This window comes from Mustela lutreola, chromosome 18 (genome assembly GCF_030435805.1).
Source record: "Mustela lutreola isolate mMusLut2 chromosome 18, mMusLut2.pri, whole genome shotgun sequence".
NCBI lineage: Eukaryota > Metazoa > Chordata > Mammalia > Carnivora > Mustelidae > Mustela > Mustela lutreola.
This window is the reverse complement of record NC_081307.1, coordinates 12,622,008-12,694,096: the sequence shown is the minus strand read 5'-3', so window position 1 is coordinate 12,694,096 and position 72,089 is coordinate 12,622,008. Positions and strand designations below refer to the sequence as shown.

General features: G+C 40.7%; 1 long non-coding RNA gene across 1 annotated transcript; it reads left to right on the top strand.

Annotated features, from left to right (window-relative positions):
• Positions 1-49,535: 49,535 nt before the first annotated feature.
• On the top strand, positions 49,536-56,115 carry LOC131820578 (uncharacterized). The gene is made up of 3 exons (XR_009349705.1): positions 49,536-49,644; positions 55,139-55,329; positions 55,680-56,115. It is a non-coding gene; the product is annotated as an uncharacterized LOC131820578 (long non-coding RNA).
• Positions 56,116-72,089: the final 15,974 nt, after the last annotated feature.

Sequence of the window (72,089 nt, the reverse complement as noted above, 5' to 3'; positions counted from 1 at the left end):
GCTAAATTGGAAGTGCTTATTGCAAAACTGGGGGTAAGATCCAGAAGGTAAGAGAAGAAAAGGGAACTGGATCTTAGAGAAAATTCTGAGCTTGAGTTATATAATGGGAGAGATCAGTATTTAAAATATGTAATGTCATCATCTGTCCAGATTGTCCCAATAATTCATGCTATGAAATCTTGCCATATGACACAGCTCCAATAGTGTACTGGCAAATGTATCAACCAGATCTCGGGGTGGGGCTGGGTAAGCCTTAATTTGTAGTACTTGTCAAGCTTTTGTGTTGTAAATCCCCCACCATGGAAGATGTCAAGCTAGTAAACACATCACTGAACATGCGATGGAGAAGTGATATGCACAATTGGTTCTCATCAGTCAGTAGAAACTGATTCCAGCATACCGTTGTGCTGTCCCTTAACCCACCTCCACCCAATATCCTTTGGGCCATTCTCCCTAATGAATTGTTACTTTAGTAAAAAAAATTCCATCCTAGCAATAAACACAATACAATCAAAAGTCAAGCTCAGTACATTAAAATAAAATGATTTCTTCTCAAACAGATGGGAATCTGTTCTTCACAATCCTCCCTAGGTTGCCACACTCTGCTCAGTGCCAGCTGGCACTCCCAAGCAACTGGGTAAAATCATTATTCATTGTCCAGATGTATCATAATTCCATCAGATCTGGCTCCTCTCTTAACTTTCTGTTACCTCCAGCCTCCATCAGAAGAATTAACTTAAGTGGCCAGTCTAGATCCACCGATTTAGGGCTCAAGATCAGGATGACCAGATTCTGATAGTTAGCTACTGCAAGGCTTACAACTCTTAGGTTCCCCTCACCTGCCTCACTTTCCTATCATTATTTTGCTGAGAAAGTTCCACATCATTCATTTCCCTCCTAGCCAGCCCTCTGTTAAAGAAGCCTTTGTAATCACTAACTGAAGGTGGAGGGAAGTAGATTGGGATGAGGCAAGAATACAATAATCAAGGGCCCCTGGGTGGCTCAGTCAGTTGAGCGTCCTAGGTGATGGTTCTAGGATCCTGGGATCGAGTCCCACATCAGGCTCCCTGCTAGGTGGGGAGTCTGCTTCTCCCTCTCCCTCTGCCTGCTCTTCTCCATGCTTGTGTGCCCTCGCTCTCTCTCTCTCTCTGTCTGTCTCAAATAAGTAAAATATTTTTTGAAAAAATACAATAATCAGCTGGACTTGTAAGTAGTTCATAATTTATAAGGAGACTGCAACTCTCTGATGTTACTTGGTGGGATAGTCAGAATAAGTCTGATATTTATCAAAATCTCATATCGTACTATCTCCACACTGTTTGTCTTTAAGGCAAAAGAGTATGAGAAAGGTGCTTTGCTTAGGTGCTTGTGGTGTGATAGACTGTAATTTTTTTTTCAGCATTTTAGAGATGGAATTCCCTTTTTTTTTATTTTTATTTATTTGACAGAACACAAGTAGGCAGAGAGGCAGGCAGAGAGAGAGGAGGAAGCAGGCTCCCTGCTGAGCAGAGAGCCCGATGCGGGACTCGATCCCAGGACCCTGAGATCATGACCTGAGCCGAAGGCAGCGGCTTAACCCACTGAGCCACCCAGGCGCCCGGAATTCCCTTTTTTAAAAAAAAAAACAAACTCATATGTATCATTTCTTTTGAGATATCAGCTGACTGACAACTATGGATTCTTTTAGAGTTATCACTTCTTTCTGTAGCTACTTCTAAGGTTTCCTCTTTGTGATTATTTCAGCAGCCTTATTATAATGTTCCTCTGTGTGGTTTTCTTAGTATTCAAAGTACTTCTTGAATCTATGGCTTGACTTCTTCCATTGGTGGGGGGAAATTCTCACTCATTATCTCTTCAAATATTGCTTCTGTTCCATTCTTTTTCTCCTCCCCACATGTGACTCCAATTATACTTTTATCAAACTATTTTACTATCCAACATATTACTTACACTTTTTTTAAAATTTTCACCGTTTTTTCTCTATGTTTTAGACTGTATATTTTCCTTCTGATCTTTCCTCCAGTTTACTAACTCACTCTTCAGCCCAGCTAATCTGATATTAAACTCACCTATTAAGTTTTTAGCTTCTGTTATTGTATTTTTCAAGTTTATAATATCTGTTTAATATTTGTTATTTATTCCTGTTCTCTGCTAAAATTCTCCATTTTGCCATCTATATTCTTGAAAATTCATATCTGATCACTCTAATAATTTTAGTCTATTTATATTATGTTCTTTGATTTTAGTAATCTCTCAGTTTGTTAAGTGCTTTCTTAGTGAATGTACATCATTGGTCATGTTTCATTAAATGGCCTTCTGTCATGAAAAACTGTGAACACTATGCAGGATGTTATCTTCTTCCAGAGAGGATTTATGTTAACTTTGGGCAAAAAGTACAATAGGAGCAGTTCATCTTGATCTGATCAGGAACTGAACATACTCAAGATTGGATTTCAGTCCTTGTAAAGTCTTATCTAATTTTGGTTTTTCCTCACAACTGAGATGTAGACATGCAGGAATTTTAACTAAAAGCTTGATATGTTTACAAGGGCTCTGAATTCTAAATATTGTCTCCCTAGCACTAAAAGAGTATAAAAAATAACTGCTTGGCTTCGTGGCCCTTCAACCCTTATGTCTTATGAAAAGATAAACGCTTTTGTGTGAAAAAGCAATGTGAAATATGAGATTCACTCTCCTGTGTTTCTCTTCATTCTGGAGTCTTGGGTCATCAAATCTCTGTAATATAGAAACTCCAATATAGGTCTGTCTCACCTATGAAATGGAGGAAAATTCTAATCATCTTCCTTACCTATGGCTACAACTTTCTGAGCTTCATTGCCTTTTTCACCATGCAGTTTATGAATCAACAAATAAGAGGAAAAATGATACAAAATTTTGTCCTTGCCTCAGTATATTCTCTTCTATCTGAGATCTTAGCCACTCAAGTCCTGGATGCATTAATAGCTCTTTTGTGCCTTCAATAGGTCAGTTGGTGAAGCATCTGCTTTTTTTTTTTTTTTTTTAAGATTTTTATTTATTTATTTGACAGACAGAGATCACAAGTAGGCAGAGAGGCAGGCAGAGACAGAGAGGGAAGCAGGCTTCCCGCTGAGCAGAGTCCGATGTGGGGCTTGATCCCAGGACCCTGGGATCATGACCTGAGCCGAAGGCAGAGGCTTAACCCACTGAGCCACCCAGGCGCCCCGAAGCATCTGCTTTTGACTCAGGTAGTGATCTCAGGTCCTGGGATCGAGTCCCACATCATGCTCCCTGCAAACTGAGTTTCTTCTGTGCTTTATCCAGGTTTTCTGTTGTTCTGTGAAGGATTGTTTGGCTATATGCTAGTTCATCCTAAGCAAAAGAACAAGATAGTGAAAAGTAGTTGAGTCTAGATATATATTACAGGCAAAAACAAAGAATTTGCTCTTTCATATGAAGTAAGGTATGAGAGGTGAATTAAGGGTTATACTGAGCTACAGGTAGGAATGAGTTGTAGTTTATAGATATGGAAAGAGCACTTGAGAAGAAAGGTTGGCAGGGGACTATCAGGAATAAATTTTGAAATGGCTGTTAAAAGAATTAAGAGTGGATATCCAAAAGGCATTTTGGTATATGAGTCTGGAGTTCACAGAAGGGTACAGTCTGAAGATATAGATTTGGAAATCTTAAGCATATGGATGGCATTTAAAACCAAGATAGTAGGTGAGGTCACCAAATGTATGAGTGTTGATAGAAAAGAAAAAAGATCTAAAGAGTAAGTCTGGGGAATGCTAACGTTTATGTAGGTGTCAGGGAGATGAGGAGAAACCAGCAAAGGAAAATAAGAACTTAAAACAAGAGGGATTAAAGGAAACCCAGGTGAGTGAGTTGTCCTGGTTTCCAAATGGAGAAGTTATTCCAAGGAAAAGATGATAAACAGTATGTCAAATACAACTGAAAAACCAAATAAAATGACTGAAAAGTAACCTTTGGATTAGCAACATAGAGTCACTGGGGTCATTATGAAAGTCATTCCAGTGGGAAGATGGGAGTAAAAGTCTAATTACAATAGGTTCAAGATAAAATCAGTGACATCAGGGAATTAATTCATGTTATTTTATTAGACTTTCCAAAATAATGTCAGATAAGATTCACCTGATTTCTTGGGGCACCTAGGGGGCTCAGTCAATTAAGCATCTACTTTTGGCTCCTGAAGTCCTGGGAACGAGCTCCACATTGGTCTCCTTGCTCAGCAGGGAGTCTGCTTCTCCCTCTCCCTCTGCTCCTCCTTCTGCTCATGTGCTCTCTTTCTCTCACTCACTCTGTCCCCCTCAAATAAATAAATAAAATCTTTAAAAAATAAAATAAAATTCACCTGATTTCTTAGAATAGATTAACATGGTTCATGTATTCTCAAGGCATTGATTCTTTTTTTTTTTTTTTAAGATTTTATTTATTTGACAGAAAGAAAGAGAGCGTGCACAAGCAGGGGGAACTGCAGGCAGAGAGAGAAGGAGAAGCAGGCTCCCCACTGAGCAGGGAGCATGATGTGGGACTTGATCCCAGGACCTGAGATCATGACCTGAGTCAAAGGCAGATGCTTCACCAACTGAGCTACCTAGGAGCCCCAAGGCACTGATTCTTTAAGCAAGCCTCCTTCAATGTTATCTTCAGTATCTGTTCATAGCTTAAAATCTTTTTTTTTTAATTTATTTTTTTTTTAAGATTTTGTTTATTTATTTGACAGAGAGAGATCACAAGTAGGCAGAGAGGCAGGCAGAGAGAGAGAGAGAGGAGGAAGCAGGCTTCCCGCTGAGCAGAGAGCCTGATGCGGGACTCGATCCCAGGACCCTGAGATCATGACCTGAGCCGAAGGCAGCGGCTTAACCCACTGAGCCACCCAGGGGCCCAGCTTAAAACCTTTTTTGTCCTTAAACAGTTAATAATCATATGTCTGATGTAAAGATTTTCTATGGTTTCCAAACTCCCCAAGTTATTATCTGGGCCCTTAAACAATACTGTATAGAGATGAACAGAAATTAACTTATAGAGCATGTGCTACAACAAAAACTTGTCCCATGAGGCTCTTCAACAGTTGCTTCTGCTTTCTCAGTTCTAGACTTGCAACATCTCCATGGACCATCCCAACCTGTACTCAAAGATATCCCTACCATGAGAATAGCACACCCTGGGGAAACACAAACACACACACACACACACACACACACACACACACACACTTCACCCTAAACAATATTCACCCTAAACAAACTTCAGATTTCAGGCCTGTTTTGAACTTTGGGAAAATATGGGATATCCTTAAGCCTAGCATTTCTGACAGATGTATCATATGTTTCCCTTCTCCTTTAGACAACCTCTATTTTCTAAAACAAGGAAAGTACGGATGGTAAACTTACTGATTTATTTTCATGTCCACCCTTCAGATACCCACCACTAAGATAAGCTCCCAGAACACCACCAGTATTTTCCCTCTAAACATTTACACTTCTAAACATATGACTCAGTATTTTGAACCCATGTAGGGTTCAAGATTATTCTGGAGATTAGAATGAGAAACTACCTTCATTCCATTTCTAATAATAAAGATTCCATTTTAAGTGATTACTCTCTATCATACTTTCTATTATTAGTCTCCACAATATATAATGTGGTGTATTACTCAGGATATGCTAACCACTGGAACAAACACACCCTAAATCACAGAATGTTATCAAGTATTTTCTTGAATTCCAAGATGCACATCCCTGGTCAGGTGGTTCTCCTGGCAACTTTTCTCCAAGCAGCATCTCAGAAACCATCTTGTGGCTTCAAGATACCCCTGAATCAGTCATCAGATAAGGGAAAAGAGAAAGGTTTGCACATAGATTTTGTGGCCAGTCCTGAAATCACATGCATCACTTCCACAATGTACTATTGACCAAATGTTTGTCATGTGATTTTAATCTAAGTTCGGAGGAAATGGAGAAATACATTATTCTTGTGTTCTCAAGAATAGGAAACATGACTGCTGAGCATTTAGTCAATTTCTGCTATAGATTTTTGCCTGGCCACCAAATTCTCAGCTCACTCTCCCTCTCATCTGCAAAATACACTTACCCCCTCACTAATAAGAACAACCAAAAATCACACCCATTCATTACATCTAGTTCAGAGTTCAGATGTTCAGAGTCCAGATGATGCATAGTCCCTCCACAAGGGCTAGTTAAGGCTCCCTGTGTTCTGGTAACCTACAAATTAAAAGAAAAATTTTCTGTCCACCACCAGACACACACACACACAGAGTCAATATGTGATGGTGGAACAGTGGAACAGGCACTGTAACAGTAACAAACACCCCATTTACAAAAGGAAAATGTGGAAAAGCCTAGAAGCCAATGATCTATAGCAACACTCAAGTCCTTTTGGGTAGAAAATGTGAGGAACTCTGAAATGATGGTAGGAGAAGCTGTGTGATAAGGTTTTTCTTATGCTCTCTAAGAATGTCCCTGTCCATCTTTCTCTGTGGCTCTGGTCCCATCCTTTGTGAGCTCCGCTTTGGCCACACGTGAAGTGGGAAAAAGGGAGCATGCCTTTGGGAGCCTTGGAAATTAGCCTAAAGTTTATGGAAATCTGAAGTTCCAATGGTTGTCTGAAGTCTGAAATGTTCAAAACTGGCAGGGTTTATTTGTTTAGTCTGTGGTTTATTTGAAGATAAAAATTCCTCAAAAGCTTAATGGGCTTCTGATCTATTTTCTTCCTAACAATTTTATGTGCCAGAAACCCCCTTTGAAGATTTCTCTTAGACATAATTCTCAAATACGTTTTACCTCTCTGCTTCTTGCCACCATACTAATTTCTCTCAATTTAATAATAGGCTACCTTGCAACTACAACTTTTGAATAGAGAATATCCTATTCTTAAACTGATCTTTTTTGTGAACCACTCAGTTCACCTGGGAAGATTTACTGAGCTGCAAGTGCTTAAAGTTTGTTTTCTCTTTTAAGTTTCATTTCCCAGGGTTCAGATTCTACAAACAGCTGACTTTTCAACTTTGCAGAACTGAATTTTCCAGACTCTCTCTAGTCTCTTTCATTTATGCTTACAAACTAGACATTTCTTTCTCAAGCTTTTTCTTGGCCAAATACAGCCAATAAAAACCACACACCACTAGAGTTATGTTTCTCATTTCTTCTCCTAGAGTTCGATTTCAATAGGTACGTGTTCTACCTTCCAAGTGTTCACACGGAAAAGTTTTACAAAATGTCTTGCCACTGCATAATAAGATTACCATTTTTCCAGCTGCCAATTTCAGTTTCTTTACTGACCATAGCCAATTCTAAGCCAATAACATATATTTCAAAATTTTGTTATGAAAGAACCCTACTTCAACAGATGAATATTTATATTTGAATAGGCTAACTGCTGTATCAAACAACCCAAAATCTTATTGGCTTAATGTAACAGAAATATTTTTAAAATCCATTGTGAATATTCTTGGTGAGTGGTTCTCTTGAGTGACTCCCCTATAAGCTATGATTTAGTAATCCAAGTGCTTCTACATTATGGCTTCACCATTTTACAGGTTCAAGGTAATCCTGGAATAATCTAGTCAGTAGATGGGGGGAAGACAGAGGAGCATAACCAGAGGATTTATGACCATGCCTAAAAATTACATACATAAATTCTATACACATTTCTTTCCCCAGAACACTGTCACATAGCCCCAACATAATACCAAAGAAAGCTAGAAAATAACATCTTAACATGCCCAGGAAGAGGTAATAGGATTGGGGAGCTTGTAGCCAGCTTCGAAGTACATGCAGCTAAAGCCACAGATTATCCTAATATTGGCAAGTGAAGATTATCCAATTCTGAAATATGCAACAGAGACATAGAAAACACAGCTCAAACCCTGAAAATGTACTTTCTTAATATATTAGCTAAAACGCATGGAGAATTTACTATTTTCCAGGCATTCTTCCAAATATTTTATGGCTATTAAATCATTGGTTCTTAAAATAGTTCTATGAGATGGTTAGGTTATCATACCCATTTTACAGATGAAAACACCAAGGCACAAATGGATTAGGAAGCTTCCACAAGGCCTCACAGGTAGTAAGCAGCAAGAGCAGAATTTGATTCAGGTAGCCTGGTTCTAGCGCGTACACTCATCCATTATACTATTCAGCCTTACTGATTTATTCATGCACTTCTCAGTTAATTAGTTTATTTTTTTATTTTTTTAAGATTTTATTTATTTATTTGTCAGAGCAAGAGAGAGCACAAGCAGGGGGAGCAGCAGGCAGAGGGAAAAGCAGCTCCCCATTGAGCAAGGAGCCCAATGCAGGACTTGATCCCAGGACCTGAGCTGAAGGCAGACACTTAACTGACTGAGCCACCCAGGTGCCCCCCAGATAATTAGTTTAATACGCTTTTGCCTAATGGCATATTCTCTCTTCCCCTCCTCAACCCAGAAGGCCATTTTCAGTCTTGTCTGTCTTGTTTCTTTCCACTGATTCTCTAGAACCTAGTCTTAATGCATTTCTGTACTGTCATACAGCTGTGTTAGTGGAAATTTGGGGAATAGGAATTATCATCAAGTCTATAGAATGAAAAAAGAAAAAGATAAAGGGCAAATACAAGGAACTTATTCATTTAAAAGGCAGTAAGGAGAAAAACCCAGCCCACATCTAACTTTTAAGTATTAGACAGGGAATGTGGGCCTTTGTTTGTGCTCTTGCCCTAGGAGTACAAACAAAGGCCCACATTTGATGTCTAACACTTAAAAGTTAGGAGTTAAAGCTGACACAATGTTAAATAAAATACATTTCATCCTTCTACCTTGAAAACTGTATTATCATAACACCCTGGAATGCCAGGTAGGATTTAGAATTTTGGGACTCAGAATTCCATGCCAGAATATGGTGCCTTGGAGAGGAGCTGGCACTCGTGCCCCACCTTCCTTCTTCTCTCACCCCTGGACCCATCCTGTATGACAAGGAGCCATTGAGCACACAGCTGGATACGCTAACATGCACATTTGTGTTTTGTCCATAACACTACACCAAGTATTCACCCTTGTGTCCCTCAGAAGGATGATCCAAGAGAAGAGGTCTGGGCTGAAAGTCAAGTTTGTAATGTTTAAGCAGAAAATTCCTGGGTCCTGAGTATCCAGAATATGGTCTAGGTAGAGAGAAAACATTAGTTCTAAGTCAGTACATCCCCTTGGCCCCAGTGAATGCTCACGCTGTGGGGAAGGGCACAGACATAGATGTGCCAGAGCAGGACTCTGAAGAGTAGGACTGAAATCCCTGATTTTCCCTGTGAGCACAAAAGATTAGTAGGGATTGGATTTATTCTCCTGCCTCAGGCAGGAGACTTGAATTACAAATAATGTTAAAGGAAGTTCTTCAGGCATAGGAAAATGATGCCAGATGACAACTCAGAACTATGCAAAGGAATGGAGAATGCCAGAAATAATAAATATGTGGGAAAATATATATTTTTCTCATTTTTAGCGCTTTGAAATATAATTGACTATTTAAAGATACACCATGTAACAGTAAATAAATAAATAAAGATACACCATGAAAACACTATTCTACAAAAAGGCAGAGTGGCTATATTGATATCAAACAAAGATTTCAAAACAAAACAAAAAAATATTGTCAGGAATAAAGAGAAATATTTCATAATAATAAAGGCACTAATTTACCCAGAGGACATCATAATCTTAAATTTAATGCAGCTACTAATAGAGCTTCAGAATACATAAAACAAAATTGGCAGGACTAAAAAGAAAAACAAACAAATCCATAAAAATAAAACTGAAAAGGGAAATGAATAAAATCAGTATCACAGTAGTAGATGGCAACACTCCTCTATCAGTAGTTGATAAACAAATAGATGAAAAACTTAAAGGGATTAAAATCATACAAAGTATCTTCTCTGACTATAACAGAATTAAACTAAAGATGACTACCAAAAATATATCTGGAAAAGAATTCTCAAAAACATGGAAATTAAATAATATATCTCTAAATAACACACAGGCCAAGAAAAAAAAGAGAAATCAGAAAATATTTTAAACTGAATAAAAATGAAAATATATAAAAATTTATGAAATACAGCTAAAACAGCATTTAGAAAGAATGTCAGCATTAAATGTTTATATTAGAAAAGAACATGTGTCAAATCAACAATCTAAGATTCCATTTTTAAAAACTAGAAAAAGGTAGATCAATGAAATAGAAGAGATGCCAGAAATAAACCCACATATTTTTGGTCAATTATTTTTTGTGTGTTATTTTGTTGTTGTTGTTTCTTAAAGATTTTATTATTTATTTATCTATTTGAGAGAGAGCTAGAGAGAGAGCATGCACAGAAGCAGGGTGAAGGGCAAAGGAGGAGAAGCAGATTCCCCAGTGAGCAGGGACCCCAATGTGGGACTCAATCCCAGGACCCTGAAATCATGAACTGAGCCGAAGGCAGACACTTAATCAACTGAGCAACCCAGGTGTCCCTTGGTCAATTGATTTTTGACAAAAGGGCCAAGAGAGTTCAATTTGGGAAGGATGGGCTTTTTACCAGATGGAGGTAGAACAATTGGATATGCATGTATCCATTATATTTTTTTTGCTTGATTCTCAACTCCCATTGAAATAAACTATAGACCTAAAAGTTAACCTGAAGACTACAAAACTTCTAGAAGAAAATGTAGGAGAAAATCTTATATCCAGAATGTTTAAGAAGTCTTGTAAATCAATAAAGCAAAGAAGACATCCCATTTTTTCAAATGAGCCAAAGAGTTGAACAGATATATCATCAAAGAAGAATGACAAGTATGCATGTCCTAAGAGGGGTGATCAACTTCATTAGTCTTAAGGGAAATGCTAAGTAAAACCACAAGGAGTTACCACGACACTTAAACTAGAACAGCTAAAATCGAAAGACTGACTACTAAGTGCTGGCAAGAAATGTGAGGATACGGGAGCTCCCATAGATTGCTTGCAAATGCAAGACAGTATCAACCACTTTGGAAAACAGTTCATCATTTTCTTATAAACATCCACTCCCCATGAGATTTAAATGTCCTACTGTCCGATAATGCCTCCAGAAACATAAAAAACATGTTCACGCAAGGACTTGTGCTCAAGTGTTTACACCATTTATTCCTAACAGCTCAAACTGAAAATAACGTAAATGTCCCTTGCCTGGTATTTGAATAAAAATAACCTTATGCTACTCAGCTATAAAATGACACAGATGAACCTCAGAACCACTGTGCTGAATGAAAGAAGCCACACACAACCTTCTGCCTCGATAGTGCGTACTTTCCATTTACGCACAACTCAAAAAGACAAACTTGTAACGAAAGAAAGTTTAGTGGTTGCCCAGGATGAAGAGAAGGGTGGGGGAGACAACTGATCCCAATGGGACACAAGAACATTTGGGCGTGATGGAAATGTCCTTTATCACAATCACGGTAGTTACATGGCTCCATAGATCTGTCAAACCTTATCAAATTGTACCCTGATCACTAGTGAATGTTACTGTGCATGTATCATATCTCAACATAACTGATTTTTTTTTAAAGATTGTATTTATTTGACAGATGGAGATTACAAGCAGGCAGAGAGGCGGGCAGAGAGAGAGGGGGAAGCAGACTCCCTGCTGAGCAGAGAGCCTGATGCGGGACTTGATTCCAGGACCCTGGAATCATGACCTGAGCTGAAGGCAGAGGCTTTAACCCACTGAGCCACCCAGGCGCCCCATAACTGATATTTTTAAATGTGCAAGGGGAGCCGAGCAGAGAAACCTCTTGCCTGAGTCTAAGGACAGTAATGAAAACAAAAACTAGTAAAAGAGGCAAAAAATGTATAATTTGTAGGTGGACTAGAGCCCCTGCTCCCGGGGTTCATAGAAGCCTAGGAATAACAATCATCACCCATCAGCAGCATCTAACTTTTAATGAGAGTTTCTGGTTTGTCTTTTAGAGATGGTCAGTCAAGTACAGCCATGAGAGAAGACAGAGGAGAGGCTCAGGAAAAGAGTTTAGTATAATCACGGGTCCTGGAGAAGAGAGACAGCGCCACGTGGAAAAACACAGCAGTCAAGGGACAAGACTGGAAGTGCGGAGCACTTGGGCCATGGCCTCTGTTAGGGTTTCTGCAGGAAAGGCAAAGAAAGCTAAATGTTAAGGACTGGCCAATTTGAATCATTTTAATGGCTCCGGGCAATTGGGATGGTCTCTAGGTACCTGGTACCTGGTACCTGGTGCCTGGCCTGGCTCTGGGATAATTAAGACAGAGGAATATTGCCTCCTGAGTGCAGGAACCAGATAGAGGAGCTGTGGCTCTGGATTGGTTTATACATCAAGGCTAGGCTTTTAACTTGGTCCCGCAGTTACCTCTAAGAATCGGTTAGTCTAGGGAGGTGCAGACTCTCCCCACCCAGAAAGGATTTCATTAAGATGTCAAAACAGGATAACATGCAGAAATAAAATACATACATATCTTTCCAAAATGCCATTCAATAATTCTGAACTTTTTAAAAAAATTTTATTTAATTATTTGACAGAGGGAGAGAGAGATCACAAGTAGGCAGAGAGGCAGGCAGAGAGAGGGGGAAGCAGGCTCCCTGCTGAGCAGAGAGTCTGATGTGTGGCTCGATTCCAGGACTCTGGGATCATGACCCAAGCCGAAGGCAGAGGCTTAACCCACCCAGGTGCCCCACTTCTGAACTTTTTAAATTAAATGTTTTAATGATGACAACCCCGGTAGCGAGTCAAACTCTTTCATGAGGGCGTGGTCAGCAAGAGGACCAGAGTGGCCTTCGGTTTTGTGCTAAAGCATGTGCTAAGCTGTTGGAAGGGTAGAGTTGAAGCCAGACTGCTGTCCATTCAGAGTGAACCCCGGGGTAGTAAGGGAACAAAAACAAAGAAGATTTTGTAGCAGATTGCTCCTGCAAGATGTTGACTGTGAAGAAACCAGGTGATACAGAATCACTGTCAACAGAAGATTTGTTTTCTTAGGTTCTGAGATTTTTAACATATTTATATAATAAGACAAGGAAAATGGAAAGATACAGATAGTGAAAATATAGATGGTTTTCGGGGGTGCCTGGGTGGCACAGTCACTTAAGTGTCTGCCTTCAGCTCAGATCAGGATCCCAGGGTCCTGGGATCCAGCCCCATGTTAGGCACCCTGCTCAGCAGGAAGCCTGCTTCCCCCTCTCCCTCTGCCTGCTACTTCCCCTGCTCTCTCATTCTCTCTCTCTCTGTCAAATAAATAAATAAAATCTTTTTTTAAAAATGGGAAAAAAAATATAAGTAGTGTGGGAGATACTCGATGAAAAACAAGGACTTAAGTAAATTGCTTTACCTCTTGGAACCTCATCTGTTTCTTACTCTGCAATAATAGTGAGCATCATCCCAACTGCAAAAATTTTGGTGAAGGTTAAGTGCAACAAAATACAGCCCATTTAGCGTATACGCCAGCATAAGGTATTGTTCAATAAATGACCATTTTACTTACTCCACCTTATTTTTCACTTAATATCACACCACTACTTGCTTTATGAAGTCCAAACCAGCTGCAAAATATAAACTTGCTAGAATTTTGCCTCTTCAGGTTTTTCTATGAATCCTTTTAAAAACAGCAGGGGCTGGGGGAGCTGGAGAACTTTCAGGTAAGTTATTGAGAACCTGATAGATGTCAAAGGCCACATCCAAATGCTGAATAGGAAATGAAGCATGGGAATAAATGCAGTGCTTTTTGGAAATAAAGAGAAAGGGAGGAAGAAAAACTGAAATAAGAGAACACATTAACTCCAAAAAAAAATTTTTATTGAGTTTGCTATTGGAGCAGGGTAACTGACACTTTTATTTCAGATGATGGTAGCATTAAACTAAACAGGCAAAAAGTTGTAAGCATCCTTGATTGCCTTCCGTATGTGGCATTAGCAACATAAGTCAACAGAGCAGATGAGCTAGGTGGGATTAACTGAACTATGAAAATGGGGGTAAGAGTGAATATTGGATTTTTATTTTTAAATTCAAATTAAAATAATAGCCCCAGGGACATATAAAGGCAGTCAGGAAATGTCAAAGATAAAAATGTTAATTAGAACAGGTGGTTTCTTCTTAAAGTAGGCTGCAATGTTGTCTCTTGCTTGACATTTGGAAACCTGAAATTCTTCTCTACCAATTCACCCTTGACTAATATACTCTTTTGTTTAAAGAACAGAACCAGTGAAGGTAATATTTGTTTGTTTGTTTTTTAAGTTTAAAGATTATGCCCTCTCTGGGGGGTAGTTATCATGAAGTCAAGCTCTGTAATTCAACCAAAGGTAAAATCTGTAAAAATATTTGCTTAAAATCCCCTGGAGAATGTTCTGTAGCCCTCAAAGTAATAAGCAGGAAGTCACTCTATTGCTGTCTGTATTCGCTGTCTTAGCATTTGTGTAAGAAAGGGAGTAAGAGCAGTGCACATCCTGAAGCACACAGAGGGCACATTCAGAGAATGTGGGCTGTGCATGAATCCCATGCACAAGCAACGTGGGCTTACATGCTCTCACATACATAATATATGCATAAAAATGTTTCCAAGATCCAGTTAAAATACAAATTCTAGCTGGACGCTTCTCAGTCCCCCATCCTATTTAACTTTATTAATGGGTCTAGGGTTGACCCAAGGAGGATACATTCTTTTTTTTTTTTTTTTTTAAGATTTTATTTATTTATTTGAGAGAAAGAATGAGAGAGAAAGAGCATGAGAGGGGAGAGGGTCAGAGGGAGAAGCAGACTCCCCAGTGAGCAGGGAGCCCTATGCAGGTCGATCCTGGGACTCCAGGATCATGACCTGAGCCGAAGGCAGTTGCTCAACCAACTGAGTCACCCAGGCATCCTAGGAGGATACATTCTTAACTGTCACTCCTAAGTGATTTTTATGCAGGTGGTCTGAAGACCATACTTATAAAAAGCAATGTCTAAATTACTCATTATAAAGAAAAGAATGATATTGTGTTAGTACCTTTATCTAAGCTAGTCTTACCTTAAGCAGAGAAAGGTAAACTAAGTGATCTGATTTCTGGGCTTCTGGGTGCCTAGAGGTGACACAGGCATTCTGTAATTAGAGGTCACACTGAATAGTTTTCTCTACAGATATAATGCATTGATTTAAATTCACATTCAGAGTAAAAACGCGATGCATGAACCGTTTGGTACTTCTATTTCCTGTGTGCTAGAGATGTAAATCTGTTGAACACGGCCCTCCAAAGGCCTGACATCTGTGTTTTTCGACCTGCTGCACCTCTAGTGATCTTCACCTCAACTCCACTCTATTATTCTGCTCCCATGGCCACATCCCACACAGTTTAGCTTCACCCAGAACAGCTGAAACTCTGAAATCCTCCAATTAAATATTCCCCCAATGAACACAAAGCTCTGTCCTTCCACTCTGGGCTTCGCTGGGACGTCCGCTCCATGACTTATTTTTCTTCGCCTCATTAGAGCCCTTCTGCCTTTACTTATTTTCTTTTTCATTTTGGATTTCATCATCTCAAAAAGTTTTGGCACAAAATGCAACTCCTTCTATTATCATCCTCTCTTTGATACCTCAAAAATACAAAGCCTAGACCAACCCAACTGACTGTTTTCTCAGTGCAAACACTGGGATATTAGGTTCAGTTAAACACTTGAAAAAACAATGCAGATAGTGGCTGCTGTAAGTTCATGATTTATGAACCTCGGCTGGGTTCCCAGACTTCTCCAAAAGCCTTTTTTAATTTTATTAGTGCACACTCTCTCGCACTCTCCAGTCTAGCTATTTCCAATCTTTGCCATTCTCTTCAAACATCTGGACCCCTCACTCTCAGGGAGAATATTCACCTCCTATTTCATAGAGGAAACAGAACATATCAGACAAGAACCACTAAACTTTCTATTCCTAACCAACATATATGCCTTATGTTGGTTAGGCCTATACCTGGTCCTGTCACAAAAGGATTAAATATCCCTTTTTCTGTCCCCAGGGAATCTCATTGTTGTGCTCTAGATACCTTTAATTCTTTACCTATTTTCTGCAAAGAATTATCTGAACAACAGCAGCATCCTTATTATCTTGGGGGATTGATGAGGTACAGAAGCCTCTGTTCAGATCTCAGAATCAGCATCTCTAGATGTGGCACCAAATAACTAGGCATTTTTAAAATTTTTAGGTGATATTTCTCTCAAGTATGAGAATGACTGACCTTTAGCCTCATCAGAGACCTACAATATTTATTTGCCCTCATCCCTGGGTCTTCCATATCTCCCACCAGTGTTTAAACTGGCATAGTTCACTCATCAGGTTGGCTGTCTAATCCCCTACCGACTTAGACTCTTATGTTTCTCTTCTGTTTCACAGACATGTTTCTTGAAACATTTGCTTACTTTCTACACTCTCTAAACTAACATTCGCTTTTCAATCACTGTCCCCACTACCAGCGTTCCTATCTATGTGAACCATTTTGAAGGTGACTAATCGCCTTACTGCTGAGTCCAGGAGGCATGTTTCTGTCCTCATCTTACTTAAGCTGTTGGTAGGCGTTGATTCAGTTGACTGCCTTCCCTGGACTACCCTGACACAATAGGCAATTCCTGTTCCCGGCCCATCTCTTAAATTAAAGTACTCTACAGATTTCTTCTCTAAGATGTCTTCTCTTTTACTTTATATATATGTTCTTGGGGGAAATTTCATCCATTTCTATGTCTTCAAATGTTATATACAATCTGATGGATACAAACGTTTGTATTCTAAGCCATATTTCTCTCTTAAGCTGCATTTCCATTATTTCCATCTCACTCCCACACATTCACCAAGCCTGTTCCTGTTCTGTTCTCTACCTGAATCTTGCCTGAGTATTATCTTTCATTCCTGTTCCTCCTTCACCACCACATCCGATGAATCACGAACTTCTGTATATTCTGTCTCCTAATCTCTCTCAGATCTATTCATTTGCTCCTCTACATCTCACCTTGTTCTTCTCTTCCCTTACTTTCCTGAATATTCAGTACAAAAGCCATGAGGTGGAGACAAGAAAGACATGCGTCAACATGGATATGTGGGGGTGATGGAAAGCTGCTAGTGGCGCAGGGTTCAGGAGCAGGAGTGGGAATAAGAACAATGAGAACAACAGGGAGTTACCAGCATGGAAAGGGAGAAAAACAGATTGAATCCCTGCCATGTTGGATTAAGAATTAGAGGAACAGATACGAGTTTGAGATTTTTAATATATATAGATATATAAAAAAATAAATGTTATATATACACACACATAAACACACACATACACATGAATATATGTCTATCCCTTGGTACTGTTGACCAAGAGGATTTGGGAGCATGATGTAAATGGTTATATTGTGCTCATGTAGAAAAACATTCTTAGTTGTAGGAAACACACCCTGAAGTGTTCAAGGGTGGTGGAACATTAAATAAGCAACTTACTTTCAAATTGTTAAAAGAGAAAAAAGTATTTGTACTACATTTAGAACTTTTCTTTCAAGTGTAAGATGGTCTCAAGATAAAAATAAAACAAAGTAAAAAAAAATGAGATAGTGCTACATACCTATAGAAATGGCTAAAATCCAAAGGATCATACATTTCAAGAAAATCTATCCTTTTTTCTGTCAGTAATTAACAGTTCTAACAGATAGAAAATCAATACGGGTACTGCTGAACTGAATAGTAACATTAGTCAACAGTACCTAATTTTTTAAAAATATTTCATTCTTCTCAAGCTTACATGGAACACTTACCAAAGTAGACCATATTCTGAACATAAAATATACCTTAACAATTTTAAAAGAATATAAATCATAAAATTTATGCTCAGACTACATTGAAATCAAAATAGAAATCAATGACAGGAAGAAAACTGATATATTGAAATTAAAAAATCCTGAAATATTTGGAAATTAAACAACATACTTTTTTTTCAAGATTTTTTTTTATTTATTTGAAAGAGAGAGACACTGTGAGAGAGAGAGGGAGAGATAGCGAGCAGGGGGGAGGAGCAGAGGGAGAAGCTGAGCAGGGAGCCTGATGCAGGGCTCAATTCCTAGGCCCATAGGGTTCATGACCTGAGCTAAAGGCAGATGCTCAACTGACTGAGCCACCCAGGTGCCCCAAAACAACATACTTTCAAATAACACAGAGATCAAAGATAAGTCTTCTTTGGGGTAAATAGCCAGGAGTGCAATTGCAGGGTCATAGGGAAGCTCTATTTTTAATTTCTTGAGGAATCTCCACACTGTTCTCCAAAGAGGCTGCACCAACTTGCATTCCCACCAACAGTATAAGAGGGTTCCCCTTTCTCCACATCCCCTCCAACACATTTGTTTCCTGTCTTGTTAATTTTGGCCATTCTAACTGGTGTAAGGTGATATCTCAATGTGGTTTTCATTTGAATCTCCCTGAGGCTAGTGATGATGAACATTTTTTCATGTGTCTGATAGCCATTTGTATGCCTTCATTGGAGAAGTCTCTGTTCATATCTTCTGCCCATTTTTTACAGATGTCGTGAAAAGAAGGGCCATCTGTACCCCAATGTTTATAGCAGCAATGGCCACGGTCACCAAACGATGGAAAGAACCAAGATGCCCTTCAACGGACGAATGGAAAGGAAAATGTGGTCCATATACACTATGGAGTATTATGCCTCCATCAGAAAAGGATGAATACCCAACTTTCTTGCAACATGGATGGGACTGGAAGAGATTATGCTGAGTGAAATAAGTCAAGCAGAGAGAGTCAATTATCATATGGTTTCACTTATTTGAGGAGCATAACAAATAGCATGGAGGACATGGGGAGTTAGAGAGGAGAAGGGAGTTGGGGGAAATTGGAAGGGGAGGTGAATCATGAGAGACTATGGACTCTGAAAAACAATCTGAGGGGTTTGAAGTGGCGGGGGGGTGGGAGGTTGGGGTACCAAGTGGTGGGTATTATAGAGGGCACGGATTGCATGGAGCACTGGGTGTGGTGAAAAAATAATGAATACTGTTATGCTGAAAATAAATAAATTTAATTTTTAAAAAAAGATAAGTCTTCAAGAGAAATCTTAAAATATTTTGAGCTAACTGAAAATGAAAATGTCAAAATTTGTGGAATGTGCAAAAACAGTGCTTAGAGGAAAGTGTAAAGCATTGAATGCATATAATAGAAAAGAAGACTAATAAAACTCAGTAATCCAAGCTTCTACTATGGGAAGCCAGAAAAAGAAGAGCAAATTAACTCCAAATTAAACAGAATAAAATAATTTAAAAGTAAACCAAAACCAGTGAACTTGAAAGCAAGAAATTGTAAATCAATGAAACCTAAAGCTACGTCTTTGAAAAGATCAATAAAATGGATAAATCTCTAACTAAGCTAATTAATAATACAAGATAGATGACACAAATTACTATTATCAAAAATGGAAAGGGGGTCATCACCATTGATCCGATGGCTATATAAAAAGATAAAGGGGTGTTCACCAAACTACTAGAAATCATACAGCAACTCAGCAACATGGCAGGATACAAAGTCAATGTACAGAAATCAGTGGCTTTCTTATACACTAACAATGAAAATACAGAAAGGGAAATTAGAGAATCGATTCCATTTACTATAGCACCGAGAACCAAAAGATACCTGGGAATAAACCTAACCAAATAGGTAAAGGATCTGTACTTGAGGAACTACAGAACACTCATGAAAGAAATTGAAGAAGACACAAAAAGATGGAAGACCATTCCATGCTCTTGGATCGGAAGAATAAACATTGTTAAAATGTCTATACTGCCTAGAGCAATCTATCCTTTTAATACCATTCCAATCAAAATTCCACCGGTATTCTTCAAAGAGCTGGAGCAAATAATCCAAAAATTTGTATGGAATCAGAAGAGACCCTGAATCGCTAAGGAAATGTTGAAAAACAAAAATAAAACTGGGGGCATCAGGCTACCTGATTTCAAGCTTTACTATAAAGCTGTGATCACCAAGACAGCATGGTACTGGCATAAAAACAGACACATAGACCAGTGGAACAGAGTAGAGAGACCAGATATGGACCCTCAACTCTATGGGCAAATAATCTTCAAAAAAAACAGGAAAAAATATACAGTGGTAAAAAGACAGTCTCTTCAATAAATGGTGCTGGGAAAACTGGGCAGCTATATGTAGAAGAATGAAACTCGACCATTCTCTTACACCGTACACAAAGATAAACTCAAAATGGATGAAAGACCTCAACGTGAGACCGGAATCCATCAGAATCCTAGAGGAGAACATAGGCAGTAACCTCTTCTATATCAGCCACAGAAACTTCTTTCAAGATATGTCTCCAAAGGCAAAGGAAACTAAAGTGAAAATGAACTTTTGGGACTTCATCAAAATCAAAAGCTTCTGCACAGCAAAGGAAACAGTCAACAAAACAAAGAGGCAACCCACGGAATGGGAGAAGATATCTGCAAATGACAGCACAGACAAAAGGTTGATATCCAGGATCTATAAAGAATTCCTCAAACTCAACACACAAAACAGACAAGCAAATAAAAAAATGGGCAGAAGATATGAACAGACACTTCTCCAATGAAGACATACAAATGGCTATCAGACACATGAAAAAATGTTCATCCTCACTAGCCCTCAAGGAGATTCAAATGAAAACCACATTGAGATATCACCTTACACCACTTAGAATGGCCAAAATTAGTGGCCGTTAGTGGCAAAATTAGTGGTCGCCAAACTGTGGAAAGAACCAAGATGCCCTCAACGGACTAATGGATAAGGAAAATGTGGTCCATATACACTATGGAGTATTATGCCTCCATCAGAAAGGATGAATACTCAACTTTTGTAGCAACATGGACGGTACTGGAAGAGATTATGTTGAGTGAAATAAGTCAAGCAGAGAGAGTCAATTATCATATGGTTTCACTTATTTGTGGAGCATAACAAATAACACGGAGGACATGGGGAGTTAGAGAGGAGAAGGGAGTTGGGGGAAATTGGAAGGGGAGGTGAATCATGAGAGACTATGGACTCTGAAAAACAATCTGAGGAGTTTGAAGTGGCAGGGGGGTAGGAGGTTGGGGAACCAGGTGGTGGGTATTATAGAGGGCACAGACTGCATGGAGCACTGGGTGTGGTGCAAAAATAATGAATACTGTTATGCTGAAAATTTTAAAAAATAAAATAAAATAAAGGGGTGTTTGTGTGGCTCAGTTGCTTAAGCTTCCAACCCTTGGTTTCAGCTCAGCTCATGATCTCAGAGTCATGAGATGGAGATCTGTGCCAAGCTCTGTGCTCAGTGCAGAGTCTGCTTGAGAGTTCTCCCTCTGCCGCCCCTTCTGCCCCTCCCCCTGCTCATGCGCTCACAAGCGCATGCGCTTGCTCTCTCTCTCTCAAGTAAATACAGTTTTATTTTCTTAAAAAAAAAAAAAAGGGGGGGGACGCCTGGGTGGCTCAGTTGGTTAAGCAGCTGCCTTCGGCTCAGGTCATGATCCCAGCGTCCTGGGATCGAGTCCCACATCAGGCTCCTTGCTCAGCAGGGAGCCTGCTTCTCTCTCTGCCTCTGCCTACCATTCTGTCTGCCTGTGCTTGCTCTCTCCCCGCCTCTCTCTCTGATAAATAAATAAAATCTTAAAAAAAAAAAAAAAAAAGATAGGGGTAACCTGGGTGGCTCAGGGAGTTAACCCTCTGCCTTCAGCTCAGTTCATGATCTCAGGGTCCTGGGATGGAGCCCTGCATCGGACTTTCTCTGCTTAGCAGAGAGCCTGCTTCCCCCCGCCCTCTCTCTCTGTCTGCCTCTCTGCCTACTTGTGATACCTCTCTCTCTCTCTCTCTCTCTCTGTAAAATAAATAAATAAATAAATAATCTTTAAAAAACATAATAAAATTTTAAAAAGGATAATAAAAGAGGGGTACTTGGCTGGCTCCGCTGGTGGAAATGTGATTCTTGATCTTGGGGTCATGAGTTTGAGCCCACATTGGCCATGAGCTTATTTTTTAAAAAAAAGAAAATAAAAGAATATTGTGTACAACTCTATTCCCATAAATTTGGTAACCTAGATGAAATGGACCAAGTCCTTGAAACATATAATCTATCAAAATTCACACAAGGAGAAATAGATAAACTCAATAGGCCTCTATCTATTAGAGAAACTGAATCAATAATTAATAACCTTTCAAAACAGAAAGAACCAGGCCCAGATGGTTTCACTGTTAAATTCTACCAAATACTTAAAGAAAAAATTAATAGGCTGTCTGCAATCTGTTCCAGAAAACAGAAGCAGAGGGAAAGAGGAAATACTTTTTAACTCATGTTATGAGTCCAAAATTACTCTAATACCAAAACCAGACAAAGACATTACAAATAAAAAAAATTACAGACCAACCTCTCTCATGAACATAGATACAAAACTCTTCAAGAAAATATTAACAAATCAAATACAACATTGCACAAAAAGAGTATACACCATGACCAAATGAGATTTATCCCAGATGCGTAAGACTGGTAGAAGATTTGAAAAACAATTAATGTAATTCATCATCACACTGACAGGCTAAAGAAGAAAAATCATGACACATGATGGTATCAATAGATACTGAAAAAGTATTTGGTAAAATCCAGCCTCATTCATGACAAAACTTTCAGCAGACTATGAATACAGAAGAGGTTCCTCAATTCGATAAATAAAATTTAAAAAAAAACTACAAAAACCCTACAGCTAACATCTACTTAATGTTTCAGATACAGAAATCAATTGCTTTCATATATGCCAGTAATGAATAACTGGAAAGTGAAATAAGAAACACAACACTATTTACATTAGCACTTCCCAAGATAAAATACTTAGGCAGATTAAATCTGACAAAATATGTATAAGATCTATATGAGAAAAACTATAAAACTCTGATGAAGGATATAAAGAAGATCTAAAGAAATGAAAAGATAGTCCATGTCTGCGGATAAGAAAACTAAATATTCTTAAGCTATCAGTTCTTCACAACTTGATCTGTAGATTCAATGTAGTATCAATCAACATCCCAGCAAATTACTTCGTGGATATTGACAAACTGACTAAAGTTTATATGGAAAGGCAAAAGACCCAGAGTAGCCAACAGAATACTGAAGCAGAAGTACAAAGTCGAGGACTGACACTACCCAATTTACTGTAAAACTGCAACAAGCCAGACAGGATGATGTTGGTGAAAGAACAGATTTAAAATGTCAATGAAACAGAAGAGACAGCCCAGAAGTATGCCTGTGCCCACAGAGTCAACTGATCTTTGACAAAGAAGCAAATGCAATTCAGTGAGAAAGAACTGTCTTTTCAGTAAATGGTGATGAAACAACTGGACATCTACATGCAAGAAAATGAATTTAACGAGACTTTATTTCTTTCCTAAAAAATTAACTTGAAGTTGACGAATGATCTAAATGTAAAACACAAAATTGTAAAGCTCCTCAAAGATAACACAGGAGAAAATCTAGGTAACCTTGGGTGTATTGATAACCTTTTAGATACAGCACCAAAAGCATAATGCATTAAAGAAAAAAAATGACAAGCTGAACTTCACTGAATCAAATTCTGCTCTGCAAAAGACAGTACCTAGAGAATGAAAACATAGGGGCACCTGGGTGGCTCAGTCATTAAGCGTCTGCCTTTGGCTCGGTCCTGATCCCAGGGTCCTGGGATTGAGCCCTGTATTGAGCCCTGCATCAAGGCCCGCGTCAAGGCCCGCATCAGGCTCCCTCCTCGGCGGGAAGCCTCCTTCTCCCTATCCCACTCCCCCTGCTTGTATCCCCTCTCTCGCTGTCTCTCTCTCTGTCAAATAAGTATATAAAATCTTTTTTTAAAAAAAGAATGAAAATACTTTCTGAGAGAGAATCCACAGTCTGGAAGAGATTCCTTGTAAAACATGCATCGAGTGAAGTACTAGAATCTATAATAAAAAAGAATTTTTAAAGCAACTGTAATAAACAACCTAACTTCAAAATAGATAAAATATCTGAACAGATATCTCACCAGAGAAGACACACAGATGGTATATAAGCATAGGGAAATATGTTAAATAACATATATCATTAGGGAATTACAAATTGATACAATGAAATACTAGCACACACCTATTAAAATGGCTAAAATCCAAAACACCAGTAACACTAAATGCCAACAAGGCTGGGAGGACCAAGAACCCTCATTCGTTGCTGGTAGGAATGCAAAATGGTACAGCCACGTTGGATGACAGTTTGCTAGTTTCTTACGAAACTACACATATTCTTACTATATAATCCAGAAATCACACTACTTGTATTTACCCAGAAGAACTGAGAACTTATGTCACCCAAATACCCACACATGTATATTTATATCAGCTCTATTCATAATTGCAAAAAATTAGAAGTAACCAAGATGTTCTTCAGTATGTGAAGAGATAAACTGTGGTACATCCATACAATTCAGTGTTATTCAGTGATTTAAAAAAAAAAAAAAGCACTATCGAGTCATGAAATGCCACAGGGGAACCTTAAGTGCATCTTGCTAGGTAAAAGAAGTCAACTGAAAAAGTTGTCTGTACCACATGATTCCAACTGTATTACACTCTGGAAAGGCACACTGTAAGATAATACACAGATTTTCCATGATTTTAGGGGGAGGAGGAAGGGATGAATAGGTGGACATAAGGGATATTTAGGACAACGAGACTATTCTGTGCAATATTAGTGGAAAATGCATGATGTTATGCATTGTTAAAACCATACAACTGCAGGACACAAAGAAAACACCCCAACGCAAACAACGGACTTTAAGTAAAAATCATTTATCAATAAGTTTATCCATTGTAACAATGTACCACACTAATGGCAAGATGTTAGTAATAGGAGAAACAAGTTTACATGTGAAGGGAGGCTGTTGAGGGAGCTGGCGTATGGAACTCTGCACAATTTTTTTTCCAAAGATTTTATTTATTAATTTGCTTGTCAGAGAGAGCGAGCGAGCACACACAAGCATGAGCAGGGGGAGGGGCAGAAGGAGAGGAAGGCTCTCACTGAGCAAGGAGCCCCATGCGGTACTCGATCCCAGGACTCTGAGCCGAAGGCAGAGGCTTAACCCACTGAGCCACCCAGGCGCCCCAACTCTGCACAATTTTTTTGGAAACCTATAACTACTCTCAAAAATAAAGCCTATTTAAAAAATAATGATTAAGAAACAAGATAAAGTCTATTTTTAAAACCTCTACTTTTCTCCACTGCAATTTCCATATGTTTGTTCAAGCTACCTCCATCTTTTGCCTCTGTACTTTTTTTTTAAAGATTCTATTCATTCAGTTAGTTAACCAGAGAGAGCGAGAGAGAGCACAAGCAGGTGAAGCAGAGGGAGAGGGAACACAGGGAGCCAGACACTACAAGGGGGGCCGATCCCAGGACCCTGGGATCATGACCTGAGTGGAAGGCAGACACTTAACCAACTGAGCCACCCATATACCCCCTGCCTCTGTGCCATTTAACCTCCACCTAACCTTCACATCTCCCCTGTGACTCATAGTTCATTCAGCAGCAAAAGGAAGATTTTTTTTAAGACTTTATTTTTTTTTTACGTTTTTATTTATTTATTTGACAAAGAGAGAGTGAGCGTGCACAAACAGGGGATACAAGCAGGGGGAGTGGCAGGAAGAGGGAGAGGAAGAAGCAGATTCCCCAGTGAGCAGGGAGCCCTATGTGGGGCTCGATCCCAGGACTTTGAGATCATGACCTGAGCTGAAGACAGATGCTTAACCAACTGAGCCACACAGATGCTCCTAAAGTTTTGATTTTTAAGAAATTTCTAGGGCCGCCTGGGTGCCCTTAGGCAGCTAGCTGCCTTCGGCTCAGGTCATGATTCCAGGATCATGGGATCAAGCCCCACATTGGGCTCCCTGCTCAATGGAGAGCCTGCTTCTCTCTCTCTCTGCCTGACACTCTACTTACTTGTGCTCTCTCTCTATCTCTCTGTCAAATAAATAAATAAAATCTTTAAAAAAAAAATTTCTATACCTTCTGTGGGACTCAAACTTACAAAAATCAAAATCACACACTTACTTTTCCAACTGAGCCAGCCAAGTTCCCCAAGGAAATTTTTTTTTTTTTAATTTGACAGGCAGAGATCACAAGTACGCAGAGAGAGAGAGAGGGAGGAGGAAGCAGGCTCCCTGCAGAGCAGAGAGCCCGATGTGGGGTTCGATCTCAGGACCCTGGGATCATGACCTGAGCCAAAGGCAGAGGCTTTAACCCACTGAGCCACCCAGGTACCCCAAGATTTTTTAAATTAAAAAATAAAAATTGGGGGCACCTGGGTGGCTCAGTGGATTAAGGCCTCTGCCTTTGGCTCCAGTCATGATCCCAGGGTCCTGGGATCGAACCCCACATCGGGCTCTCTGTTCTGCAGGGAGCCTGCTTCCTCCTCACTCTCTCTCTCTTCCTGCCTCTCTGCCTACTTGTGATCTCTGTCTGTCAAGTAAATAAATAAAATCTTTATAAATAAATAAATAAAAATTGTCCTCTTTTTAGTTTTAAATATGTCCATTCCTCCCCACTGCCTTCAGAGTACAATTCTGAACCCTTCACATGAGTCATCAGTCCCTCCATGGCCTGTTTTCTGCCCTCCCTGCTCAGCTCTTGCCCACAAAACCTACCCCACCGAAAGGCTGCCGAGCTGCCCTGTGGCTTCCCCCACACCTGGTTCTCTCTCCTCTCCACTGCACTCCTTGCTCCTGCATCATCTGCTCAGAGGAGACCTACTCCTCCTCTGCTCTCACCGTAGATATCTTTTCCTCGAGGAAGCAATCCCAGTTTGGGCAAAAACGGGCCCTGACAATCTTCAACTTTCAAAACAATCTGATGGATTTCTAATCTGTACATCTGATAACTCTCCTCCTTCCATTATAGTAAGAGCCCAAAAAACACATCCCAGGCTTGATTTCAGCTTTAATGGATGAAACAAAAACATCTGAGGGGAAAAAAAAAAAAAACACTCAGCCACATGTGTGTGATCGGCTTTCCAAGTGCAAATGAATCTGGGCTGGCTATCAGCCTGGACCCCAGTGAGGTCTCCCCAGGCCCCGATCCCATGTCACAACCAAAACAAAGTTAAAGTGACCCCGGGGACAGTGGACAGGTCATCACAGCTGTTCTGGTGTGGATGCGGGCAGATTACCCTGGGTGATAGCAACTATTACTACAGGAAGAGCTCCGGAGTATTAAATAGGTATTAAAAAATAATCCAGCTGCACCTAAAGAGTCACTTGGGCCTGGGAGGGAGAGGTGAAGGGTCAAAGCTAAGGTTAAGGCTTGACTTAAGAACATGCTAGGCCCTCAAGAGTTCAAGGCAGGGGAACATGCAAACATTTTATCCAACACTGGAGCCTCAAGTGGAAAGGCCAGACATGCATTTTCCTCTGTTCTCTGAACAAAATTCACTAAAGTGGCTGGCACAACTGCTAGAGGTGGTGGTAACAAGTGGCCTGTAAGCAAGGCGGCCTGCCTTTGTCAAATGCAGGTGGTAGGCTCAGATTTTGAAACCCAAGTTGAGAGGCAGCGATCCAGACAAGACACGGAGACACGAAGGTGTTAACTGAAGAATGTCCGGCAATGCAGGCAACAAGAGAAGGTGATAATAGCTTCCTCCTCAGTCCCCCCAAACACCCAGCGTGGCCCCAGGCTCTGTGAAGTGAGAGGAGGGGGGGAGGGCTGACTTAGTTGTGCGAGGGGCCACACCCACCTAGCCACTCATACAGCTGCCCAAACACAGTCATCTGCCCTCTGCTTTAGACCCTCTGATCCGTTCCCTGCATGCTTCTTGGAGCACGGGTTCTCTGATGCACTTATTCCATCATTCATCACTCATTCAACAATAGTCACTGGGACCAGGCACTGGAGAGACCATGATAAACAGGACAGACAACATCCTCCATCTCATCGAGCTAGTATTCTAGTTGGAGAGGTAGACTACTATAGACAAACAAACCCACGTACAAAAAATACTATCAGGGAGTAGTGAGTACTGCAACGAAAACCAAACCTCGAGTAAGAGAACAGAGGGACAAGCGTGCGGTTTCAGATCGAGTGGCTCCAAAAAGCCTCCTGAGAGTAATATGACCGTATGTTATTTTCATATGGTCATTCTATTTTTAAATTTTTGAGGACCTGCCATACCATTTCCACAGCAACTGCCCCATTTTACATTAGCAGAGTGTGTATTTTTGAAGGATCGTTCCGGCGGCTGAGCAGAAAACAGACTGTAGAGGGACAGGAATGGAATCAGGGAACCCGGTGAAGGGGCTATGACAGGACCACGGGCAGTCAGGAGAACGTTGATTATAATGCCTTGTTGGTCAACGGGCTTGGAAAACTCATGATGGTACCAATCCTGGTGCTGCCGGGCTGGGCATAGACCACCAGGCTCACAACAACAGGGGCACAGCAAGCTCTGGGAATGACTGGATGGTTCCATTCACAGGCTCCGCTCAGTCAACAGTCTCCATGGGAACGCTGCTGAATTGGCTGCAGACCGAGTAAGACTGGTACTACTACATCTCACACACAAATCCCCCCTAAAGAAAGGGGATGGCAAGGCAGATGCCTCCTTTGGAAACCGGTTTCCATGGGAAGACAAGGAAACCAAGAGCCCTGGAAAAGGATCACTAGAGATTCGGCTATTCCTTTTGCCACTAAGTCAGGACCACACTGAAGAATGCAGTTCGTTCTCTTCCAGAGGAAACTGCCACTTCCCACTTGTGGTTAGGCCCAGGAGCCTTGGAAGGATTCAGAGATCGACAGAACTGTGATTTCTCAACCTCACAGTTGTTTCTAGCAATGTTCCGTTATTTTATTTCTGAGGAAAATTTGCATACATTTCGCTCAGTAGATCCAAATACTTACCAAGATCCTTTGGTTAATAATGACATTCAACAAATGGCTTCCGTTTCACCTTTTCAGAATAGGATCCACAAATCCTTCCTGAGACCTACAGAGTTCTTGAACTTTTATAAATGACAAGCATTTCATTTCAAATTACTGAGCTTAAACACTTCAGATAATAAGAGGAGGGTGTTTATTTTAACACAGTGATCCATTTCAGTCAAAGATACAATATGGGCCGTTAGAAGAGTTAAGCCTTGATGAAAAATAAGACCAATCTAATTCCCTGCCAGCCTATTAGCAGCTTTTCCTTTGCAGAACGTTAATATTCCATCCCTCTAGAAGAGTCTTTGAACCAAAACCACAAAACCTTATCGCTGGCTGTCTACTGCAATTCTCTGTCTGATTGGATTGCACACAGTCCCAGAGGCTCAGATGAGAGATGGTGGACAAGGAACTCTCTCAAAAAAGCACCAATGCATAAATACCTAGACTGAGTGACTGGGAAAAAAATTGGGGAGAACGTATAAGGTTTTTGGAAGCATAAGTTTTTGTTTTGTTTTTTTAAAGATTTTATTTATTTGTTTGACAGACAGATTACAAGTAGGCAGAGAGGTAGGCAGAGAGAGAGGAAGGGAAGCAGGCTCCCCACTGAGCAGAGAGCCCAACATGGGGCTCAGTCCCAGGACCCTGAGATCATGACCTGAGCTGAAGGCAGAAGCTTTAACCCACTGAGCCACCCAGGCACCCAGAAGCATATGCTTTTTATCATAAAACATCTCATAACACATTCGTACACTTCCAGCTTTGTCCACATAGCAATTATAATAATCATTTGTATTTAATTGTCTAGTTGACAGAGGTTTCATTACACATCAACTTCTTTAAAATGGAAAAGACCTCTATGAGGTAGGTGCCCCCATTTTCTAGAGTGAAAAATTGGGGTGCCTTGCTCAAATCACACATCTCTTCATCTGAAATGCTTTAGGCAACAAGTATCTCAGAAGGTATTTATGTAAACCATTTTGTTTTGGTCTTAGGGACACGGAGAGGAGGATTTTTTTTAATGAAGACAGTATTTTTATTAAAACAACAACAATAAGGGTGTGCCTATTGAAACTTGAGAATGTGGTGCCTGCACCTGCTCTGTGGCTGTAAGGAAAGGCGGCACAGTATAATGGCTTATGCTCAGGTTTGAGTACTAACGGCCCTGACTTCTTATCCCAGACCTGCCCCTAATTCACTACTTAACCTCTGGGGAAGTTCGATATCCAGAGCCTGAGTTTTATGGATATGCAAAGTGGAAGAACTAACAGTGCCTCCCTCTCAGGGAGGCCATGAGAACAGAATGTAACATGGCCCATAATGTGACTGTCACCCAGTGGCTGCCATCTGGTCAGCACCCAATGAGAGGTGGCCCTTAGAAGGCTTCCTGTCCATACCCCAGAACTCCCAAAAGACAGTTGGAGGGAGGGTTACACAGTCCAAATGGAGTGGCCAAGTTTGAGCTCAGGGAATCTACTGATTGCTGCTTACTAGACAAGAGGGGTTTAGAATTCAGAACAGGGCTATGTCAAGGAAGCCGGTTAGCACAGATTGGAGAAGTACAGAAAAGCGTTTCTTCTCTCCCTGCCCTTGTAAATTCTGCTATTGGAAAACACCTTCTTGAACTCATAGAGGATACTCCACCTGATTGTTTCTCTCTGGTTCATGATTAGTGAAATGCTTTTTAAGAAGGAAATACATGTCTTTTTTATCCATGCAGTTGCCTAACCTATTTTTAAAACTCAAGAGCTTTTTTAGTTTTATCAAATTTTATTTTGTCATTTTTTTTCAATCACTTCTCTGATCCTAAAAGCACTGTATAACTCATAGTTTATCTTTTTTTTTTTTTTTTAAGATTTTATTTATTTATTTATTTATTTGTCAGAAAAAGAAAGAGAGCACAGAAGCAGGCAGAGAGGCAGGCAGAGGCAGAGAGAGAAGCAGGCTCCCTGCCAAGCAAGGAGCCCAATGCGAGACTCTATCCCAGAACCCTGGGATCATGACCTGAGCCAAAGGCAGCAGCCTAACCCACTGAGCAGCCCAGGTGTCCCCATAGTTTATCTTTGATTCTGACAATTTCAAATTCATTTGATTTTGAAACTTTGATATCTTTTGATGTTTTATATTTATTAGTTGCACTAGAATAGAAGTTGTTTCATGAACCCAATAAATGTTGATTCAGTGAATAAAGGTGAGGCACATAAAGATGTAGAAAAGTCTTAGTTTTAAATTACCAGCTAACCCTGTGACTCAGCAATTGCACTAATGGGTATTTACCCCAAAGATACAGATATAGTGAAAAGAAGGGGCACCTGCCTTCATGTTCATAGAAGCAAAATCCACAATAGCCAAACCGTGGAAGGAGCTGAGATGTCAACAGATGAATGGATAAAAAAGGTGTAGTCCCTATATACAATGGAATGTTACTCAGCCATCGGGAAGGATGAATACCCACCATTTACATCGACATGGCTGGAACTGGAGGGTGTTATGTTACATTAAATAAGCCAATCTGAGAAAGACAATTATCTTACTGTTTCACTTATATGTGGAATATAAGAAATAGCACAGAGAATCATAGGGGAAGGTAGGGAAAACTGAATGGGAAGAAATGAGAAAGGGACACAAACCATGAGAGACTTGACTTCAGAAAAGCAAACTGAGGATTACAGTAGGGGAGGTGGGAGAGGGGATGGGGTTGGCTGATGGGCATTAAGGAGGACATGTGTTATGATGTGCACTGGGTATTAGACACAACTAATGAGTCACTGAACACTATACATCTATATATAATATTATATATATTATTACTTAATATAACTTAATATATGATATAATATATATATTATTAACAACCAGTGAATCATTGAACACGACATCTATATATATTACATAAAGATATGTAAAACTAATGATTTACCACATGTTGGCTAATTGAGTTTAAATAAAACTAAAATAAAATTACCAGCTAAGGAATAGATGCTGGTCCATGCAATTAAAATGTCTGTCCATGAGTTGTTAATAATAATAAAGTTGTTAATAATGATAAACTTTAAGAACAGTGAACATGGCCCCATGGTGAGTATGACCTTATGACTTTTATCTAGACCCCATTGCACGGAAGTGTTTTCTACCTTTCTTTTTCTCTCTCTCTTTTTTTTTTTTTAAAGATTTTATTTATTTATTTGTAAGAGAGAGAGAGAGCGAGTACAGGCAGACAGAGTGGAAGGCAGAGTCAGAGGGAGAAGCAGGCTCCCTGCGGAGCAAGGAGCCCGATGTGGGACTCGATCCAAGGACGCTGGGATCATGACCTGAGCCAAAGGTAGCTGCTTAACCAACTGAGCCACCCAGGCGTCCCTACCTTTCTTTTTCTCAAACATTCCCCAACCTCCCTCTTCCAACTTCCCCACATATCACTGAGAGAGTATACTCTTATCAATGATATCAATGTATTCCCACAATAATTTTTGTTGGAGTCTTTTACGGGGTTCTCAAATAGTGCCCTTGTTTGCAATAATTCTGAACCAACTGAGAAATAAGACAAAGGAGAGAACGGCAGATGGGAGGAAAATGTCACACGTACTGTTGCTGGTTGTACAGATACCACTAACTGCCCCCCAAGTTTGTTCTTTCTCTTTGGGACCACATTTCCCAGGCTCTCGTGCCATTAGATCACATTTCCTGCATGGCTGTGTTCTCTACTATGGCATGTGAATGGAGGTGGTGTTTCTACTGCAGACCAGGCCCATATGACTTCTCAATCATACTCCTTGATTCTCTTTGCCCTTCTTGTGGGTGGGAAGGGAGATATTCAGGGATATCCTAGAAAGCATGTGTTGAACACAGCAGACTAGAATGACTGCATGGAGAAATCCCATCCCCCTAACCTGAACACCAGCCTTGTGCTATCAGGAGACAAAGAAAGAAACCACTTGTCCTCTGGTCATTAAATATTTGCATAACTTCTATTAGCACAGCTGACCCTATCTTACCTATTAAGAAACTGATTTTAAAGACTATATCTTTTTTCTATGCCCAGATAAATTCCAGCATCAAGCAGCCTTATCCACCCAACACCTCTGACCAGGGATTTCTCCATGCCCTTCCCACCCCTCCCCCCCATGCCGGCAAGAGCCCAGCAGAAAGCCAGCCCCAGTGATCCTCACTGGAATTACAAATAACCTCTGAATAACTGCTTCTGGAAAACACTTTGGAATGGTTATTTACAGAAGGATAAGAAGAGCAGGATTGGGGAATGGAGATAAAAGGGAACAAAGAAGTAAAACAAGAAGGAGTGGAGAATAGCTCTTCCGTACTAGCCTGGATTCTAACCCTGATCCACTCCCAACTCCACTTCTGCTCCATAGACCAAATTTTGGCATCTTGTCCACATGCTCCCAGCATCTGATCTTGGCTTGCCCTGGAATGAGCTTTTCTTTTCCATCTCAGCCCACACAGCTGGGAATTCTGCAGCAGCAGAAGTCTGCCGAAACAATAGCCTTCGTAAACGTCCAACAATAAATTACGAAGCGTCCAGTCAATGGAGTATTACTCAGTCATCAAACAGGATAAACATAAAGCCTTCGGAACAACATGGAAAATGCCCGTGAAATAAATGTTCCTGAAATTTTCCTTTCCTAAAAGCAAGTCATACAATCACATAGGCAATAGGGCAGCAACATTAAAAAAAAAAAAAAAAAAAAAAAAAAGTCCCTATGGGAATGAAGCTATGGATTAAATTGGAAGAGAAAAAAGCAATTGTTGGGTTGGAATAGAGGGATTCAACGAGTTTTTTTTTTTTAATTTATTGTTTAATTAAAGCTATTCTGTGTCTGAGTCATAAAAGGAGCAGCCTTTGCCATCCTTACTCAATGACTACAGAGGCCTCCCGCCCCTCTCTGCCGTCAGTGGGAACCACTGCAGTAGAGGGCAGAGGGTAGACAGGCAGAGCTGCAAGAGGCACCAAACTCCAGACACCCATGTTCTGCGCGATTCGAAGTCTGAGTGCAAGTCCTGCTGTTGCTTCCATATGTCCTGCTTTATTTTTAACTTTTTTAAGATTCCAAGCAGTTTGCATTCTGCTGGTGGTGTTGTCTCCCTTAGTAACTCAAGACACCCAAATAGAAATACTCTCAGACTCCCTACCTTCTGATGATCCCAGTTAGAGGAGTAATGGAAAATCGATCTCCTTTGATGATTGGAACAGATTACTATAACCCTGTTGACAAAACTTGTCATTGTAGGATTTGTACTCCTGTCTCTGTTCTAGAAGGTATTTGTAATGGGGTCAAGTTTTGGCTATTTTGGTCACCTTCTTGAAATGGACATGGAGAACACCTATATGAAAAGCATTTGGTACCAGCAGGATGCAAATTAAGGCATGGTGCACACATTTCTTTCTTCAAAACATTTCGTATCTCAAAAAGCTTCATAGTTTATCATCTCCCTGGCTCTGTCCTCTCAGGTAAAGGAAAAATACAGGCAATATACAGCTGTCAGTCATGCACCAAGGCCTTATCTTGACTTCCCTAATGGGAAGTCTGTGAGGGAAACCTTCCTGGGATATGAACTCCTGGCTCCAGGCTTTGCAGAATGTCCATGGAGTTCATGTAACGTCAGACAAGGCCCTAAGACAGAGGAGAGAAATGCACGCTGGAAGCATGGAAGACAGAATAGAGAGTAACAGCTGAACAAACTGTAGGTATTCTTGCTCCAGGGGCTGAGGATTGGAAAAAAAAAAAAAAATGTCACCAGCCACTGAAGGAGGTTAATGAATTTTTGAGTGAGGAATTTGACCCTAAAACTCATTTCTCGGTTCAGTGGGGACAGGAACCAACCCTGGGCAGCTGACAGAGGCATGGAACGTGCTTTGAGGCAGTGCCCACAACAGGGAGGCCTGCCCAGGGCAGCAGTCTTCCCTGGGATCTCACCCCCAGCATCCACTCCAGGCTGGCCAGAGCTGGTTTGGGCACTGGAAAGCCCCATAACCCCTTTTGCAATCTCTCTTCCAATTGCCAGCCCTCTTTTCTGATCTTGTCCCCTGTCACATATAATTGCCAGATCACTACTCCCTTCTTTGTCTTTTGCAGCACTCTCTCCTTCCCCATATTAACACTTACCACCCTTTCTAGTAATCATCTATGTATTAGGCGGGTTCTCACCCTTGTGTTTGAATAGTCCATGAGCACCAGGACCTTTTCATAGGTACCTCCGTATCCACAACACCTAGTTAGGTGCCTGGCACCTTGTAGGTCGGTGTTCAATAATCCTTTGTGGTATCTGTATTGCTTCTCTAAGATAGAGACACTTCTCTAGTCCAGAAGACCACTGAGAGGAGAGAAGGGCCGTAGAGCAAGCCCCTTCTCTGCGGAGAACAGGTTTCAAGACCCCTAGTGGACGCCTGGAACCACTGGGAGTAGGAAACCCTACATACACCAGGTTTTTCCCCCACGTACACAAACCTATGATAAAGCTGAATTTATAAGGTAGGCACAGTAAGGTATTGACAAACTAATAATAAATGGAACAATTGCAATATACCCTATAATAAAAGTTACACGAATGTGATCTCCCTCTCAAAATATCTTACTGAGCCGCACTCACCCTTCTTGCTGTGACGGTGTGAGGTGATAAAACGCCCTACTGACTAGAGGAAGAGAGGCGGATGACGTAGGCGCCGTAAGGTAGGGTTGGGCGGATGACGTAGGCACCGTAAGGTAGGGTTGGGCGGATGACGTAGGCGCCGTAAGGTAGGGTTGGGCCGGATCTTGACGTGATGACGCAGTTGCGTCGGAAGGAGGAGCCTCCATTTCCAGACTGAGGTTGACCCACTGGGGAAGTGACATTGCGGATAGCAAAACCAAAACTAAAACCCCGGGTGAGGCGGGGGCTGCTGTGTTTGCTCACCACTCTAATTCAGCAAAAGCAAGCGCCCACTAAAGATGTACTGGGAACTCAAGGCGGCTTTAAATATTCTTCCCAGAAATGCCTGACTCTAGCAAACTTCTCGAGGCCATTTCTCCAGCAAGACCAGGTGAGAGAGAGGAGAAGCTATAAAGTTGTTCCCCACAAGAAATAATCTTTTTTTTTTAAGTTTTTATTTATTTATCTGACAGAGATATCACAAGTAGGCAGAGAGGCAGGCAGAGAGAAAAGGGGAAACAGGCGCCCCGCTGAGCAGAGAGCCCGACGTGGGGCTCGATCCCAGGACCCTGAGATCATGACCTGAGCGGAAGGAGAGGCTTAACCCACTGAGCCACCCAGGCGCCCCAGAAATAATCTTTTTAATTACCTTCTGCAACAATCCTGATTCTGTGCGGCAGGCTGTGAAGTTTGCACAGCAAACACAGGACACGGTAGCATTTTGGAGGGATAAACCCAGCAACGGGGCTGCACCGTGTGATGGGGAGACTGACATTGAGCTAAGTAACAGCTGGGGTTACAAAATCTGAACCTCTATGCCGCGCAAAGATGGAGACATTCACTATTAGCTAGAGTAAGTCAGAAAGATTAACATGATGAGCATTAGGCTGCATTCTTCATGAGACCATCACACCCCCAAGACTTTTTTTTTTCTTCCTTGAAATAGAACATTTTTATCTTGTACTTGGAAATGCAGCATTTTCTTCTGAATTCATTAAAACTTTGTAGTGATGCTGATTCTAGTTTATGATTTATGAATCTAATTAGGAAAGGTCTCTTCCCATCTTTCATGTTGAATTAACAAAGCGTGAAATATCAAAATCCACACTGACGAATTTTTAAAATCCTTCTGTCACCAAACATAGTTACAATTTTTTTTTTCTTGTGATGAGAACTTTAAAGATACACCTCTTAGAAATTTGCAAGTATACAATACAGTATTACTGATTATAGTCATCAGGCTGTACATTACATCCTCATGACTTATGTCTTTTCGAAGTTTAAAAAAAAAGAAGCAAATTCCTCTAATCAAACTTACTTCACCAAAGAAATGCTGCTATGACACTTAGAAATTTAGTCATGAGAACTAACACCATGATTTTCCCCTCTTTTCAGGATACCAATGTTCTTGCTATATTTGTGAGTTAAATTCAAACACGCTCTTACTAAGAAGTAAGAAAGCAAATCTTATCAATATAAGGTCACTAATATTAGAGGGGTATTTTAGGGAGATTAAGTATTTTGACTCAGTTGGAATTTGGACAAAGAAGAATGTAGTGAATTATTACGAAAAAGTCCTAGTAGGTCAAAAGTAAGAAGTCTTAAAATTCATTGGTAGACCTTGAAGGAACTAAAAGTTTCTGTTTCTCCTTCCAGCAGATGATTATCAGTATTTTAATACTCAACCTATTTTATACGTATATTGCAGAACTCAAAAGAGCTAATAAAAGCTGGGCAATTACAGGAAAAAACCATGCACTTCAGAATTTTCCAAATGTGGGCTCACTAGTAGGGTGACCAATTGTCCTGGTTTGCATGGAGGTGAGAGCTTCCTCAGGATCCAGGATTTTGAGTGCTAAACCAGGGCAATATCAGCAACCTCGGAGGGTTGCTCACCCTACATTCTAGTTCTGGAAGTTAGCAGCTGAAAAAAACTCATTCTAACTACTTCCCCAAATTTCAGTTTCCTCCCCTCTAAAATGGAAATAATGGATTGTTTTTGAAAATTCTTAAATATAAGTATAGTTCCTTGAACATTCAGATGACATTTGGCACTCAATTTTACTGATAAACTTATTCAGCAAGAAGACCAAAATTTTACCCAAACTATATATTTGATCTTTTATCAATAGAATAAGGGGTTTTTGTGTGATTTTACTGTATTTTTTTTCATGTGTCCAAGTACACACTTCACCTTTCAAAATGTTTTTCAATTCAAAACTATAAATCCTGTCAAAAGTCTAGAATCTGAATATAGTCATGGATTTCATTTAAACTTCTGTAGAACATGGATTTTATATTGATTCCAGAGAAGAGTATATATTCCCTCTTTCTGAAACTCCATGCATTCTGAGAACTCACTGATGAGCCTGAAGCAGGCTAACGTTGCAAGAGTCTCCATCTTTGATCATCATGAACTACAGACAAATCTAGATTGATGTCAATTATCTAAAGACTGGGATGGGGCCAGGAGAAGGACTGTGGGTCACCATCAGTTCTGTCAGATGCATGTCTGAGACGAAACAAAGCAAATCCTTTGGGTCAGTGTGAGGGAGGGTGGGAGATAGGGCCAGCTCAGTAAGGAAGTTTCAGGAGTTCTGCGCAGGTACTTCAGGAATTGGCTGCAGTCCCAATAAGGAACTGGAGCAGGAATCAGAAAAAACAAAATGTCCTGGAGATAAGGTAATCGAGAGGGAGCAGGTTATTACAGTGGCAGCAAAACAGGGTGGGGGCAGGCAGAACTAATACCATGGAACCAGGTGGTTTCTGAAATCTGATATTTTTAAGAGATTTTCCTTAAAACTGAATTTAAATGTCGTTAGCTATTTTTAATCAACTAACCAATTTATGGGAAGACTTTAAAGCCCCATTTCTACTATTTATTTTTCTATTTTTTATATGGAAGGATATGTGCTTCCTAACCAACTTCCTTCTCTTGCATCTGAGAAAACAAGCTGAATGAAGGCGATACCTCTACGCTCCTCCCTCCACCTTAATTCATACCTGACATGATAAACATGAAGATGACTCATGAAGAGTAATACAATTTTTTTAAAAATTGTCTCCTGACAATAAAATTAGAAATGATCCCCATAAGAAACAAACAGAGGGCATAACTAAAGAGACCAATGCCCTTTAATAGTAGACTTCTAGAAACACATTTTTGCAGGCATATGCAAAAGAGAGGGGTTGAGGAGTGTGGGGACACCATACAAAGGAAAGAAAAGAAAAGGAATTGGTTTGAATCTCTAAACATGATATTAAAATACTAAAAACTTCCAAATAGCTGAGAAATTTCTAAGAGAGCAAGCAGACATTTTTGGCTATATCGAAAGTAAATTGAATAACAAGAAATTTATTTATCAGCTGCCTGGGCCACTGGTGTAGTGTTAACAGATGACAACGAGATAGAAAGGAACTCAGTTTGGATTTTGTGTTAGACTGCCTTGTCAGCAAACTTGATTTTTATTCTGGAAAGGGTAGGAGAAATACTGATGGATGGGAAGGTGTAATAAAGGAGCACCTGGCATCTCTGAAATGGTTTGGTTCCACAGCAGTAAAAAACATATTGTGGTGTAGTGTTCCCTAAGAACTGTAGTACCTTGTGGAATGATGGAGACTGGGTAATTGTGTTCCCTCTTATCTTAAAAAAAAAAAAAAAAAAAAAAAAAAAAAAAAAGATGCAGATAGAGCTTGTCTCTATGGACTTACAAGCTTGATGTGAAAGCCAGGCAAATTTCTAGAATAGGATATTAATAGATTGAATTGTGAGTACATACAAGGAGATGTGGAGAATACTAGAAGACACCATGGGACCTATCAAGAACAAATCGTACCCAACTGATTACACACACAAACACACACACACACACGTTGATGAAATAAATGCTTCAGATGAATCTGAATTGCAGGAAAGCCTTTGACAAGGTCTGATGATGTGCTGATAGAAGAAATAGAAATGTCTAGGGAGACTGAAGGCAAACTCTCACTCACTGACTGACCTTCCCAAAAGAGTACAAAATAATGCATTTTGTTGGCAGTGGGGAGGTCTGTTCAGCAGTTTAGTTGTAACAAATGTTACCATTTTGATCCGATGGGCGAATTACTTGAAAAAAGGAGAGATACATTGTAATACACTAAATGGCTGCTTCTTAAAATTGTTCTAAGGCAAAAGCACTGGAAGGAATACTGCTTTGGGGGGGGGGGGGGAAACCTAATATAACTATTTTACTTGCACAGTTGAGCAATGCTAGACAGGTGGCATCAGATGTAAATGTGTTGAAAAAATATGTCAAATCTTGAGAAAATTCTTTCCATTTATTCTGTTAATCGATAAGCAAGACATGAATTAATTTTAGAAGTGTAGTCTGGAGAATTCCAGGTTCAAGAGGAGCATAGTCTGAAAAGCATTATATTGTACTTAGTATCAAGTTTTGTTTTGTTTTGTTTTTTAGAATGAAGACTCTAGAAGAATTTCAAAGGATGAGAAGTATCCAATTATAGAAAGGACAAAGGATGTCAGAACAGCATAGAAAGATGTCTGAGTTTTCACTAGCCAAATGTTAAACATTAATGTCAGTGTTGTGCAAGAGATGCCAGAATTTCAAATAGGAACTTGGGCTCCGTTAAAGGAATACCTTAGTGCGTGGAAAAAATGGCATGATCATACCTTCAATGTGAAGCTGGTTTGTTTTGTTCTGAGAACCACATGCCGTGAAGGGCATGAACAAACTGGAGTGTATCCAGTAGAGAAGGTTCAGGGTGGTAAAAAGTCTGAATGATTCGGTCATAGGAATAGATGACGGAACTAGAATTGGTTAACAGAGAGGCAGTTGCGGGGAGACCATTGCCCTCATCGCCTCAGAGCTGAACTTACAGAAAAAGGATCATCACTGTTGTTCTATCAACGCGGTCTAACGTGCTTGTAACCAGCGGGGCTGGGCAAAGCAAGCGCTGAGTAAGACCCAGAGTCAAGGTGGAAGAATCTCAAATATGAGCACTATCAGAGCTGGCACAGATGTATGTTTTAAAGTTCGTAAAGTCCTAGGCTGCAGGGGTTTTTTAAAGGAAGAAGATGGGAGAGCCAAGGCACAAAGCCAAAATCATCATAGAGAACCAGAAAACCGATGAGCAAAAAGTACAGCAAAACAGTCAGAAAATGGGAGCGATAGGAAGGTTGAGGCAAATCAGAGAAATTTTAGAGCCACTAGATGACACAGCTCCTCCGGCCATGCTGGTGGGTATGCTCTGCACATTTTAAGGGACTAAAAACAAAAACACTAATCAACCCAACCTCTCGACACTCAAGTGAAGGGAGAACAGGGAGCTTCTTATCCATAATTTCAGTACATGGAGCAGATAAGAAAATTTTTGAAGTCTTGTCCCCAGAGGGAATCAATTTCGAAGTCAGAATATTTGCGCAAAAGAATATCAAAAATAAGAAACAGAGAAGTAGCCAAATTCAAGTAGCCAAAAGAAAAAGCAGAAACCAAGAATCAGTTTCAAAAGGAGAGAACAGGCCAGAGGAGCAATGAGCAAAGAGGAGGACAGTGAGCAGGTAGAGGGAAGGGAGACAAGTCTGGATGAATAAGGAATACCGGCACCCACAGTGGGTGTTTATGTAGTTTCCCTGTCACTTGGATGGAAATTCCATGTGCATTTAAAAGGGACAAAATTGGGGTGCCTAGGTGGCTCACTGGGTTAAAGCCTCTACCTTCGCCTTGGGTCATGGTCCCAGGGTCCTGGCATCGAGCCCTGCATCAGGCTCTCTGCTCCGCAGGGAGCCAGCTTCTTCCTTTCACTCTCTGCCTGCCTTTCTGCCTACTTGTGATCTCTGTCAAATAAATAAATAAAATCTTTAAAAAATAATAATAAAAATAAAAGGGACAGAATTCTCAGGAGAGAGATTTTCCTGAGGGGAACCACCTTTGGAACCACCCATTTCCAGGAGAAAACATCAGCCCTCTCACTGTAGCTGTTTGGTGCATGTTTGATGAGTTCTCATTACCTGAGAAGGGAGGCCAGGCTGGTCTGGAATAGACTAATCTGACCATATTCCACCAGCTTTAAACTGTCATAGTCTCCGCACTTCTGCAAGGCACGCAACATCTCAGTGTAATGTCCCTACAACTTCCAACAGAAAATTTCTTGACTATTAACTCCCATTCATGCAGAGTGTAGTTAATTTTATTGAAAGGATCCCAGAGCTCTCTGCACAGCAGGGAGCCTGCTTCCTCCTCTCTCTCTGCCTGCCTCTCTACCTACTTGTGATCTCTGTCTGTCAAATAAATAAATAAAATCTTTAAAAAAAAAAAAAAAAAGAAAAAGAAAAGAAAGAAAGAAAGGAGCCCAGAATGGTAGGTTCAGATCCTAGGGTCACTGCGATATCCCCTGCCCAGTACTCTATGATCCCTTCCAGTATCACTTGTGGGTATTGTTTAGGTCTGGGTAAAGCAGGTCAACTCAGAAGTGAACAAGACTTTTAGCTTCAGGAAGATCATAGTGGTGAAGAACAGATACATTTCTTCTGGTTTTTTTTTTTTTTTTTTAAATTAGTTACCAAGTCTATTGAGAGATAACAGTGGGGAATAAATCACCAATAGCTTCTAGCCATCTTTGATTATTTTAGAGAATGAGTATTAAAGCAAAATCACTAACATCTTATCTAATTTTAGGAAGTTACATTTCCTGACACAATTGCATATTTATGGGCTTCCAAACTCACATTCCTTGGGATTTTCCCAAGGAGAATGCTATGCAAGCTTCAATGTTTGTTCAAGGAATGATTTAATAATAATGTCCAAACAGATTAAGGATCTCTCTGCCCAAGAGGTCAAGTAGGATCAGATCCATCAGTTTCATAGGAAGATATAGGAGTCCAGCACAAGCTGAAGAGCATTACTCTTTGTTTCTACTTCTGGAAGGTTGTCTTCTACCCAACATTCCAGTTGGTCTCTATGAGCCTGTGGGTCCTAAGGCACCAACTGCATTAAGAGCTGTGTATCATCAAGAGGTATTAGACTAGGGGCGCCTGGGTGGCTCAGTGGGTTAAAGCCTCTGCCTTCAGCTCAGGTCATGACCCCAGGGTCCTGGGATTGAGCCCCACATGGGGCTCTCTGCTCGGCGGGGAGCCTGCTTCCTCCTCTCTCTCTCTCTCTGCCTGCCTCTCTGCCTACTTGTGATCTCTCACCATCAAATAAATAAATAAAATCTTTAAAAAAAAAAAAAAAGAGGTATTAGACTAGAAAATGGGACGCAGAAAGAGAAGGGAGCAATCCCACATGGTTAAGATGCATTTCTTTTTTTTTTTTTTTTTTAAGATTTTTTTTTTTATTTATCTGACAGAGATCACAAGCAGGCAGAGAGGCAAGCAGAGAGAGAGGAGGAAGCAGGCTCCCTGCAGAGCAGAGAGCCCGATGCGGGGCTCGATCCCAGGACCCTGGGATCATGACCTGAGCCGAAGGCAGAGGCCTAACCCACTGAGCCACCCAGGCGCCCCAAGATGCATTTCTTTATAGAGGGCTTTGTTTAGAGCACAGGAAGGGAGTGTACATGCTTTTCAGGAACCCAGGTGTCAGTTGCTAAACTCTCACACAGCTGTCCTGCTTCCCAGCAAGAAAATATCTGCCCCTAAATGGCCAGTCTGAATTGCCTGAGAAAGAGGTGGTGGAAGGAGAAAAGTAGGAGAAAGGTCTCTTGAAGCAGGTTGACAAGGGGAGAGGCAGTGTTGGTGGTAGGATTCTGAGGTTCAGCGGGAAGCATGGATCTTGGTAAGAAAGAGGTCTTATTTCCAGACAGAAGAGAACAAAGAGTGGGGAAAAACATGGATAGTAAACAGTAGCAGTAGACTCTATCATGTTCTCCATGCATAATTCATTGGAAGTAGACTTTGCCTCACCCAGCAGAGGCTACTCTATCAGCAGGCTTCACCCACAGGGATGACCTTGGTTTATATGAGCACCTGGGCCTACTAGACCAAATCTGATCCTCAGAATGTGCCAGAAACTCCAAGATTTTTATGCTTGACCAGAGTATCCGTGTCATTTCTATAGGGATGCAGAACATCCTCCTGCCCTTCGTGGTGATGAACAGGATACATTGGGAGGTAAATTGAAACTTGCTAGTAGCCTAGGTGGTGTCCAGCCATGAAGATTATACCTAGTATCTCAGAATTATGAGGGAAATGGCTGGCTCTATCAGTATATGCCAAGTGATGTCGAGAGACACGCTACACCCTTATTCAGAGAGTTTGGAACTATGGGTCTTCAGGGCAGTTTATAATACTGTACCGAGATTCTTAAAAAATTGGCCCCACAAGATGGGCCTGCTTATTCAGGCCAAAAAGCTATAACAAAGGGCTGTTGGCTTCTCACAGTATCTTACAGGAGTTGATCATGGCAGTCAATTTCCCTACCTTCCTGCATAAAATTACAAGGGGAAGTGGACAGCGCCTACCTTAGCATCTGGGAGACATTTATTTGCATGTATGAATGTCGCTTGGAGAAAATGTACTGAAATACTCAACAGGTACCATTATATATAGGAAATATATAAGATCAGTGATCTCTAAAAGTTCCTCTAATATGAACACCTATTTATACACTTAATTCCTTTTTTAAAAACTTCCCGTTTGTCTAAACTTAAACAAAAACAGTTCACCCATTTCTCCCACCACCACCGATCCCCCCCACCCTGCCTCTGGCAACCACCAGTCTGTTCTCTGTGTCTATGAGCTTGTTCCACATGTAAGAGAGATCATATGGTATTTGTCATTCTCTGTCTGACCTATTTCACTTAGCGTAATGTTCTCAGGGTTCATCCATGTTGTCACAAATTACAAGACTTCATTCTTTTTTATGGCTGAATACTACCCTCTCTCCATCCCTCTCTCTATAGATATAGACACAGATACAGAGATCTATTCATATATAGGTCACAATTTCTTGATCCATTCATCCATCAATGTACACATAGGCTGTTTCCCTATCTTGGAATGTGGATAATAATGTCAGTAATGCTGTGATGAACATGACGATGGGTTTATCTTTTCAAGTGAGTGTTTTCATTTTCTCTGGATAAAAATTCAGAAGAAATGCTGGATCATATGGTACTTCTATTTTTCATTTTCTGAGGAAACTCCATACTGTTTGCCCCAGTGGCTGCACTAATTTACCTTCCCACCAACAATGCACAAGTGTTCCTTTCCTCCACACCCTTGCCAACCCTTGTTGTTTCTTGTATTTTTGATACCAGCCATTCTGACAGGTATGAGGTGATATTGTGGTTTTGATTTGCCTTTCCCTGATGATTAGTGATGCTGACTATCTTTTCATGTCTTCTTTGCAAAATGTCTATTCAGATCTTCTGCCCAATTTTTTAATCAGTTTTTGATTTTGAATGAATTCTTTATATATTTTGGGTATTAGCTCCTCAATAGATATGTGATTTGCAAATGTTTTCTCCCATTCAGTAGGTTGCCTTTACATTTTGTTGATTTCCTTGGCTCTGCAGAAGCTTTTTAGTTTCTTCTAGGAGTTTTATGACTTCAGGTCATACAGTCAAGTATTTAATACACTCAGGGTAAATTTTTATGTATCATGGAAGACAAGGGTCCAGTTTCATTCTTTTGCATATGGCTCTCCAGTTTTTCCAATGCCATGGATTGTCCTTTCCCATTTGTACATTCTCAGCTCCCTCGTTGTAATTAATTGGTCATATACTCATCGATTTATTTCTGGGCTCTCTCTTCTGTTCCACTGATCTATGTGTCTTCCTTTAAGCCAATGCCTTACTGTTTTAATTACTATAGTTTTGTAATATAGTTTGAGATCATGAGGCAGCTTCACTTTTCTTTCTCAAGAATGTTTTGTCTATTCAGAGTCTTTTGCAGTTCTTTTTTTTTTTAATTTAATGTTATTTATTTATTTGACAGAGACAACAAGTAGGCAGAGAGGCAGGCGGTGGCAGGGGGGAAGCAGGCTCCCCACTGAGCAGAGAACCCAACCTGAGCTGAAGGTAGAGGCTTAACCCAGTGAGCCACCCAGATGCCTGGTCTTTTTCAGTTCTATACAAATTTTAGGATTGTTCATTCTATTTTTATGAAATCTTTTATATCTGAATTTTTTAAATATTTATTAACCTAAATAGGTCTCTAATTGGTAAAATTTCAAGCAATGTAGTAAAGCAAAGGAAAAATTGGTTAATTTTTAGACATAGTACAGTAACAGTCTTTTGGACAGTTGATTGTTATTTTGAATATTCACATACACATCCACATTTACATCTGTCTACACCAAACTTATAAAGGATATATACACAACCATGTTTCTATCCTGCCCTTTGCCCAAGTAGGTGGGCTTTGTAACTAGAGGAATGGTCTAGTTCTTAGCCTTGGAGGTAACAGGAAATACCTTGGCAAAAGACAAAAAGAAAAGAAAACTTTTGTTCTTCTAGATGGACTTCTCTCCAACAAATGTAGAGCAGTATCACCAGGGAGGCAAAATAAAAATACAGATCTCAGAGCCCCACCCCTACATATTTCTGATTCAACAGCTAATTTGTGTCATTATAAGCCTATAGAGAACTCTCTTTTCCAGTGGTTCCCAAAGTTTACATGTATCAGAATCACCAGCAGGACTTGTAAAACACAGCATGCTGGGCCCAATCCATTTCTGATCCATAGGTCTAAGGCGGGACTGAGGAATTTGTATTCCTGACAAGTTCCCTGGTGGTGCTCATACTAGTAGTCTGAGAACTACATTTTGAGAACCATAGCTCCGTTTAAATAGTGAATCAGCAATCCTAATTTTTGCCTATATGCTAAGGGATTAGGGCTCTGATTCAACAGGTGTCACTCCAAGATTTGAATTTGTAGTAAATCTCCCAGGTGTTCCCAATGCAAGTGCTCTGCTGAGAAACACCTACTTAGGTCTTTTTTAAATTATTATACTTACAATATTAACTCCTTGGTACAGCCTGTGCATATTTGTGATGCCAAAAATAGTTGTAGTAGCAGAGCCCTGTTGCAGATTATACCTACTGTCAGAAGCCCTACAAAAATCTGACTTCCTCCCTGCTCCTCATCCCTGCTTGCTTAAAATTACATATTTCATGCCTCGCCCGGAAGACCGGAATGATTTTGAGTGAGACTCCCCCAGTTCCACAGTTACTGCCAAATAACTAAATCTATCTAAAGAAACTAGTTGGAATCTCTGTTGGCATAGCACCAACATTGTTTTCAGGCTTAGCCCTTGAAGGGTAGATGGCGGGCAAATAAAAATTGGACCCCACAGAGAAGACAGCATTTGGGGAGTTGACTACTGAGCCATGCTAGTACCTAACGTCAACCAAGCCCGAAAGCATATCTTTAAGAGTAAAGCAGTCTTTTCTTGCTTACATGTCAGGTGGCTGGCACATATTTCCTTATTCCTCTCCTTCGAGTAATAAGGCATCCAACTATGTGGACTACAGTTGGGCACATGCAAATCTTCCAGGTCTCATTTATGGGAAGAAAGCAGAAATCTGGTAGAGGGAACTCTGTTGGGGAGTGTAGGGGCTCCAGTAATGGCAGAAGCAGCAGCTGTGGCTACTTAGCAAGAAAGCTTTGGGTTCATTGTTGGAGAGTTGGGCCATTGGGTTGGCCGCCATTAAACCAACTGGTCGTCTCTCAGTGGAGGCCTTCCTACATTGCTCTCTAAAGTAAAATAAGTACTATTCCTTGTCCCTGCATAATCTGGGTTAGTGCCAAGCCATCACACTGCTACTACCTTATCACTTTCAGCCAGTGGGATGCGAATTCAAAATGGGGGGGCCTCAAGTAAAGGATTTTATCTGAGGTCTTGACAATCAACGTATAACCAAGCTGACCAACCACCTTCTGCCAAACTAAACTCATGTTAAAGAACATTTAATAAATGCACAAGCCCATTCAATGGGTTCACAAATTTATCTGCTCTGTCCTCTGAGAAGGAAGCATAGAGTTTGAATCCTAGCTCTGCGCCTCACTAGTAATGGCTTTGGTCACGCTGAACTCCATTGAGCCTCCACCTCACCGCCTGACAAATAAATAACGTCAGTACCTTCCCCACAGGATGTTGGGAGGGTTAGGAGAGGTAGTAAATGTAAAGCACCAATAAGAATATCTGGAATTTGGGATGCCTGGGTGGCTCAGTTGGTTAAGCAGCTGCCTTCGGCTCAGGTCATGATCCCAGCGTCCTGGGATCGAGTCCCACATCGGGCTCCTTGCTTCGCAGGGTGCCTGCTTCTCCCTCTGACTCTGCCTGCCATGCTGCCTGTGCTCGCTCTTGCTCTCTCTCTCTCTCTCTCTGACAAATAAATAAATAAAATCTTAAAAAAAAAAAAAAGAATATCTGGAATTTAATAACCATTCAGTAAGTATAGTACTTATTAACTCGAATTTTTTCTATAAATGGCACCTCTTTACAGAGACTTTTCCTGAATTATTACTAACAGCCCCCAGGCAGGAAAGCTCATAAGGGACTCTGTAAATGACGCACACTGACGTGTGGCACACTGTCAGGCAACTCACTATTATATGAAGCGAAGCAGAGTGGGAACGTTACACTGCCTCATTCTCCTCACTTAAATACAAATACTGAAATGCCAATTGAATATTACCCCCACCTTAAAAGACCACCAGAGACGTGAGTCAAAGCCAATCAGCAAGGGTCGTTTATTGCAGGTTCGAACCTGGACCTCTGCGGCGCTTGTTGCTGATAACGCCGAGAGGTCCGGAGCTGGGTTGGTGCAGGGTTTTTATAGACAGATACAAACAAGTTTCGGGTGGGGCTGAGCTGACTGATTGACAGTTTGAACAGGCATACTTGGCGTCAGTGAATTGGGTCAGGGGACCCCACGCGAAAGCAGACAAAGCAATCTTACAGAAGCAGAACTGGCCGGTTAGCCCACGCATGCGAAAAAAAGCACTATCAGGATATTGAAGGCCTGGTTACTATCAAGTAAAGACAATTGGGAGTCTCCTGGTGGAATGTTACATCCCTGCTATCAAGCATCCTTGTTAATGAGAATTAGGTTTAGAAGAAATTTAACTTTATTTACTTTTCCTTCTACCTCCGCCTCCTTCCGTTTTCATGGAGGGGAGGGTGACATTAGGGCTTGAGGAACTGAGTTCTGTGTCCCTGGAAATTGGGCTATTGATAAGGTAACTTCTTTGTTGTAAATCTCAAGGACATTTGCAAACCAAGGGAGACTCCTGTCTTGCAGGATTGTGATCTCAGCAAGTTAACTATTTATCATTTTATGGCAGTCAGGGGTGCCTGAGCAATGCTACACATATGGAGGGGAGCGGATGAAGGGGGGGGGTGCAAGGCGCCAGCTCTTGCTTTGTCCTCAGCCAGCCTCCTGCTCCCTCATCAATACAGTTATCTGTGCCTCCTCTCTGAGAATCCTAAAAACTGGAAAACCCCGGTAACCACAGGCTGTAAGAGGTAGAAGTGACTTAACTAGAAATCGGGGAAGTCTCAATCTGAAGTCTTCTGGGAAGACCTAGATATTCCCAGCTTTCCCTCTCTAGGGGCTTTCCTTACATCCCTGACTTGTTTGTGGAAACTCAATGGTGGCTTTGCCCGTTCGGCTACATGATGTATCCCTTTGAAATTTCCACTCAGAGGGGCGCCGAGGTGGTTCAGTCAGTTGAGAGTCAGACTCTTGATTTTGGCTCAGGTCATGATCTCACGGTCCTGGGATGGAGCCCCGAGTGGGGCTCTGCATTCAGCGGGGAGTCTGCTTGAGGATTCTCTTTTTCCCTTTCCCTCTGCCCCTCCCCCACTCACATGCACTCCTGCCCCTGCTCTCTCTCCCTCTCTCTCTAAAAAGTGAATAAATAAATCTCAAGAGAAAAAAAAGACATTTCTACTGAGGGTCTGACATCAATAATTTACCAAGCTCCTAGGTGACACTATGACATCATCACCAGGTATGCCAAACACCAACACAGGAATAGTGATTACAGGAAGTGATTGATTTGACTGTGCCTAGAAATGGACGTCCCCTTTCCAATCGATACTACGGGTAATGATTTTTTTTTCCTCATTTAAAATTACCAATGAGTTTCTCTCAATTCTACTTGCTCAATTCCACTGTGGATTATTCTGAGAAGCTTTTCTCATGTAAGCATAAGTGTGAAATACCTTGGTAGAGCAGTCTTGCTACATGACCTTCAAATAACTTAACTCAAAGGACAATAGGGTGTTTACTAATAAGAATTGCAAATTCTTGGAGAGTTAAATTGGATGAGAGCAATAGTAGCCTGTCTCCTCCTGGAAAATTCCTGGTGAATTGACATCATCTAAATCTGCCCAGCCAGCTGTCTGTGGATAACTCAGAGACCCTAAGGCATTGTGGGTAGTAAGCTTATATTAAGTAATTATCTGGAATTGAGCCTATTTTAAATCGTATTTGCACTGCCACTTTTATTCATCTATTTCTGTTGACATGAGCATTTTAGGTTTCATCTTTTATTTTTTCACTTCATATACACTTTGGGATGAATGGCTTTGGGAGCAACAGTTATACTGCAGGCCTAAAGGAATCCTCATTTCTCATTATATACTTCGCTCATTTTGATAGTGTAAATCCTTGCTCCTTAAATCATTTCCCTAACAGGTGCCTAATTTCTTGTACCAGTCACTGACGTGTGAACAACACTGCCACCCTCAGGGAGTCCTGGAAAATGCCTTTCAACATGAAAAGTTATTTACATTGCTATGAGGCTGGGGAACCCGCAAGAAATAAATGAAACAATATTTGTTTGAGTTGCAAGCTGGAAAGAAAGGACTACATTGTTGAGATGGCCCAACAATTATGAGAAGGGAATTTTAGTTGTTTTAACAACAGCTAAATGAAAGCAGGCATTTTATGAGAACTTTTGGGGGTTTCCAGGAGAGTGGGATCAATGCATCCCCTCCAAATACTTGAGCAGCGACTCACTGATGAAATGTCAGCTGGTCACAGTCTGCTCATTGTGTGACACCCTTGCCTGAGATACATGGTTCACTGCGGAAGTCCCTTTTGTCATCAAGTCACTTTGAGATCCCCCCGCCCCGGTTTTCTTTTGTGGTTGAATGTCACCAGTGTTCTGATGACCACATGTTGGTGTGTGATCAAAAGACATTTTTAACCCACTCAGTTGGGTTGCAAATTAACAGCATCCCAGAGAAGCACAGAAGAAAAATCTCTTTAGAGAAAAATCTTGATATTCAAAATCTGGAGGAAGGGCTCTTCTCTTTGATCTCTGAGCTGCTCAAGACTCCAATACCCAAAGAAGGCTCTTGAGCTCTGTAACAGGCATCCTTTCAGGCTGGCTTTAGCAAAATGAGATGATATCCATTAAGCAAGTTGGGCCAGTTTCCATGTCCTCAGAGGACCAGACACAGTGTCCAGGAAAGCAGATTACCAGCATTTCCCCTTGCCACACACCACTTGCTCCCCTTCTCTTTCTACTACAATGGAAAACATGAAATATTTAGGCAAGACCAGGGTAGGAATCTGCCTACCAGGCTTAGCCCACACCCGCCTTCAGTTCTGCCCTGAACATTATACCAGTAAAAAGGATGAGCTTTTATTTTTACCACTTAGTTACACTATTGTCAAAGATTTTGTTTATCAAGCTATACTTGAGTGATATTTTCTCCTCTTCTGATACATCAAAGACTAATAGAAATTCCAAGTAAAGCTTCTGTTCTGTCTAGCTCCTACAGCATTATCATAGGTAAACATATACTCTCTTTCATCTTTTGGTTTTAAAACTGCCTTTATTGCACCCAAGAAGTCCAGAAAGCCCAGACTGCTATAAGCTACCAGGAGTCATGAATTCTTTTTTAGCTTCTTAGTCATGAAGTCTTATCAGCACCATTCTTGAAAGCAAGTTTTATGTCAGCATAAGGAAAACCAAAGACCCTAGAGTCCTAATGTACTGGGAAGGGAATTTCGGGAAGGCAGTGAAGGAAGTAATGTTCCATTACTGAGGCAGAGATAAAGGGACAGAGGACTAAAGACAAACCTCACTAGCTACACTTTCATTACAGGACATTTTACTTCACAGATCTTAATCTCAGTTGAAATGGGTATTTAGAAAGTCATGACAGTATCAGTGCCTAGAACGGTGCCTGACACATAATCAGTGCTCAATAAAGATTTACAGGCGGATAAATGAGGGACGGGGAGGCGAGAGAGAAGAGTGATTTGGGTTCTTACATTTGCTGCTCTAAATTTGCCATAATAGAAAAATAATAAACTTTGTTTTAGAAAAGCAAACAAGAAAGAAAATAATGTGGCTGTTTAATTAGCAAGACAATCCAGTGCCCGGGCAGCAGGGCATTAAAATGACTTTCCCAAAGCAGAGGCTCAGCCCTATGCAGCAGTGAGCTCGGGCAACCCAGCCAGATAATCGTTATTTGTCTTTAATCATTTTTTTAATCTTTGGAAATCACTGATGCTCTCATGAAAAAGTATGTTGCAAAGCTATTAGAGAACAGAATAAAATCTTATAATGCCCAATAATTAGCTTGAAATATGTCTTATACAGCATTTTAGCTAAAGAATTAAGCATCATTCAGGAGAATTATAGCATGCAATAACGCTTAGAGTTGCAAAACAAAATGACACAGTGAAGAAAAAAAGTTTCTTTCTTCCTTTATTACATTTGGCTCAGCATATATATTGAATGCCTGATGTGTTTCCTTATCCTAATGATCACACTGAATTCCCTCAGATCTGAAGTCTTGCATTTTAAATGAAACTGACTGAGGTTTCTTCACTCAGTTATCTATGTTGAGAATGACAACGTGTCCCATCTGTTGAGTGCTGAGTAGAACATGCATCTCACAGGTGCCCTGCTCCCGTGAAGCCAAAAATGGAGATTACTTGTTAATTGACATCTGGGTCAACACAAGCAAATGAATGCACCCAGAAAAGTGAGGCAGAATGCTCTAGATTACAGAAAATAAGGTCTGTAAAAGTGGTTCATATGGATTAGCTGTTGTGTTGTTATTATAAAGCCCCTCAATCAATGATCATTGTGGAAGTGAGAAAGAGTATCCGAAAGAGAGAAAATGGATGGACTTAGGGCCAAATGTTAACTTTGTTCTCTTTGATAGCTGTCTTCCTTCCTTCCTTCCTTCTTCCTTTCATTCATTCCTCCACCCATCTAGTCAATCACATCATTCTTTTGTAAATTCTGCAGGTATTTATGGCACAGTACAGTGAATTGTGTTTGAGGGACAGAATGACGGTGCACTTCAGCTTTTCCCTTCCTTATCAGAGATGGAGATTCCAGCTGCTATCAAGAAACCAGATTTGGGGACGCCTGGGTGGCTCAGTTGGTGGGACGACTGCTTTCAGCTCGGGTCATGATCCCGGAGTCCCGGGATCGAGTCCCGCATCGGGCTCCCAGCTCCATGGGGAGTCTGCTTCTCTCTCTGACCTTCTCCTTGTTAATGCTCTCTCTCTCTCAAGTAAATAAATGAAATCTTTAAAAAAAAAAAAAAAAAAAAAAAAAAAAAAAAAAAAAAAAAAAAAGAAACCAGATTTGGATGATAAAAAAAAAAAAAAAGAAAGAAAGAAACCAGATTTGGGGTGCTGATCCATTTCTGAAAATGAATTGCAGCAGACTATTCTTTTGTGAACTCTCAATCTAGGATCTGTGAGGCTTTCCTCTACAAAAAATATTAATAATTTACTTTTAGTCCCCAAAATGTATTGTGTTTAAGGTACTTCTTAGGCTGTATCTTAGACTGTAGGATATAAATGGTTAAAAACCCCGTGACTGACTTTGCGGTCCCTTCGGAATTGACATCCGACCCCTTCTCTATCCAACTGCCCAAACTCCTACTGACTCTCCATGACCACACAACAAGGGAAGAGGCAAGCTGCTGCTGCTGTGAGTCAAACGCCTTTGGACTTTCCCCAGATGGGCAACTTGTCACTCCTGCCGGAGGTTCAGACGCCACTGGGAAATGCAAGAGGAACTCAAAAGCACCACTCACCCCTCAGCTGGGAGCCTCAGTAATTTTAGCTGCACTGTGAATTTGCCCATGACAGTATTTGAGTTCTCCAGCCCGCACATTTTATCAGATGAAACCAAGCCTTAACAGAACTACGAGTTCATCTTCATGGACTGTCTATGTCAGCTGCTCCGGGACAGTCTATGGATCTTTCTGTTCTTACACTATTCTAAATGACCATTATTTCTCATATGCGTTCTTCATTCTGAAAATAGAATACATTTGCTCCTACCTCTCTATTTGTGTATGGCAGAGCTGTATTTGACCATTTGGAGTGGTCCACTATCCTAACATGCACAATATTGAGGAAAATTGGAAAGCTTTTCAGATTTATAGGTGTTAGAGCAATATGATGACAGAACTTCAGAAATAGCCTCTCCTCATTTATGGGGCTCAAGATGGAATTAGTTTTCAGAGCTGTGACACAGGTTGGCTTTTATGAGGAGACATCCCATGATTTATGGTCTTGAAGAAGAATATTGACCGAGGTGAAGACAAGGTCAGTATTTACACCAAAGAAATATGCCTGAGGATATATATCTCTGTGGTGTTTTCTCCATTCAAGAGTGTGACAATAATACCATAATTGTGGGTTTGGTTTCCTTTTGGCTATATTGAGCTCAAGGACTGAAGGACAGGGAGGAAGAAGAGAGGGAAGAGGAAGGAGGATGAGTTTCCACAGATTCTATATATTCAAGGCAGCGGTTGATAATATATGCCTCACAGTTACCCATGGAGTCAATGTGTGTTTATAGCATCTACTCTGTGCCAGGCCCTATGCTAGGTTCTAGAGATAAAACCGTGAATGAAGTAGACATAACTTCTATTTCTTATGAAAAGATCAGCATCGTGAGGAAGAAAAACATAAAACAAATTATAATTAGGAGGCTAATTATGAGAAAGGAAGTGTAGGTGGCTCCTGTAGGAATATCTGATGTGAGTCCTGACCTGGTTGATAGGGGGAGGCAGAGAAAGGTTGGGGGTGGGGGGGGGGGTTGATAGGAAACCTCTTTGTATAGAACTGAAGTTATAGTTGAGGTACAAAGAGCAAGTCACAGTTCAGCCAGGCAAAAAGGTGGGTTAAGTCTGGAAGTGATGGAGAAAGAAAGAAAAGTCTCCAAAGATGGAGAAAGACTAGGCAGCATGCTCTCCTAGTCCTTTAGTCTAGTACAGGGGTCAGCATACTTGTCTGTAGGCCAAATCAATCCTGCCCTATTTTTATAAATAAAGTTTTATTGGAACCCAGCCATGCCTCCTATTCACTCACGTATGACCTAAGGCCATTTTCCTACTACAGTACCGGAGCTGAGAATTTGCAAAAGAGACTGTGTGTGGCCTGCAAAACCTAAGATATTTATGACATGGCCTTCCACCCCACTCCAGCCCCAAAACCGCCCACCTTTAGTCTCGAGTAAGTCAGTGTCAGTAAAACTAGATGCTGTAACAAACCACTCTAAAATCTCAGATCCTTATCTGATAAATGTTTTCATCTCCTATCATAGCTCTGTGAGCAGCTGAGCTGGTAGCTCCTGTCCAAGCAGTGAAGCCTCAGAGGTACCATCTTGAGGTCCTGCCATCTGCTCTCCACGGGTCCTGCATTCCCAGCTATGCAGATGGGGAGCTCCTTTCCCACCCCAAATTGCAGCAGTCCCCAAACTGCAGAAGATTCACCAAGCCTTATCCCATAAGAAAGGTAATTGAAGCCCTCTAAATCATTTTTCTACCATTCCACTGGCTTCTTCATATTTGCAACCATCTTTTCAAGGATACACTGGCCTAGAGGAAAATCAGGTCCCCTTCACCCAGATTTGCTGTTTTGTGAACTAAAATAATTGCTTTCCCAAATCCTCTGCCCTTCCTCGATCCAGAAAAGATGTCAACTGAAGCCCAGGAAAAAAAAAAAAAGTTTGTAAATGGACACACACACACACACACACACACACAAAGGACACAGCTGGAATAATAAGACACAGCTCATCACATGTGCCCAACACCCTGTCTTTACCCCCATCCTAAGGTTATTTTTTTTTTTATCTACTTCAGAGTCCATTTTGAGCTCTGTTTCCTGCATCATTCGAAAGGAATGCTCCTAGCCTAACATCTCCTTAGTCTGGAGGACGAAAAGTTTTTCCTAAGTCAGGAAAACACATTGAAAACCGAAAAAAGGAAAGATCAAGTAATGTGGAGAGATAACAACAATTTCAAAAAGTAAGAAAAATGGGAAGGGATAGGCCAAACAGATATTCAAAGATGTTGTGGAGTTATGGCATGGTACTGACACAAGAATACATGGACATCAATTGAATGAAACATAAAAGCAAGACTTTAATATTTGCAACATAATTCAATGAGAAAAGGGAAGATCATAAAATAAGTTATAGTGGTATAAATCATTAGCAATTTGGAGGCAGATATTCTCTTACCGTGTGTGCGCACGCACACACACACACACACACACACATACACACACACCGGGAGAGTGTAGTGATTAAGAAAGCAGCATCTATAGTCAGCAAGTCCGGGATTAAATCCCAGATCTAATTTATTTAGCTGTGTTATTTAATCTTGCAAATTGCACAATCTCTTTGTGCCTAGTTTTCCTTATATTACACAGAGGAAGTGATAATAATATTTACTTTACAGGGTTGTTATGAGGACTGAGTGAATCAAAACATGTAAAGCATTTAGAACAGTTTCTAACACACAGTAAGCACTCAGTATATGTTAATCATTGTAATGGAGGGAAAATCATAATAAAAGAGTCACTTCACTTCAATATATTCTACTAAATTAATTCTACATTTATTTCTTTATATACTATGAATAAGACTCTGTGTAATTTAAAAAAAAAAAAAATGATGAAGACATGACCCTGTCTTCAGAGAAGGGAGCTTGCAATCGAACACCAGTTAGAAATGTGTCTTCTCATCTTATCCTTCCTTCCTCACCTTATCCAAGGTGAGCTCTTGGGCAAAACGACAGTTACCCAGCACAGCTTGAACATAGTGCAGACCTAATTTCTCGTCATGTCACTGGAAATACATTCCGCAATAAATTCATTTTGTTCTATATATATGTTGTCATTCATCATTGCAGTACTCTACTTATGGGAAAACAGATTATGAATAGTGTAATAACTATGACTAATAATAAACAAGGCTATTTGTTTCTTGCTCTAAAGGAAATAAATCAGACTGAAGTTGCATTCCCTGCTCTACCCTCAACCCCCAAAAGTATATGCAATTTTCAAAATTCAACTTCCTCTCCCAGAATCAAGACAAATTATACCAACACTACAGAAAATTTCTATATATTTCATCATCTTTTGCAGAGAATGTAGGGTCTGTCCCAATGCCAGCTTCATAATTCATCAGGACATGTCTGTAGCAGGTAACACTTGGAGTGCTCCTCCTTCTGGCTTTGAATCTCTTATACCTCCTTTTAGAACCCCTCACATAGTACTTGATAGACCAATTGTTCCCTTGGAACTAAGGAAATGGCACTTCCCTAGTCTCTGAATTTTGCCAGGTGAGGAGCCTCTGAACCACATCACCTGTCTCTCTGTACTTGCTTCTCCACCAGGTTCATGCTCCTCCTCTTGAGGACTCCAACCTGTGACTTAGAGAAGTGGAGGGAGTAGGAGGCTAGGAGTCACAGGGCTAGAGGGCAAGAATTTGTCTGTTACCCAGCTCAGAATTCTCTAGGCCATGGCATCCTTGCAGTTAAAAAAAAAAAAAATTAAAAAGAGGGCATATTAGAATGCCTTTTAAAGTTATTTCCAAATGTAACTCTCTATAAAATGAACTTCCTGTACGTTTTCATCCTTGGCCTGAGCCAAGGTCAATCATTAGTCTGGCTGTTTACCTTGTCCAGTCCGCTTGGTCCAATCAGAGGGATAGTCACCTCTCCCAGTGTCATCATGGTCCTCACATCTTCCCTCAAGTCCCCCTCTGCATGTCTTGATTGGTCTCCATTCACTGTGGAATGGCTGCAAACCAGACGCTAAGTCACCATTCAAGATTAGTGGTAACTTTCAGCTAATCACTAAGCAAATCTCCCAGGACTCTGTTTTCATATTTGGAAATAAAGATAACATGATCTATTCTTAATTCACAGGCTGACCGTAACTTGGGAAGAATGAATTGTGAGAAGTGTTATGAAAATGAAGGGGGACCATTACTAGAATTACTTTCCCTGAAAAATAACACCTCTCTGAGCCACATGAGGATAAATTCAATATTATTAATATTAGCATCACAGAATTAATAATATTAAATTCTTGGTGACTTTAGAGTTTAAAAACTTATTGTGTCCCTTGAGCATAGAAATCTGAAAACTCTATGGTTTGACATTGACTAATTGAGCCCTATTGCTTTCCTATACCAATCTTCTGAGTGGTTGGCCACACTCGAAGAAAATTGCCTCTGCCTCTTAATGTAATTACAGTGCAATTACGAAGCACATATAATATTGCTAAGGCTGACCTTGTAAATGAAACGTATCCATTTTTTTTTACTTGCATCAAAAAAACCAACTCAACCAAACATATGGAAGATATGGCATGATTCTGATTCCAGTGAAATGTTGTTGCAAAGCTCATCTCTCAACATTTTTAGTGGCCACCTTTCATCAGGCCCATAGACATTTGTCACTCTCTCTTTGTTTGGATCTTCTTCCTTTTGTTCACAGACGTGTTGCTGTCCTTCCACATGATAGGATTAATTTTTTCCTTTTGACCCGGGAAGGAGTGAGTGATGTAAATTTGTCAATGCGATAAAATAATATTTTCAAAGGAATTTATATGCTTCGTTGAATTGCAATTGATTTAGTATTGGCATTTCTCCTTCAAAGAGGATTCTCCAAGAGCAGCCCCGGCACTTCTCAGAAAGGTCTCACCCAGAGGTCACCAATGACCATGAATTGACAGACTTAATCCTATAGTAGTTACTCTACTTGATCCGCAGCTTTGTATAGGAATGACTACCCCTTCATTCTGAAACTCTATCCTCTCTTCTTCACTTTCCTAACAGACATTCCCCCATACCTAGTACCCATTCTGCCTCTCCCTCTTTGGTTAACCTTGTACTTTTTGAGACAAAAAAGGGATCAGTGAGTCTCCAATCTCTACTTCCTATACTAGTGACCACTTCAGAAACCCAAGCCTAATGCAACCAGCATATGGAATTGTACTGTTCAGAGGGATTGGTTCGAGAACAGGTTTGTCATGCCAATAAATTGCAAGAGCAAGACTGATAGGAGTGGGGGTGGGGGAGGCATTTCCTCACTTTTAAGATAAAAACCACTGGAAGAAGGGCCTTCGTTGTATGTGGATGGGAAGTCCAGAACTGCCCCAGCCATCTTCCCAGCAGTCTAGGGATGAACCCAACATCCAGAGAAGGGCATTTCTGAGAGACTCCAAAAGAAATACAGCTGGATTTGTGATTAAGACGTCTGCTCTCTGTCTGCTCTGGTTACCTCTAGAGGTTTTATTGTTAATTTTGTTGTTGTTATATGAGCAGATAAATCACTCTGTTATTATAATCATTCTGAGTTTGACTGTTAATTGCAGCTGAAACCTACACAATTTCCACAACGCTGTGCTCTTCATTCTCCTCTTATCACACAAATAATTATTTCTGACCATGTCTTACACTAGTTCCTCGCTCCCAACCACCCCTTAAATAGAGTGAGTCCCAGCATTCTGTTATTAGACCTCTCTCCTTCTCTATTCTCCTCTCTCGCTTCAATTTTTACCTACTTTAACAACTCCAAAATCAGTTATACCAGTCCAGACCTTTTCTTCTGAGCTTAAGATATAATTTTCAGTGATTCCCTGTCTATCCATCTTCCCTTTAAGGGTTCCATCATGGGTAAGCTGAATATTTCTAAAATGACATACAAATTTTGGTCCTGCCGCATTTTTCATATGTTTCATAGCCTAGTTATACGGCATCACCATGACTTTTCTTCAAATCCAGAAACTTCATTTTCCCCTTGGCTGCTCCCTATCTCTTACCCCTCACAGCCATAACGTCCTGCTGATTCTAACCTCATAAATATTCCCTCCTTTTTTTGCAAGGCATACTCTGATTGGTCTTGTCCGTTACCTCACCATTTTCATCTGAACTTGTCTCCTTCCAGGCCAACCTCCTCAGTGGGACCAGATATTTCTCTCAAATATAGACCCACATGAAAGTATAAAATGTCATTTCCCTGCTTAGCATTATGCAATAGTTTCCCATTACCTGTAGAATAAAGTTTATACAAGTGAGCTGTCTGTAGAAGCCTTCCCCAGCTACATCAGAACCTACCTATGCAGTCTTACCTTCAATCACTCCCTAAAATTTAAGCCAGTCCTTAGTATCCTCCAAACAAACACAGGCCTGTATGCTTCGATCCTGTGCCTCCCATTTCCCTCTACCTTGAATTCTCTTCCCCTGTTTCTGAAGCTGATGTATTTCTGCTCCTTTTTCACGGCCCAGACAAAACATGACTCACTCTAGAGAAGCTTTCCTGACCAACCCAGGCAAACTGCACTATTCCCTTATCTTTGTAACTCTAGGAACATAACCATAATACAATATAACATAAGCTCCGATCGATTGATGTTAATTAATGCAGGCACCTTCTCTAGTATGTTATTTCGTAAGGTTATGAATCAAGATTTTTTATTTTTAATTCTTTAGGAGCTACTGCATGATCTGACACATAAAGGATGTTCAAAATTATTTTTCAAATGAAAGTAGTAAGAAAAAAAAAAGGAAAATCACAGATTCGTGGTTACTACTCAGTTTCCTCATCTGTAAAATGAAAGAGATTTAGATGAGCCTGTATGTCTCTTCCTGCTCTTAAAAACCAGTCCAGGATTTCCTGAAAATATCACTAGCAGCAACCTGGTAATTCTTTACCAATATAGTTTTCTAATATTACATTTCACAAACTACACTTTGGTCAGTCAAGCATGAATTCAAAGATGGAATTTTTTTTTCCTGAAATGTGCTCTCCGATTGCTGGATAAAATGTATTAGTTTTGGAAAGAAGCCAATACTACACTTGGAGAAGAGTTAAGAGCCAATAGAGACATTATTTTTAATTATATTAAAAGCATCTTATAAATTTCCCATCAGTTATACCTTAATTTTGCTCCATTAATCATTGAAGGGCAAGTATTTGGTCTGTTGTGGCTAAAATCTGGGTGTACGATATGTCTTCATCTTCTCAGGCCTTTGTCAACTTCAGACACTCACGTATGCAAATACACATATGAGTACACACACACATACACACAAACACATTCATTCAAAGATAGGATTTGAAATTGAAAGTAGCTTAATGTAAGGGGGGGGAAGGTTGAGTAAGTATACACTTTGGGGTAAGGGGTTCAAGTTAATGATAGATGGTGATCACAGAACTAGTCTCCACATTTCTTTTTGGGGGCCAGGCAAGGGAAGGGTAGCATTGTCAGACTGAAAAATCAAGTCATAAGGTCTAATTCTGGCTCTCTCATTAACATATTCTGTGACCTTGGTTAACTAAATTATTCCCTAGGATCTATTCTTGGACTAGGTTAGCCACTCAAAATCTACCTATTTATTGCAGTGTGGTTCCTTCCAGAGTTAACCTTCACTGACTTTGCTTTTAATGTTATGCCCTTGGTTTTTATGAAAGGCCATTTCAAGAAACAATAACATAAATTGCTCTTTTTCTAATTCTTCTAATCCTATGAATTATTCTACTATATTCTACTACTATTCTAATATAACTATAAATTCTGTACATGAGGAGGCACCAGAATGATATTTATTTCCCTCTTATGAAATTCCATATAAAAAATTCTCATAGAATTTAATTGCAGAAAAACTGCCTTCTCTTTCTCAATCTTATCATAACAGGTCTATGTTATTACACTTCATATTTTCCCTGCTACCAGAATGCCCAAAGCCTCTTATCTCTTTCTTTCTGAACTTTAATTATAAAAACAATATAGGCTTATATTGTGTGTGTGTATATATACACACACACAATTCTGTGATCCAAAGTTCCTCATTTTAAGATTTTAATATATATCTCTCAAGTTTTCTTCTACGTAATTTTTTTACCCAAGTGAGATCAAACTATATATGCAATTTTGAGTATCTTTTTTTTTTTTTTTGGTATAACATTATTTTAGCATTTTCCCATGTCATTAGCAAAATTGCTTCAAATTTGTCATTATTAAAGAGAGCCCAAATTAACATAGAGTCAAAACAATAGCAGCCTCCATGGTGAGCATTACGCTCTTTTCTCCTTTCTCCAGTCCTTTTGCTTCTGTGGTCATCTTTTGCTATAAGTGACTTCAAATCCTTCATTAAAACAGCTTTTGAAATCCCCTAATGGCAATAATTATCCTATTCTGATTTCTTCTACTGTGTGCACAAAAGTATCCAGACAGAAAATATAAAGAGTGTTTTATTTCCATTATGATTAACTTGTTAACTACTTTGATTAAATCATACATAGTTTTTGGGTTTTTTTTTTTAGATTTTATTTATTTATTTGACTGAAAGAGACACAGTGAGAGAGGGAATATAAACAGGGGGAGTGGGAGCGGGAGAAGCAGGCTTCCCCTGAGCAGAGAGCCCGATATGGGGCTCAATCCCAGGACACTGGGATCACGACCTGAGCCGAAGGCAGAGGCTCAACCCACTGAGCCACCCAGGCGCCCCAAATCATACATAGTTTTTTATTAAAGTCAGTAATAAAGAAATAATCTGAACAGCTATGAATAACTGTTAGAAACACATAAATAAGAGAAAGAAGATTCATTTTGACTCTTTAAGGAATCCATAGGGACTCCTCAGGAGGACTATTTTCTTTTCCAAGTGTTATACACCATTTATTTAATATCCTGTTGGAGAAATTTTCTCCCTTGTGCTTGACTTCTGAAATCTTTCTTTTTCTTCCTTTTGTTTATCTTTACTCTTCTGGCACATCTCCTTCTTTTTAATTTTCTTAAAGATCAGCACAAGTAGTTTATAATCCTTTCATTGTCTTTTAGAGCAATCAGTGTCTTTTTAAAAATATTTTATTTATTTTTTTAGAGAAAGACACAGAGTGAGCATGAGTGGTGGGGGAGGGCCAGAGGGAGGGAGAGAGAGAGAATCTTAAGCAGGCTCCACGTTCAGCATGGAGCCACCTGTGGGGCTCAATCTCATGACCCTGAGATCATGACATGAAATCATGACCTGAGTTGAAATCAAAAGTCACACACATAACTGACTGAGCCACCCAGGTGCCCCAATCAGCATTCTTGATTAAAAAAAGAAAATCCATTCTAGTTCATTGGCAGAAAATTTATTAAAGAATATTTACTAACTGAACTTACTAAAAAAAAATTTTAGACTTTTTATAAGGGTTAGAGAAATGGGCTTGGAAGCTAAGCAGAGAGCAACAATATGCAAATAGTTGGGAGTTGCAAGGGAAATGGTGCTGAGATGACCATTAGGTTATCTAATGACATTTTCTGTACCATTGTAGGTCTTATTTCAGTGACTGGAAACTTGGGTTTATATACCCAGCTTTGACTTTTGCTTTTACGAACTTTTTATCTGGACACACACACACATACACACCAGTGTTTCGTATAATGTATATAACTTGATTACATACTATATTCACATATATGCTACTACATATGTCATACATATTATATTTATAAATAAATGGAGAAGTGGTTTGGGAAGTATATAGTGCTCAAAGGCAATGATTTTAAGTCATTACCTGTGAATTTATTTAAGTTCAAAGCCAAGATAACTAGTCGTTGTCAAGGTAGTCAAATAATGTAGGCATACAGCAGGAACCAAGTATTGGTACACTGGGTAGAATCCAAGCAATTTAAAAATGCTCAAGACTAGGAAAGTAGCCAACAGCAGCTTGTCTAGAACCCAAACCAGAACAAAGCCTTAGGTAGATTCTACTATAGTTGCCCTGCAGAATTATGTGAGTCCTCTAGAGAAGCTTTCAAGGTCATCATTATTTTATGCCTAAATAATGTCAGGAAATGTATCCAAAGCTTTAAATTATGGCAAAACCACGGGTTGGCATATCCTTTCAATATCATGTGGGGGCAAAGGACACCCAAGGATTGCCTAGGAGAACATATTTAGCTCATCTCATTTTTCACTACAGATTAAAATTTCCAAACTTAGTAAGGGTACTTTTTAATTTTTTATTTTTATTGGTCAGAATTTCAAATAATTTCTGTCAAGCAGAAGAGATAATCCCAAGGATTGATGACTTACTGAAAATCAAACAGATTTATATTTAATTCTCCAATCTCACTCTAGTGTTTTCTCATTAAATTGTGCACAAATACCCAAGCTTCTTTTTTTTTTTTTTTTTTAAGATTTTATTTATTTGACAGAGAGAGAAAGATCACAAGTAGGAAGAGAGGCAGGCAGAGAGAGAGAGAGGAGGAGGAAGCAGGCTCCCCGCGGAGCAGAGAGCCCGACTCAGGGCTCGATCCCAGGACCCCGGGATCATGACCTGAGCCGAAGGCAGAGGCTTTAACCCACTGAGCCACCCAGGCGCTCCAATACCCAAGCTTCTTAAGGGTTCTTCAAAGTGGTCATGGTATCTCACTGACTCCATCATTAACTGATAAGTTACTTCATTATGACAAAAGCCTCAGTCCTCTCTGTACAGGCCACTTCTAGAGTGCAGGCTTGACCAGTGGAAGCTTGATCAAGGCAAAAGGGCTGGAAGCCACCACCTGCCTGAACAGGGACAGTTCCATCAAGCGAGACCCACCTCAAAATACCCATAAGCCCTAACTGACCAATGGGCTACTTACAACCAGGCACAGTCACCAAAAAGGGGGAATTCCGTACATAGCCCTACCTATTGCCTCACCTCCCTCCTGAGAACCAGTCTCTTCCCTCCACCTCCACCCGCAGCCAGTCTCTCCTCTGCTGTCCTGCCCACCCCTTCCTTGCGGTATTTTCAATAAACTTTTTATCTTATTTGTTCTCTCTTGGGTGAATGCTTTTACCGCCCACACCACAGGCTTCAACCGAATTGTCGCCCCATATTTGCGGGCTCTCATCCCACCAAGAGAGACACCTAATTCCATTTGACCCAGTTCTTCCCCAGCACATTTCTGGAGTTGCTATAGCACGCTTTTATTTTCACAAATAGATCGCATCTGTCCCTTTTCTGCACGGTCTGCCTGTGGACCTGGTGGTCCGCTAAACTCCTCCACAGTTTACTTCTAGCCATCTCAAAAGCAGCCTTCTCAGGGGTCTCATCTTCTCAGGGTTTTGATCTCCATCATGCGTTGCCCTTAGCATGGGACATGGGATCAGCCATCAGTTCCCAAAACAAAACTAAGACCGGGTTGTCCGCACACAGTAAGCTTTGGCTGAAAGCTGGGTGAAGGCATAAAGGGCCTGTCACACACACGTGTGTTTGCGCATGCGTGCACGCATCTATCTATCTAAACACACACACACACACACACACACACACACACACACACACACACACACGTCTTGCAGAACCACCTCCTTTTGCCTCACCTCCCAAGATACCAGCACTAGGCCACCAGCACCCCCGTCGTGGGAGATGTGGGTCCCCCAGGCCCCTCCTTCCAACTCAGTCACACCAGCAGCAGCCCAGCAGCAGCCCCTCCTCAGAAGTCTGCGTTTCCTCTCCAGGGGGCTCCTTCTTCAATAACTTCAATTTTAACTATTCCAGTGTCTCCCCTTTATTCCTTCAGTCCCAGATGTGACAGCGGCTTCTTTCAGTTGCTACCTCTGTGAGACTTTTCAGTTGCCTGGTTAACAACCTGTTGCCTCATTAACAATTCTTCCCGTGAAATTCTCTCATCCAAGGGGCGGTGGTGGTCTGCCTCCTGCCTGGGTGCCGACTGATACAATGGATACAATGGCGGGGCTGAGCCTCAGGCCCAGGCAGGCTGGCGTCAGAGGCTCTGGCCACCACCACCCGCAGGAGGGAAAAACACCAAAAGCAAAGCAAGTTTTCCCTCCCCCTGTCTTGCAAGCCAGCCTCTCCTCACACATCATCTCAGAGATGCTATTGTACCCTTGAGGAAGACAACCTTTGACATAACTACACGGAGCAGTTCAGCTCCTCGTTGTCCGCTTTCCAACACAGGATCTGGGCTCTAATTTTGCCAAACCTGTAGGATGTTTTTCCAAAACAAAAGAACTGTCAGCCCCAAAGGCACAATCGAGCCTCCAGCTCTCACGACACAAGGAAATGTTGACATTTTGAAAAGAAAGCTGTTGTTTTTCTTAGGTTTCACATAGCTCCGGGCTCCTTCCTTAGGGGAACTCAAGGTCAAAGTATTTTCTTCCCAAGAGCCTCTTCAAGGGAAACACATTTTTGAAGCACAAGGTGTAAGGCACGGGGGACAGCCTGAAAGGGGCCCCAGAGATCTAGTCCCCACCCACCCCGCCCTCACTTCCACCCAAGCCAGCCCCAGTCTGTGTTCATGGAAGTTGATCTGGAATATTTACTCAATTCATCAAGGCAGCTCTGGCAGCAAAGAGCAGAAATAAAATTAAATTCAAGCTAGCTTAAGAAAAAAGAAAAAAAAAAAAAAAAAGGAATTAATGGTTCAGACTCGGCAGTGTATCCCAAAATCTCAGAGCAGATCTGAATGCTGCTAGACTTGGAAAGGAATGGGAACCAGGAACTAGGAAGACATCCTGACACTTCCCCAGCCCCCCACCTCCATCTCTCTGCTCTCATTTTTAAGCCTGTGTCATTCTCTTCTTACCAGCGTGGTTTGCTTTTCTAGCACACCTCCGCTCTCCCTTGAGTCAGTCCCCGGAGAGACTAAGTCTTTCCCAGCTCCCAGGCCCCACTCCTGTTCCAACCAATGGCTTAGAGTTTAGCTTCATGTTTTACGAAAGTGGAAATGAAGGTCTTCATCTGGGAAGGCAGTGAGCAGAAAAGGAGCCATCATTAATTCACTTAGACCCTGCCATCCCCCAAGAGGTTTCTACTGCATTTATTACGAATATCTCAGTCATTATAATAACTCAACTCCATGGATGGTATTGAATTTTTTCAGGGAAAAAAAAAAATTATGCACTAAATGTCATCAGCTGTAATCTTCTGAATGCATGAAAGCATTAAATTTCTAACTAATACTGGAGTCCTTGATACAACTACCTTGCTTTGAAAATTAGGGAAGGACAAAACAGAAGTACAACAGAAGAGGAGAAGTTTACTAAGGCATTAGGTACCCTGTGGGCATCATAAACGTGAAGCCAGATTTTTTATTATTATTATTATGTGCACAATAGCATGGTCTCACAAGTAACATACTTAATATGATTATAATGGTTATAGCATATAATTCCGCAAAGAGCATTGGGTAAGGGGGATGGGGGGGGGGGTGGTAATTGTGTCTTTGCCGAGGAATACCTGAGAGGTTCACATCACTGAGCAGAAAGAGACACATCCCCTGTGAGCTATTCCCGTGGCCCAAGCAAAGGCACAGAGCCTCCCTAGAGGGCCTGGGAGGCAGGGAGCATCTCAGGGCCTCCCTCCTGTGACACAGGGCTCTTCCTGCTGATGGCTTGCATTTTCAAGCTCTGACTGTCCTGCCTGCCTCTTCCCCGTCTTGGATTCACACTCCCACCCGCCAACCCCCCACCCCGGTGCTGCTCATCACTGGGCAGAGCCTCACACCAAAAGAGGCCAAAAAGACAGAACAAATTATATAGTAACAACAACAACAACAATGTCCATTTGTGAATATTTTCTGATTACCAGGCACCCTACGCTGCTAAAGGTCTTAGTTATTTCTTTCCTTTACTCCTCACTGCAACCCAAGAAGATAGTTGTTTGTATCTGCCTTGTATAGAGGAGGAAATGAAAGTTCAAAGGTCAAATTCCAGCAGGGTCACTGAGCTGGTGGGAGGGAGGAGGGGGTTCAGTTTCACTGTGCGCCCTTAGTAAGGATGCCTTCTTCCTTCTCGGTTTATTCCATGTCTGATCGACCAGACTGAGGACAACACCCAATAACCCCGTTGCCTGTTCCTTGTTTGCGGTGTTGTCCCCCTGACATCTTGAAAGGGTGGGCAGATGGGGCAGGCCCCCGTTCATGCCTCCAACATGTCATTTACCCATGATGGATATATCCTCATTCCCTGCCTGTGACCCTCGATACCCACAGGACCATCTTTAGGGGGGAAAGAAGGATATAAGCCAGGGGTAAGGGGGAGTAGGGACACCTCTCTGTAATGAACACCCCCCAAACCAGGCATTCTGGTGAGGCCAGCTGCTGTCCGAACTCCACAGGGCTCCATTCCGCAAGTCTTCCATGTCCTCTTGTTACACAGGATTGGACGATCCTACTAATGAGATTAGCTTTGTCTAAACATTAATTAACGGAGGAGAATATGAACACGTGACAGAAGTGAATCCTCTTAAACCCTTGAGAACCAGATTCCTATCACTCCATTAAAAAGAGATTTATGCCAACATATTGACCGTGGCCTTGACAGACAGTCATAGACACTGTCTTGAAATTGTCAAACTGTAGGGGAGCTCAGGTACCTTTGGGGGGCATCCACAGTTATCATTTTGAATATTTTCCCAGCATTTTCTTTCCTTTTGGCATATCCTCTTATCATGTTTGAATCACTGCAAGGGGATAAATTCACAGATATTTTACAGCTTCACTGAGAAACTCCTCACCTTGGTTTTCTTACTAAATTCAAATACATTATTTCATTATACTATAGTGTGTTATTGTTTAAATGTATCTATATCAACCTACATTCAATTTCTTAGGATACTATGTAAGAAGAGTCCTCACGTTTATTCAGAAAATACAAAATGAAATTATATCAATTTTCATCATTCTTAAGCATTTTACTACAAAGGATGTAATAGAATAATCTCAATTTCCTAGTCTGCATAAGGAATGACCTTTCTGCTCATTTCCGTTGAGACTTAAATGGTACCATACGTTACTTCACCCTGGGAAATCATGAATGATAAAGAGCAAAGCATGCGGATCAGTGTACATTCTCAACCTATATTGTCCTGTGAGTTTCTTTCCTCAAAAAAAAATTGCACTGACAGAGATGCATTCCCTGGAAAGGACCCATAAACAGAATGATGCCCGATATGGAACTGCCAAGGGTGAAAATCTGATTATATTCTGATCATAGAAAATAAGTAATGGTTCCTTTTCTGTAAATGAATGGAGATAAAATGGTTGACGTATCATCAAACAGCTCTGCTCTTTCTCCTCTCATGAAGGCAAAATGAGAGGTCCAAAGATTGGGAAGATTATGCAGACAGCAAGGAGAGGATGAGGGCTTAAAGAATGAAGAACCCCCAGGAAAAAACGACTATATTAATGGGGGCAGTCAAGCAGGAACACACACAAATGAGACCAAGTAATTTGTTTGTATCATAGAACACACTACATGCGCACCCAGAAAACTGGTCGTAACCGGAACCCACACAACTCTCACGGAGAGAAAATGTGTTACATGCGAGTCGAAGGAAAAAACATGCAGGAAGAGAGGCACGACAATAAACTTGCATTTATTTATTTCAAAATACATAAAACTGCATTATATATTTCAAACCCATTTTCTTATTTTTTCATTTACTCTCCAAGAGAGCTATGAAACTGAAAGCTTATTTACTCACTCACCTTGTTAAGAAATACATTCCAGAGGCTTAGTGTGGAATGTAACGTATGACAAGGTTAATAAGAAAAAACAAGTGAGACAAAGGAAATAAAACAAGGATGGATGTGATGGGAAGCCAAGAAAAAAGCTATTATTCTTACTGTTCTGTGCCCTCACACAGGGCTAAATGGGCCCAAGGTCAACTGTAAAAAGTGGCAGGTCCTACATTAGATTATTTGACTGGTGTCCCTTCTCTTAAAAATAACCAGTGGTTACAACTGGGGGCAGTCCCTAAAAGTAACAGGCAAAGAAAATAGCCTGTTAAAGGAATAGCCAATTAAATAGCCTCTTAAAGGAATTTAGGATCTCTTTGCAGACTTATTTCTGTATGCTTTTTCTGCAACCACTCGAATTATGGAATATCTCACAGAAGTCACCCTAAGTCAATGTCATTTTGTTTTATGAAAGAATATTATGAAACCAGATGGGTCTATGGGGCTGTCACCTCTACTCCTATTCTTCCATGTTTTTCTCCCGCGACCATAGATGATTTCGGGGCTCTCTCGTGAATACAGATAACTCTGTGTAATACTTCATGGTGCTTCTGTGAGGTGATTCTGTGAGGTGTTGCTACTGGGCAAGGTTGGGGAGTAAGATCAGGATGGGATTTGTGACCTCAAGGAGAGGTGTTGAATAAATGATACCTAAGAAGAAAGCCCGATAGAGGGATTAGGAATGACAGGTCTGGAATCACAATGTCTGTTACCTACTTCTACCTTGCCACTTAGCATATGATCCTGGGCAAGTTACTTTTCTTCTCCGCTATTTCCCTTCTTCACATGTAAAACTGAGAAAATCATAAAAAACGGTCTCATTCAGCAAATATAAGTATTAAAAGAGATAATACCGGGGGGGCCAGGTGGCTCAGTCAGTTAAGTGTCCAAATCTTGATTTCGGCTCAGGTCATGATCTCAGCGTCGTGAGGTCGAGCCCCCATGTCAGGCTCTGTGCTCAGTGCAGCGTCTGCTTGCCCCTCTCTCTCTGCTCCTCCCCATGTTCTCTCTCTGTGTTTCTAAAATAAATAAAATCTTTAAAAGACAGAGAGAGAATGCATAAAAACATTTAGAAGAGGACTCGGTACATAGGAAATGCTGGCAAAAAAAGCTCTATTATTATTTTATAAGTACTGGAAGTGATTCTGACAAAGCGACTTTAAATTGCCTCTTTGTCACCTTGACCTGCTAACTTTGAGGAACTATATAAAGACAGTACAGGAGGAGGGCCTCATATTAGAGAGATGTCTGCCCATCACCCAGCCCTTCCCAGTGGCCAGCAGAGCAGGCTGGCAGGATTTCTCAGAGAATACTGGAAAAATCTTCTGAAGAAAACACACCTTTCAAAGAAATCAATTGATTAAAACATAGCACTTACAGACTCCTCTTTGAACATAGGTAAAAGCAAAACCCAAAAGGAATGAGTTTAGGGAATTGACCTCGACTGGTAATAAGGAGCAAAGAGTTCTTTTTAAAAATAAAAGACTACTTAGTAGACCTTGATACATTTTCTTCGGGAGAAAGTTCACTCAGGAGCCTGAAGCCGTTCGCATGGCGCCATTCCTGCTAAAGCCACAAGCATTGGAATTCACCTTCCTGAACAGAAATGGGGAGTATGAACATCCAGGATATGGAAGACGACGGTGCCGATGATTCCTCTTTCCAGTTATAATTCACATCCCTTCCCTTCTGTCGCACATGCATCTTCTCAGAAAGTCATCTCTGCGTGAAAGTTTCAGCGAAATGCACAGGTTTTGTTGCTACGATTTTAAGAACTATTTTACTACTGTTGTAAGTTCTTTGGCATTCTCCTATTTGCCCTCGGGTAAATTTTCAGTCCCCGAATCTTTTTCCCCTTTGTTCTTCAACCATGAATTATCCTACTTCAAGAGGTTTCAGGGCGCCTGGGTGGCTCAGTGGGTTAAGCCTCTGCCTTCGGCTCAGGTCATGGTCTCAGGGTCCTGGGATCGAGGCCAACATCGGGCTCTCTGCTCAGCAGGGAGCTTTCTTCCCCCTCTCTCTCTGCCTGCTTCTCTGCCTACTTGTGATCTCTCTCTCTCTCTCTCTCTCTCTCTGTGTCAAATAAATAAATAAAATCTTAAAAAAAAAAAAAGAGGTTTCAGAATCGGAGCTTTCTCGGTTGAGGAGGGATTTTTGTGCTTTGTAGGTATTACTTTCTTAGGTCAGGGAGAAAGCTTGGAAATACAATTAATGTTGTAAATGGACTTTGTCTTACCTCCAAGATACAGAATACTTTATGAAAGTACAGACTCTGACAGCTGCCAGGATTACATATGAGGCTGACAAGACTCAGGAAGTCTTCATGGTATTCAATTCATGTCCTTGTCCTCAGCTCATAATCTCCCCATACAGGTATCATAGAGAAAAGAGGCTTTTTAAGTCTGGATGTGTTACTTAAAGATTAACAGAGATAGAATAGAGTAGGGAAATGTTCATGGCTGATTTTGTTTACTGTATATTCTCGTCTGGTATTATCAGTTCAAGTGTTATTTAAATTATGGATTATGCATACTACACTCTATGTCCCAAAATCCTTAAAAGAGTCACCCATGGTCATTTTGGTTCCCCCCGCCAAACCTGTGCACAGTGGGTCCTTCACAGCAATAATCATTGGGAGCCCTTCCAAAGATGTCTAATTAGTAATTAACACTGGGCTCAGAGAAGCTGTATATGCTACCAAAAGATTCATATGCATGGGGTCATATGGGAAAAGCAGT